Source organism: Bos taurus, chromosome 14, assembly GCF_002263795.3.
Source record: "Bos taurus isolate L1 Dominette 01449 registration number 42190680 breed Hereford chromosome 14, ARS-UCD2.0, whole genome shotgun sequence".
NCBI classification, from domain to species: Eukaryota; Metazoa; Chordata; class Mammalia; order Artiodactyla; family Bovidae; genus Bos; species Bos taurus.
In genome coordinates, this window is record NC_037341.1 from 55,308,869 (window position 1) to 55,380,957 (window position 72,089).

At 40.4% G+C, this 72,089-nt stretch overlaps 1 protein-coding gene and 1 non-coding gene across 3 annotated transcripts; both read right to left on the bottom strand.

Annotated features, from left to right (window-relative positions):
* Positions 1-6,143: 6,143 nt before the first annotated feature.
* TRHR (thyrotropin releasing hormone receptor) lies at positions 6,144-54,380 on the bottom strand. 2 transcript variants are annotated; one of them, XM_015474488.3, is made up of 3 exons: positions 54,089-54,380; positions 52,704-53,572; positions 6,144-8,998 (listed from the first exon to the last, which is right to left on the bottom strand). In XM_015474488.3, exons 2-3 carry the CDS (start codon positions 53,490-53,492, stop codon positions 8,591-8,593), a joined length of 1,197 nt encoding a protein of 398 aa, XP_015329974.1. In that variant the 5' UTR covers positions 53,493-53,572; positions 54,089-54,380; the 3' UTR covers positions 6,144-8,590. The 2 variants fall into 2 exon arrangements, with proteins under 2 accessions (XP_015329974.1, NP_776628.1); NM_174203.1 differs by lacking the exon at positions 54,089-54,380 and having other exon boundaries at positions 8,591-8,998; positions 52,704-53,492.
* Positions 38,367-38,439, bottom strand: TRNAC-ACA (transfer RNA cysteine (anticodon ACA)). The gene has a single exon. It is a non-coding gene; the product is annotated as a tRNA-Cys (tRNA).
* Positions 54,381-72,089: the final 17,709 nt, after the last annotated feature.

Consider the following 72,089-nt stretch of genomic DNA (forward strand, 5'->3'; position numbering starts at 1 on the left):
TCATCTCAGGAATACAGATGTTCTTACTAGCTTCTGAATTAAGAACTGTGGTTAAATGAAAGCTTACTCTACTGCCACGCTATATTCTTTTCTGGAGAGTCTCCATCTTTATCAATATCAGTCCATAACATTCTTGAGAAAGTTCATCTGCTCTTTTTTGCAAGTCAGAGAATAGCCACATGGACAAGAACCAAGGCCATTGTTCTGTGAGGAATGAAATAATCGTGCATGGGTGTGGCTTCGGGGCTCAAGTAGGTTGCAGGAGCTTTAGCCAACTGAATTGCTTATCCCATTCATTTAACTTGTATAATTTTCTAAGTGCTCCTATTTCCATTATATCAGTTGAGAATGTGTAGTATGGACTTGACACAGATGCTCCTCCACAAGGATATACAGGTGATTTTGCCGTGGATTTGCAGTTTATTGGCCATAAAACTGTTTTTGTTTTCTTGCAGGATCCAGATTTGACAGCTCTCACAATGTGTTGTCCCAAGTGAACCATCTCATCCAGATTTTTAATTTTTCCAGACGTAATTTCTAAAATATAAATCAGTCACCTCATATTGAATTTGCCATAAATGTGCTCGGTGTAGAAGAATGTAAACAGGTCTGAAAACATTGTCTACAAACATTCTTGGCAACTCTTTTCAAAGAGATTGCTTGAATATTAAAATCAGAACCATATGATTTAGTTTATATTAGAATAGTCCATTTGGTTCTAATCATCTCCATAACAAAACTATTCCCCAATGGGCATTCTTGTAAATGAACTTTTCTGCTGAATAATTTGAGATTATAGACCAAACATAAAAACAAAAATATTACAGGGCCATATCTAAACTTTTCCCCCTTGTGATCAATGAAGTTAAGAACTACATTAATCAATACTTCCAGTTATAGTTCATAAAATAGAATCACAACCTAAATGATCCTAATTGCTTCTTTAAAACACTTCTGATGTCTCTAATTCATAGTCTAAATATTGCCAAACTGTTTCATCTTGAGATAATATCATATTGCTTTGTCATGGAAGTCAATATAGTTTCCTCATTGGGTTGTGAAATTCTTAGAAATGGGAAAAGCCTTTTATTTTCTTAAATTTCTGTGGCAGTTCATCACATGTGGAGTTTTCTTTTATTTGTTTCTCAATGAAGCCCTGAAATGCCTTACCTCTACTTTAATCTGTGAGGGAAAAATCTGTATCAAACAGCTCAACTCTGTACATGACTCCCCACCATGAAAATGAGGACATAACTTAAATAGAAAATTTAGAAGCATCTGTTTTTCCACAGTTTGAACATGACTTTATGAAACATAGAAGTATTTAGAGCAATAAGATATATATTTATATATACATACATATATTTGAAAGATTTGAATATATATCTTTGATACACTTTTACTTAAGACAGTTCATGTCCAGGTTTAGGCTTCAATGAAGTCAGATATAACTGACTGCTCTGAGGAAAACCATCATTTGTGGAAGGAGAAGAGTTTGATATGGGAGGTGGAGAAGGAGAGAAGAATATATCTATTACTACAGAATACAGTAAGACTTCTTCATGTGTATTACACTAAAAACACACTTGGCCAAATCTTGGTTCTGATGGTCATTTACTATGGACAACTACAGATAAACAGAAAACAAATTGCTAAAGATGTTCATCCTCTGCTTCTTCCAAGGAGAACAAGTAATTCAAACGCTAGAAATAAATGTTCTTAGAACCTGGATGGACTGATTGTCTGTGGTGACTCCATAACTTACACCCAGTTCTCTTAGTCCATGAAAAAACATTCCAACTCTTTTGTGAGTTGCAGTTGAGAGATGTAAATAATGTTGAATATATTATTTACAGAATTCATAGAGCCATGGGCAAACTATTTAAAATTTCTTTTTTTCCTCCAAAAATTAATCTCTTCCCCCTTCTTTCATGTCTATATATTTAACACAGTTTAGAGTGATGTATCTCTTCATGGACCACAGCCTTGTTGTGGCGAAGAGCCATGTGTAGCTCAATGAAACTATGAGCCATGCCACGCAGGGCCACCCAAGATGGATGAGTCAGAGTGAAGAGCTCTGACAAAACATGATCCATTGGAGGAGGAAATGGCAACTCACTCCAGTATTCTTGCCATGACAACCACATGACACTATGAAAAGACAGAAAGATATGATACTTGAAGATGAGCCCCCACCTCCTGCCACATGATCAGGTGTCCAAGATGCTACTGGGAATGAGCAGAGGCCAATTATTAATACAAAAATCTCCAGAAAGAATGAAATGGCTGGGCCAAAGCAGAAACGATGCTTAGTTGTGGATGGGTCTGGTGCTGTAAAGAACAATATTGCATAGGAACCTGGAATGTGAGGTCCATGAATCAAGGTCAATTGGGTGTGGTCAGGCAGGAAATGGTAAGACTGAACCCTGACAACTTAGGAGTCATTGAACTAAATGGATATGAATGGACAGATTTACTTCAGATGACCATTATAGCTACAACTGTGGGCAAGAATCCCTTAGAAGAAAGGGAGTAGCCCTCATAGTCAACAAAAGAGCCTGAAATGCAGTGCTTGGGTGCAATCTCAAAAATGACAGAGTTATTTCAGTTCATTTACAAGGCAAATCATTCAACATCACAGTAATCCAACTCTATGCCCCAACCACTGATGAAAGAAGCTGAAGTTGAACAGTTCCATGAAGACCTACAACCCCTTCTATGATGAACAACAAAAAAAGATGTCCTTTTCATCTTAGGGGATTGGAATACAAAAGTAGGAAGTCAAGATATAATCCTAATAACAGGCAAATTTGGATTTGGAGTGCAAAATGAAGCAGAACAAAGGTGAACAGAGTTTTGTCAAGAGAACACACTGGTCATAGCAAACACCGTCTTCCAACAACCCAAGGGATGACTCTACATATGGACATCACCAGATGGTCAATACTGAAATCGGACTGATTATGTTCTTTGTATCCACAGATGGAGAAGGTCTATACAGTCAGCAAAAACAAGACTAGGAGCTGACTATGGCTCAAATCATAAGGTCCATACTGCAAAATTCAGGCTTAAGTTGAAGAAAGAAAAACTACTAGGCCGTTCAGGTACAACCTAAATCAAACCTCTTACAATTATACAGTGGAGGTGATGCATAGATTCAAAGGATTAGATCTGGTAGACAGAGTGTCTGAAGAACTATGGACAAGAGCTTAATAACACTGTGCAAGAGGCAGTAACCAAAACCATTCCTGAGAAAAAGAAATTCAAGAAGGAAATGTAGTTGTCTGAAGAGACTTTATAAATGGCTGAGGAAAGAAGAAAAGTGAAAGGCAAGGAAGAAAGGGAAAGATATATCCAACTGAGTGCAGAGTTCTAGAGAATAGCAAGGAGAGATAAGAAAGCCTTCTTAAATGAACAATGCAAAGAAATAGAGGAAAAATTAGAATGGGAAAGACTAGAGATCTCTTCAAGAATATTGGAGATATCATGGGAACATTTCATTTAAGGATGGACACAAAAGGACAGAAATGGTAAGGACCTAACAGAAGCAGAAGACATTAAGAAGAAGTGGCAAGAATACACAGAAGTATACAAAAAAGGTCTTAATGACCTGAATAGCCATGATGGTGTGGTCATTCACCTAGAGCCAGACATCCTGGAGACTGAGGTCAAGTGGGCTTTAGGAAGCATTACTATGAGCAAAACTAGTGGAGGTGACAGAGTTCCAGCAGATCAATTTAAAATCCTAAAAGTTGATGCTGTTAGAGTGCTACAGTCAATATGTCAGAAAATTTGGAAAACTCAGCAGTGGCCACAGGACTGGAAAAGGTCAGCTTTCATTCAAATCCCAAAGAAGGGTAATGCCAACGAATGTTTAAAATACAGCATAATTGTGCTCATTTTACCCGCTAGCAAGGTTATCTTCAAAATCCTTCACGCTAGACTTCTGTGAACTGAGAACTTCCAAATATAAAAGCTGGGTTTTGAAAAGGCATAGGAACCAGAGATCAAACTCTCAACATTTGTTGGATCATGGAGAAAGCAATGGCGTTTCAGAGAAACAACTACTTCTGCTTCACTGACTAAGCTAAAGCCTTTGACTATGTGGATCACAAAAAAACTGTGGAAAATTCTTCAAGAGATGGGAATATCTGAGTATCTTATCTGCCTCTTGAGAAACCTGTATGCACATCAGTTAGAACCGGACAATGGACTGGTTCAAAATTGTGAAAGGAGTACATCAAGGCTGTATATTGTCACCCTTATATTTAACTTCTATGCAGAGTACATCATTTGAAATGCCAGGCTGGATGAATCCCAGGCTGGAATCAAGATTGCTGGGAGAAATATCAACAATTTCATATATGCAGATGATACTACTCTAATGGCAGAAAGAGAAGAGACACTAAAGAGCCTCTTGATGAGAGTGAAAGAGGAGAGTGAAAAAGTTGGCTTGAAACTCAAAATCAAAAAAACCTAAGATCATGGCATCTGGTCCCATCTCCTCATGGCCAATAGGAGAAAAAGTGAAAGCAGTGACAGATTTTATTTTCTTGGTCTCCAAAATTCTATGAACAGTGACTGCAGCCATGAAATTAAAAGACACTTGCTCCTTGGAAAGAAAGCTATGACAAACCCAGACAGTATATCAAAAAAGCAGAGACATCACTTTGCTGATGAAGGTCCCTCTAGTCAAAGCTATGGTTTTTCCAGTAGTCATGTACAGATGTGAGAGTTGGACCATAAAGAAGGCTGAGTGCTGAAGAACTGATGCTTTTGAACTGTGGTGTTGGAGAAGACTCTTGAGAGATCCTTGGACTGCAAGGAGATCCAACCAGTCAATCCGTAAGGATATCAATCCTGAATATTCATTGGAAGGACTGATGCTAAAGCTGAAGCTCCAATACTTTGGCTACCTGATTCAAAGAACTGACTCATTGGAAAAGACCCTGATGCTGGGAAAGACTGAAGGCAGGAGGAGAAGAGGGCAGCAGAGGATGAGACAATTAGATAGCATTACTGACTCAATGGACATGCATTTGAGCAAACTCCGGGAGATAGTGGACAGAGGAGCCTGGTATGCTACAGTCCCTGGGGTCACAAAGAGCCAGACATGACAGACACTGAACAACAATAACAACGGTGATGTAACTCTGATTCTTTGAGTAGTTGAAAACCGTGTGGATTCGGCATTACTAAGATATGTCTTCATTGTCATTTCATTATAAAAATGAAACAATTCAAGTATCCATTTAGTATTGAGTTACACTTGTTTTATGACTGTAGTTTCCTTTGATTCAACTAATTGTTTAGCTCAAAGCAGCCATTTGTTTTGGTTTATTGTCAAGTTACATTGTTTTATGCATTTGGGTTGTTTAAGAATAATTGTAGAGTTTACACTTTTCTCATTTCTCTTCATCATTTAGAATATTTATGTTGGAGAGAAGTTCTAGAAATATAATACTGATGGAGAAGTCTGAAGTGGAAATTTATGTCTGCTTGTTTTATTAATCATTTGTGCCCTTTACCTAATTACCTTAGGTGCAAGATCTAACCAAAGACACTCAGCAATTAATGGTATCAGAAGTAATAAAATAACTCAAGGAATTTTATTAGGTGAGGCCTTAATAACATTACTTCACTCCATCAATTTTTAATGTAGCTTTTTATTTTTCATTTGATCGTTTGTTAACTTTTGGTTATTTAAGGCAATATTTTTGATTTAGTACAGTGTAATAAAGAATACCTTAAAAAGTTAGATTGCTGCTGCTACTGCTGCTTCTAAGTCGCTTCAGTCGTGTCCAACTCTGTGCGACCCCATAGATGGCAGCCCACCAGGCTCCCCTGTCCTTGGGATTCTCCAGGCAAGAACACTGGAGTGGGTTGCCATTTCCTTCTCCAATGCATGAAAGTGAAAAGTGAAAGTGAAGACGCTCAGTTGTGTCCGACTCTTAGTGACCCCGTGGACTGCAGCCTACCAGGCTCCCCTGTCCATGGGATTTTCCAGGCAAGAGTACTGGAGTGGGGTGCCATTGCCTTCTCCGAAAAAGTTAGCCTGATGCTGTGTAAACCCAAATATCTATTGGATATTGCATGGGAACATTTAACTTCATAATGGCATTTGTTTTACAGTGGAAACACTATGAACTGTGTTTTTCATAATGGCATGTGCTTTAGAATTGAAACACTATGAACTGTGTTCTTTTGAATTTCCCATGTGGTCTAAAACTAACAGATTATTAGCAAATAACTTTTTAAGCATTAAAACAAAAACTGAGCCCATATATTAGGGTTCCAAAGACAGGAAGAGTATATTATATTCTGTGACTAACATATAAAACTAATCATAATATTTTTCAACATCTAATTATTATCATTCTGCAAAGTAGATATATATTTTTATTACTTATGCCATCAGGTCACAAGAATGTTAATCAGCATGCTAGCTTGAAAAAAAAGGAAAAGAAAAAAAAAAAAGACATTTCTTCATTTTCTCTCCCTAACATTTACACAGTTTAGGGAATTAATCCCTGATCCCTGGTCTTATCATAAGAAAATCACAGCTGTAGTGAGACTGTGATGAAGACAATGTTGATTAAATATCTACTAGCATGCCTGAGACGTAGTAGATGTTCAAAGACAGTAGTTCTTTCCTGTTATCAAAAAAGCCTAGCATGTTACAACCCCCTGTGTTAAGTAACTTATGGAACTACAAGCATGTGTTCGTATGCACCCACACACATGCGTGTGTGATGTGGGGTTGGGTCACTCTAGTGCTCTATCTATACGATTCCAAATTCAGTCTTTAATCCAGGATGAAAAGTCAGTTAAAATAGATTTCTTCGTGTCATGCACATAGATTTTTAGGGCATTTTCTATAAATGTTTGCTTGCATTTTTTTACTGCCACAGTGACAGGATAAGAATGTTTTCATGGAGTAGATGAGGCCAATTTTCACCAAAGCATATTCGGGGTTGAGGTTTTAGATGGCAGAGTCTCCATGAAGTGGCATTTAAAAGCTGAAGTTTCCAAAACTGAGTCACATATTCCTCAAAACAAGGTATTTGTGTGGGTAATGCTCATTAGCAACAGGTTTCAGAAAAAAGTCACAAGGTAGGGATATACCCTGGAGAGGGAAAATGCCATTCTTTGCGGGCACTTATAAGTGCCCAGTACTTTTCAACCCAATCGTTAAAATTCAGCTATTCCTGAATCAACACTGAGGGCCATTTTGACACTGGGAGATACTGATTAGCCAGATCTTAGTAGATGAGTCAACCGAAAGGGATTAAAGCAGGACCTGAGAGATTCATATTTACATCTCTCTAATAATCACGGAATAGAAGAGCAGGCCTAAGTTGTAACTGTGAAGACATATTAACAGTGAGATGAAATCAATTTTAGCTCTATTGAACATAAAGCTGACAAAATTTTTCATTGCTTTGATTTAGAATCTGTAAACAAAGCATCACAATCACAAGCATTTGGGAAAAGAAAGAAAAGAAGAACCCACAAAAGACAAGCAGGAAAGCAGGAAAGACACTTGCAGACAAGTTAAAATCCAGTGACTACTATGCTCAGTGGGGTCTTCATCTGGAAGTGTGAAAGTCAGTCTTTGGTCACTTAGCATAGCAACTGAGCTTTTGAGAATGTTTCAGACTTTTAAGCTAGATTCAGCTAGAAGGATTTGCTTGACATGGCTCAGTAGTTTATACATGGGAATGGTCAAAAATAGGATTTTCTTCCTTAAAAGTTTCAGAGGAAAAAGTAAAACCTTGCACTTGTCTTGGTTATACTTTTCAATATTGATTATGTGTCTGTATCTTCACAGTTATTTAATCTAGTTATTTCTCCTGTCTTACCCATCATTTTGAAGGCTTGAAGAGTATAGAACTGGACTTATTTAAATATCAAATATATATGTATTCTCAATTAGTAATTTTGGTTATGTTGAGGTTTTGGTTATTTATACTAAAGCTGAATGATGACCATCTACTCTGTAAAATATAAAAAAATCAACTCAGAATTTTATAGGCATTATGACATTTTTCAAACAGTGAATATATTTGTCTGAAATCTCACTTTTACTCAACAAATAAAATGTTTTTTTCTATATTTCACTGTAGTTTCAGATATTCATGAAGACAGCACTGTACATTATTAAAATGAAATGCTAAATGAAAACATTAAAATTTTTTATGTTGCCAAATTCTCAAATGTATAAATAATCTGGAGGGGGTGATAAAATACATTTGATAAAGTTATACTGAATAGGTAAATCGATGCCTTGATTTTATCTAAAATTCACAGCCCCAGAATATACAGTGAAACGTCACTAAATGGGAAGTTTCCACCATCTGGATCTTTCACAGATCTGCTCAATTTTTTTTTATGATGTATATTTTTTGATATGAGAATGAAACAGAATCATTCTCACGGGATAGAGTACCTTGGGCCAGGATTTATTAGAGCATCGGCAAAGAATTTGTCTGCTCTGTCGTCACATACGCGTATTGGCTGTTTCCTCTCTTGGGTTGATAACTGCACAGATTCTCATTTTCTTTATCATCCATTTTCTCTACTCTATCAATCAACTTTGGTTGAAGGTTATTTCAGAAGCCAAGCAGGTGTCATCAAAAGACACCTTTGTGGCAGACAAGTAAGTGTCAGTGACGGTGACGTCATCCAGCTCTGTGCTGAAACGGTCGGACTCCTTGATGACGCTGTAACTTAGGGCCACGCTGTAGTTAGCCGGTTTCTCCACTGGCTTCTGCTTACAGTTGCAGAGCTTTCTGAAGGCCGCACGAAATTTCTGGGACATGAGATTGTAAATCACTGGGTTGATGGCACTGTTGAGATAAATGCAAATTCTGCAAAAGAGCAAGAACCAATTTTCTTGGAAAGGGCTGGAGAGAAATGAGTTGACAACCACAAGGGTTCTGTAGGGCATCCATAAAAGGGCAAACAGGATGACAACCACTGCCAGCATCTTGGTGACCTATGGAGAAACAGAAATGCAGTGCAAACACAAATTAAAACAAAACAGGACCAAAGTATGAAAATAAGACGACTCCCTCTCTGCCCTCATCCAAACTTTAGTCCCAAGGCAAGGACTTGGGTGAGGGCAGTTTATTTGGGAGATGAACCCAGGGAGCAGGATTAAAGGCACAGAGGACAGAGTGACAGAGGAGGAAAAGCCAAAATAAGGTGTATTTTTGACAGCTCCCACTGTGGAAAATTTTGGGTCAAGTGATATATTTGGATTATTTGTCCAGCTTGGGAGGCATTTGTTCACCAACTGCCCTTTGTTGAGAGGTGCCTTATTTAAATTGCCCTGTACCTCCAGGATTCTCCTGCCTGGAAACTTCTGGGGGCTTTAAAGAGAACCTTGAGGTAGAGAAGACCGAGAGACAGTCAGAGGACCATGGATAAAGTGCAATGTTCTCTGCGAGCAGGGACCACCCCCGATAGCCATGAAGTCACGGCTGAAATCCCAGTCTAAGAATATGACTCAAGGCATGAGAAGTGTCTGCAGTAAGCCTTAGAAGACCTTGGATCCAATCCCATCTTTACTCACCTTTTCTTCAAGAGCAACACTTTACATATTTTAAAATCAGTTTTCAGTTATCTTTAGTCCCTTGCAGTGTTTGAAAAAGTTCAGCTTCCTCAGCCCAGACTTTCTAGATATTCTGAACTTGAAAATACTTAAAATAGGAGGGACTGATGCTTCCTCCTTTAACCTCCCAGCTGCTTTTCTGAAGCCCCCACTGCCAGCCTCTAGCTTGTTCTGGCATCAAGAGAGATCCCACTGTGTAGAAATAAGGATTCCACAGCTAGACATCTACTCTGTTATTAGTATCCACTATAAATTCAGCTCCTTGTACTTAATACTGATGACAAAATCCATCTTACTCTTCTCTGTTAGAATGCCTTCCTTTTCCCCACTAGTACTCTTTCTGATTCTGGGGCTATGTCTTACCCTTTAACCATATCTTGTCCACCCCAGGCACTACTACAAATCCTGCATTGTGGGGTTAATGCTGTACTCTTGCTGTTATTCTATAGCAGTTGTCTTCTTTCTGAGCTTTCCAAATACCCTTTGCTGTAGAACTTCTAATTTTTATCTGACTCTGTGTGACCCCATTGACTGTAGCCTGTCAGGCTCCTCTGTCCATGGAATTCTACAGGCCAGTGTACTAGAGTGGGTAGCCGTTCCCTTCTCCAAGGGGTCTTCCCAACCCAGGGATCGAACCCAGGTTTCCTGCATTGCAGGCAGATTCTTCACCATCTGAACCACCAGGGAAGCCCACTTAGGGACACGCATAGCCTTTGTAGCTTTTTGAACCACTAATATCTTTTTTTTTTAATAGCTCCTACAACTTCTCTGCAACGGTACCTAAGTGCTATCTATCCACCCAGTCTCAAGTTACTCCATGGCTTCCAGGGCCATTTGATCACTTTCTTGAAGCTCTCTCTGCCCTTGAAGAATGTCCCCCAAGCCCTCCTGCTCTACCTCACACCCTGGGTGATCACTGTTCACTGTTCTACTGACTCAGTGCTGGTAGGATAATTACATTTTATATTTGGCTTACTGGGGCACAGAAGTTGTTCAGTAGAAAGTGATATTCCCATTGACTAATATGATACCAAGTAAAACATTCCAGAGATCCTGCCTTCTTTCAGAGATAAGGAGGATCTATTCAGACAAGAGGTTAATGGAAGCCTGCTTTTTCTTAAGATGACATTGAAGATTAGGAGGAAATACTTTAATTGATCCTAGGAAATTAAAAGCTTAATTCAGTGATAAATATTCTGAGCTTTGGAAGGAACCATAGTAATTATCATCTTTGTCATCATCGTCATCACTCACATCTCTGCTTTGTCCACTGCCTGGTACTTCAGGTTCTCTGACATCAGGCCACTGCTTCACACTTGCCAACATCCTTCCACTCCTTGCCAAGGACTGAGCATCCTATATTTGAGCCCCTGGCTTAATTTACAGTTGGAATGCCAGCATTACATTTGAGTCTTTATAATGGTCTCTCATAAAGATATGTAAACATGATCTTATTTAATGCTTATTAATGTGTAAGCTAGTATTTTGCATCTGAAGAAATTGAGGTTTAGAGAGTCTATGTGATTGTCTAAAGACACATAGCTAGAAAAGGACAGCCATGATTCAAGCTAAGTCTGCTTAAGCCAAAGCCCATGCTCTTTTCTTTATAGTTTTCTCTCACTGTGAGACTCATTTTCATTAATGAGATTTCTACTATGTTATCCCCATATGGTGCCAAAAACATTCAACTACTTCTAAGTATAATTCCAACTAACTTATTGCTGCTAAATTTCTGAACTTTAAGACTGAATTTTATCTGTTCATTTTTTCCCTACAAAATTTTCAGGTAAAACACTAAATCCGCATTTAATATCTTCCTACATGTTTTGACTTAATGTAAGTGCGGGAGCAACTTCCATCATCTTAGAGGAAAGCAGTCAGATTTTAGGTTGGCACCTCTGCCGTGTGTTCCCCATGTATACTCTGGCATCACTCCCCACACTTCTTATTTCAGTGAGTTGTATTTGACCACCTGTCCAATAGACAGTGAACTTTCTTCAGGACATGAGTAAAATTTGTTCATTTCTCTTTCTTTGGGGATTTAATTCAGTATGTGACATAAGAGAGGGCTTCTTAGGTGGCTCAGTAGGTAAAGAATCCACCTGCAAAGCAGGAGATGCCAGCAGATGTGGGTTCAATCCCTGGGTCAGGAAGATCCACTGGAGAAGGAAATGACAACTCCAGAATACTCCAAGAATACTCCAATATTTTTGCCTGGGAAATCCCAAGGACAGAAGAGCCTGGTGGGCTACAGTCCATGGGATCGCAAATAGTCAGACACGACTGAGCGCACAGACACACGCACACGTGTGACATAAGATAGCCCTCAATAAATGCTGAATAAATTCAGATATAGAAATAAGTATTTCAAAACATGTAAACATGATCCTTTTCTGTGTTTTAACACTCCAAAGTATTGGTAGAGAATTTTTGTAAACACTTAATTTTTTTAACATTAAAAATCCCTTTTAAATAGAGATTAGTTAATTAGTAAAATGAATCCTTAATACATTTCAACTTTTTGTTTGAAATATATTTTTAAAAATTTTAAGGTGAGTGGAATGCAACAAATACAATGATGTTTCTATGACTGACCCAGAGGAAAAAATGTCCCCAGTGGGCTGATAGAGAATACATTTTATTTCACTCAGAACTATTTTAGTCAATTCCAAATATCTCTAGTTGCATTTAATCACTTTCTAAAATGTTCACAAGTGTTTAGTGTAGCCCTAGCTTGGATTTTAACAGTTTCTTAATATAGGAGTAAACACCTAGAAAGGAAATGTCCTGGAGACTGTCTTTCATACCCAATTAATTTTGCTGTTGGTTGTTGAAGTTTTACTTCTGTTGTGATTCTAAATAAGTGACAAAAATGCAAATTTGAAAATTTCTTTGGGCCATTGTTTGTGTGTGTGTTATTTTATTTTTAATTAATTTATTTATTTTAATTGGAGGCTGATTACTTTACAATATTGTAGTAGACCATTGTTTTTAAGCCCTGACATTTTGCTGGGGAAGTGCACGGGATATGCAATGAGTTGGAAGATTACTTCTTTATAGAAGCCTCTTCCCCAGGACCTACTGGTCTTTGAGAAATAGCATGAAACAGTTTTCAGGGGGAAATGGTCTTATCATATATTTTTGATTGGGAAGGAATTTATTTATCCATTTATTTCAGGAGATTCATTTGCATTCCTACGGGTACCAGCTAATCTTCTGGCTCTTAAGGATTTGACAGTAATCCAGAGACACATTGCCAGTGGCTTCATTTATTTTACGATCTGATATAATGCGATCAATGCTAAGAGAGAGGAAAGTTTTGGTTCTGTGACAGCCCCTGATCTGGATTTGGGGTTGAGGATTGGTGAGTAAAGGTTTGGTGTCAGTGACAGTTAAGACAAAATCTGAAGGTAAAGAGAGACAGGACAAGTGTTACTGCAGAGATTGGGTGTGTGTGACAAGCTGGAGGCATGAGATAGTGAGGCATGGCATGAGGACCAGAAGTAATTTAGTGTGCAAGTTTCAACTGCAGACCATGGAAGGAAGTGGAGTGACCTCTTTCTCTAGGAAGCTTGTGGAAACCACTACAAAAACCATCATTTTCTGTGGGGTACTTGGTATACCCTCTGTTAGGACAGCTGCCAAAGGAGATGCAGTGTTGAGTCCTAAAAACATCAGCTTCATGGAGCTAAGAAGTCAATGAAGAAACAGGCAGCCATTTTTGCAGAGTATATTGAGGACCAGAAAAAGAGGTCATAAGAATCAGTTAAGTAAAACATAGTGTTTAGCTTGGGAAGCTGCCTACAGAGGCGGTTGAGGAGAGGAGGGTGGGAACAGGAGGGTCTAAACTGGGCAGGCCTCTGTCCTTGGCCACATGGTGAACGGCTGTTTTTTTCATGTGGACCAGCTTGAAACTTTAAAATCAAGCCCTGGCTATAGATATTTTGGGCTTCCCTGGTGGCTCAGATAGTAAAGAATCTGTCTGAAAATGCTGGAGACAGGGGTTTGATCCCTGGGTCAGGAAGATTCCCTGGAGAAGGGAAAGACTACCCATTCTAGTATTCTTGCCTGGAGAATCCTATGGGTAGAGGAACCTGGCGGGCTACAGTCCATGGGGTCACAAAGAGTCAGACATGACTGAGCTACTAAGCACACATGCATGAAACCTGCCCCATTAGCCCAATAGATGTTTTACTCTTTCAATATTTAATTATATGGAATAAGTGGCATATTGTTCTCACAAGGAAGTTTTAACTCAATCCTCAAAACCTCATTTTGTTATCTTTATAACATCTCTAGATAAAAACTTTATTCAGGCATTTCTTTTCTTCCTTTAAAATTTTTTTAAACAAAGATGTGAACTGGATAGGTGTCTATCTGATTGTCAAGGTTGAGAGTACAGCTCCTTGAATGCATTCAAGCTTAACTGCATATATGTGCTGCCTGTGAAAAGCCAGAGGCTAACTAGGTTCTCTATTCTAGACTGCTGAAGAAACTTGTTTTCCTAACTACCATCTCTAGTACTAGTAATATGACTCTTACTATAAGTTCTAAAGCTATTAGCTAACATTTGTATCTTGCCTTTAAGAAAACAGTGCTAGATTTATAGAAAAAGTCACAGTGTCCAAATACTCGACATCAAAGTTCCACTATTACTAAGACCTTACACTAGTCTGGTGCATTTACTTCTTTGTCACAATTAATGACAATTCTTACACAGAATTAGCTAACTCCATACTTTATACAGATTTCATGCCCTTTTTTCTGTTCCAGGATCCCATGCAGGATATAACATTATATTTAGTCATTATGTCTCCTCAGGTTCCTCTGGGCTGTGACCATTTCTCTAACTTTCCTTCGTTTGATGTTCTTGATAGTTTTGAGGAGTATTACTGGTGAGGCATTTTATAGAATATCCTTCAGCTTGAATTTGGATGATGTTTTCCTCATGGTTGAAGTGAAGTTATGGAGTTTTTAGAGGAAGGCCACAGAGGTTAACTGCCATTCTCGATACAACATATCAGAGGAACAGGCTACCAACTGGACTTGTGACTGATGACATTAAATTGTACATTGCTTCATAGAGATATAATTTACACACAATTAAGTTCACCCACTTAAAGTGTACAGTTCAAGGGTTTTGCAACCATTATCACAATCTAATTTTAGGACATTTTTATCATCCCAAAAAGAAACTCTATACCTATTAACAGTCACTCTCTACCTTCCCCCATCCTTCCCAGGCACTAATATACTTTATATTTTCATAGATTTGCCTATTTGAACATCTCATATAACTGGGATCATGTAGTCTTTTGTGTCTGACTGGTGTCTTCCATTTAGCATAATGTTTTTTAATGTTCATCCGTGTTGTGGCATGTATCAGTACTTCATTTCTTTTATTGCTGAATAATTCCATCCTATGTATATACCACATTTTATTTATCCACTTCTGATAAGTTATTACTATAATGCCTAGTAAAAAGTACTAACTGATTTTACAGATCAGGACTCAAGGAAGTGAAAGAGCAAAGACAAAATATACACAGTTAAAACAACCCTCTTAGACTATTTTTGTAAACTTGGAGACCAACTACAAGACAGAAAAGCATGAGTAAGAGGAAATAAGTATTTCTGGAGAAAACCATTATTTATTTATGCAAATAAAAACTTTCATTTATTAGACAAGCCTATTTGGAGTGGGTTCAAGGGAAGATGGAAAAAATGGATAAGGTTATAAGCATATCTTTTGAGAGTTTTTCTGGGAAAAGGAATAGAAAAGCACAAGGGCTATCAGAGGGGGATGAAGAATCAATTTTTTTTAAAAGATGAGAGACATTACAGCATCTTTGTTTGCTTAGGGAACAATCCTCATGGAGAGGGGAAATTTTATGATCCAGATGGAGAAAGAAGACAATTGGAAGAGCTATGTTCTTGAATAGGGAACAGAGTCCAGTGCAGAAGTGGTATGGTTGACCTCTTCTCAAATGTAGACACAAAATTACTTTTTCAATATCTATTTTTTTGTTGTTGTTCTTAGCTGTACTTAATCTAAATGATCAAGATCTTCCAGGGGAAAAAATGCCACTTTCTTGTCAATACCCTGAATCCTGAGTGTGTTGTTCTTAGCTGTACTTGATCTAAATGTTCAAGATCTTCCAGGGAAAAAAATGCCACTTCTTGTCAACACCCTGAATCCTGAGTGAAGTCCTGATAGCAGTTAATTGCTTAATTTTTTGAAATTAACAAAATACTTTCATTTCCATTTTCTGTTTGTGTCTCAGTGAGATCTGTGGAACAGGTGTTATTATTCCCATTTCATTGATGAATGGTAACTGAGCTCAGAGAAGCAAAGTAATAAGGTCATACAGCTCACATATGAAAGCAAAGCTAGTTATTAAACTAAGGTCTGTTGAAAGTGATTGTCTCATTTTCTTTCAGATAATTACAAAAATCAATATATATGGCAAGCTGAAGCCTTCTAATTGCTGTAAATAAAGTTTATGAAGTATTTGAAAGGATAATATTGTGAAGGACAGGGAAGCCTGGCGTGCTGCAGTCCATGGGGTCACAAAGAGTTGAATCAACCCAGCTACTGAACAAGAATGTCAGCAGGAATTAGTGGTAGCCCTGAAATTACCTATGATTTTTGCCCCAAATTGGAGTGTTACATTTAGGAAGTACTGATTAGGGAAAAATTGTCATAACAAGGCAGACAAGAATCCTTCATACTAATGTATTTCCTAGGGAAAAAACAAACAAGAAAATTTTAAATGCAAAAGTAATAAAATTACATAAAAAATAAAATGGAAATGTCTGTCTTTTGGGGTTATAGCCCAATTAATACTATATCACTTATGAGGATCTGGTTATATAAAATCTGAGGAAATTTTGATTAATCAATGATTAGTTTATTAGTCCATCTAGGAAGTCATGGGCAATTTATCAATATCTCAGAGTACTCTGGGAGATTTAGTTGAAACTCTTGTACTGATAAAGAAAAATTTTTTTCTGGTTTTTGATTCTGTATACAGTTCAGAAAAAAATCCTGTGCGTGGCCATGGGTCTTGCTATTATCCAGACACTCCCTCCTGGGAGATAAAGGGTGTGACACGGTCCTTCTGCCTGTGAGTGAGGGATAAAGTACAGTGGGCCTCTGGCATCTTGGTTTCACCTCTGAGCTCTGAGGAGACTGGACAGGTCACGTGACATGTTTGAACCTCACATTCTGAGCCAGTAAATAGACAATCTGGCTTTCTTTCCAAATCTCTCCAATTTGAACATTCCACGCAAATCTAACTTATATGCTACTAATGATGAGACAATATTAGACATGTTTGTGGTCATTTTCACATGACTGGGTTTTGTTATTGGGGGTTATGCAGCCAGGCAAAGGGAAACAGCCCCTGGGGCATATGTATCCCTCCATTCAGTTCCTAACCACAGTGATTGTTGATACTCATCTTAATCGCTGCATTCAGAGAGGTGATGCAGTTTCTTGAAGTGTTGAAGAAATGACTAGAATTTATTTTAATATCCTGTAGCTAACTAAGAACACAGTGCTTCTCCAGACTCAGGACCCTGGCTTCTAGACCTACTATTGTTTCTCTTCGAAAGTTCATTATAACTGAAGTATTGTTGAAGACATGGCATTATAGAAAGATATACAGGTGTCACTTGGAGAAGAAAGCAAATAATTGAATCCTTTTTCAGGAGTACTGTTAAGCTAAAAACTGAATCTATAGAAGTTTTAAAAAGAATGGTTAGACAAAAATTACTTAATAAAAGGCCCACTTAAACACTTAGCTGTCATTTAGTGGCAGACTATCTAAATTGCAGGGCAATTTGAAAAATCTTTCTTAGAACTGAAAAGGTAAAGTCATATAACAGGAGATGACAACCACATCAGCAAATGTATTTGAAGAATATTTACCACTTTTCTTTTATAATGAATGATTATCAAGAGCATAGTAACAGGTAACTTTAACTTTTAAATAAGCTCTTTATCAGGTTGGCTCTCACATTCTATAATGCTAAAGTTCTGTTTTAAGCTTCATGAATAAAGTAAATCAACAACTAACTTCCGTAGGATTGTACGACAGGTTGGAAGAACACATGCCTGTGATGTAATGTGTTCATGCACAGCTGAATTATTACTGAGTAAATATTTTTTGAAAATGTTAAAATATAATTGTGGAGGTCTGTGTGGGGGTCAGTCAGTCAGTTCAGTCGCTCAGTCGTGTCCAACTCTTTGCGACCCCATGAATCGCAGCACACCAGGCCTCCCTGTCCATCGCCAACTCCCGGAGTTCACTCAAACTCATGTCCATCGAGTCGGTGATGTCATCCAGCCATCTCATCCTCTGTCGTCCCCTTCTCTTCCTGCCCCCAATCCCTCCCAGCATCAGGTTCTTTTCCAATGAGTCAACTCTTCACATGAGGTGGCCAAAGTACTGGAGTTTCAGCTTTAGCATCCGTCCTTCCAAAGGTAGTGGGGGTAGGGCACTTTAAATTAGCAAAGTGCTCTAGTTCTTGCGCTTCTGGCTGGAATACTCTTATTTCCAGAAGTGTACTTCCTCTGGACACATTTGTTGGTTAATGGATATAAAAGTTAGCCTTTAATCTTCTAATGCCATTCTTTGAAGGGTAACAATACGTTCTGTGTTTGGAACTTATCCCATTCTCCGGTATAGCTGCATATTAACAAAATGTTCTGTTACTGGGAATATTTTTCCTCCCAGATGACCTGTGATCAATGTGATTGATGACCCTTTGCATTTCGTGACATTAATTGGCACAGTGGAAGGAAAAACTTGACTAGACAATTATGCAAATCTGAATTTAGCCAAGCCTCAACACTGACTGGGGGCCCCTGGGATTTTCCACTTTCGGCCTGTTCTGCTTTGTTTTGACTTACTGTCTTCACAGACAGTTTAAAAAAGACAGTTATCCTCAATGTGGATGTTTCATATCTTGGAGTGAGATCATTGATGGGATTTAAAAACTGAATGATGGGGCCAGAGAAGGGGTTGGAATCAACTCTAAGTCAGCAAAAGTATAATAAAAGTGAATAAAGTCTGAGTGGTGATTCATGGTGGAGAGGTTGTGGACAGCCATAACCTGTGTTGTGGATTACTTGCAGATTTCTTGACAAGAAGCCACACAGGGATGCTAAGGCTTAGGCTTCTTGACTCCACCTGTCAAGTACTGTATCTAAATGTTCCACTCAGAATAGTCATTCTGGTAAGAATTTTGAAGAGTTTTGGGGCTCTACTCTGATTTTAAAGGTCCATGAAAGTATTAGCAGGGGTTCCCAGTAGAGACACTGTGGATGTCTTTGGTGATGGCTATGGGTGGAGAAGGAGAAATTAAGTGAAAATAAAAAAATGGTGATACAAGACTTTTCAAGTGTGGTATATCCAGGGAAATTGAAGAAAAGTTTTTTTCTTCAGTGTTCTATGGGTGTTGAGGACTTCCTCAGCTCTTTTGAGCAGAGCTGTTTCCTGAGTGAGATGATTGTGGGGACAGAAAACCAGACTCTGCATCCCAGGGGCGCTGCGTGTGCCAGCAGAGCCTCGAGTTGGCCCTCTGTGGGGGAGATCCGAGAGCAGCGGTGACAGTTGGTGTCACAGGGTGGCACACCTCTGTGTGTAACACGATGTGGCCTTTCTGCTGTGACTCCTCCAGTTCTCCAGGATAATCACTGAGCATCACCAAATCCCAAGTGTGAGTCACCTCTTGTGGAGAATATTCAACACTCTGCACCCAGCTTTGATGTGGGATGAACCCTCAAAGTTTGTACTTTCTCTCAAGAGCAAAGATAGGGAAAGGCATGGACTCATTAAGAGTGGGAAAAAAAGGTGGAAGGTTGAGCTGTTCCAGTTAGTAGAGCCAGGGCTCAGGGCAAAACTATACCAATGCCTCTCAGGGTGAGAGAGACCTGAGTGGTTGTAAGCCTCACTTTCTGAGAATCTCTGAGAGGCTGTGTGAGGAGGGAACTGTGCAGTATTTCTTCACATGCTTCAATCTGGAATAAAGAAAACTGGATGAAAATGAAAGGTATTCCAATCTAGCAAAAGGAATTGGCAGATGAAAGAGAGGAAGAGAATGAAGATGTATGAAGTGCCTACTGTGTAGCAGGCAATGTGCTTGGCACTTTCTTCACAACTGCCTTACTTTACCTGCATTTTATAAAGGATAAGACTGACGCTGAGAAAAGTCATACACTAAAGAATACAGCCACACTTTAAGGACATGTATGTTTGGCTTGAAAATCTCCTTATCCTCTTTAATATAATGCCTAGAATTTGGAGAAGAAATATTTTTTTTTCCCTAAAGTTTGCAAAAAACAAAAGAATCCAAATGAATGAATGAATGAAAGTTGCTCAGTCATGGCTGACTCTTTGAGACCTCATGGACTATACAGTCCATGGAATTCTCCAGGCCAGAATACTGGAGTGGGTAGGCTTTCCCTTCTTCAGGGGATCTTCCCAACCCAGGGATTGAACCCAGGTCTCCTGCATTGTAGGCGGCTTCTTTACCAGCTGAGCCACAGGGGAAGCCTCAGAATACTGGAGTGGGTAGTCTATCCCTTCTCCAGCAGATCCGCCCAATCCAGGAATTGAACCAGGATCTCCTGCATTGAAGGCGGATTCTTTACCAACTGAGCTATAAGGGAAGCCAAATTAAACAAACAAACAAAAAACCCAAAACCTGTGCTTAAAGGTTGGAACTGATGAAGGCTCTATGTGCAGAAGAGTAGGGAGAATGAAAAACTAATTCTTAAGGGAACCCTCCTTCACTGTTGGTAGGATTGCAAACTGGTGTAGCCATTGTGGAAAACAGAATGGCAGTTCCTCGAAAAACTAAAAATAGTTACCATATGATCCAGCAGTCCCAGTGATTTGGGGGCATATATCCAGAAAAGATGAAAACTCTATTTCCAAAAGATACATGCCCTCCACTCTTCATAGCTGCACTATTTACAATAGCCAAGACATGGAAGCAAACTAAGTGTCCAATAACAAGTGGATGGATAAGAAAATGTGGTATATAATACACATGGAATATGACCCAGCCATGAAAAAGAATGAAACAATGCCATCTGCAGCAACATGGATGGATTTAGAGATTATCATACTAAGTAAAGTAAGCCAATAGAGAAAGACAAATACCATATTATATCACTTCTATATTATGTAGAATCTAAAATATGATACAAATGAACTTATTTATGAAACAGAAATAGACTCACAGATATAAAGAACAAATTTATAGTTACCAAAGCGTTAGGGAGGAATAAACTGGTAGTTTGGGGTTAGCAGATATAAACTATTATATATAAAATAGATAAACAGCAAGATTCTACTGTACAGCACAGAGAACTATATTCTGTATCTGATAATGAGCCATAGTGGAATAGAATATGAAACAGAATGTATATGTTCTTCAATATATTTTCTTTATATATCAGAATCACTTTGCTGTACACCAGAAACTAACACAACTTTGTAAATCAGCTACACCTCAATTTAAAAAAAGAGCCCAGATAAGGTTTAAAAAAAAAAAACAAAAAACCCAAAACTAATTCTTAGTGCTATCCAGGGTTTATCAGCACTTAACAAAGATATTCCTATTCATACTGTGATACCAAGTCCTGATGGAACATATTTTTGGAATGTTTCTGATTTCAGGCTCTTCTGCTAAGAGTAGAAAGCAGCTGTGTGCTAGGTAACCTTTGCAGCTAGACCTGAGGATTAGCTGCAAAGCTTGCCACAGTACTAGCAACTATTGTAGGGGGAGGTTTGGGTATTGATAACCGTACATGCGGAAAAGCAGGCCTCCCTCCTGTTGCTTGGATGTTTTCTTGCTCACAGGAGGTGGATATTTGGAAACATGCTGGGAAGGGAAAAGCTCAGCTGGCACAATTGGGATTCAAATTATAATGACATCTCAGTTTAGAAAATAAAATGTCAGTGAATTCTTTTATGAGGCATGCTTGAACAATGCACCAGTTCATCTGCCATGGGTTGAGTGTCCTAATTGGTCTTTTCTGAGTGTTTTCTCTTCCAGGTAAATTACTGGTGAATGGCTAAGCACGTGGAAAAGCTTATCTTAATGAGTCCTACTTTGGTTTCCTTACCTTTGTGCCGAGGGTGTGTTTATGAGACATTAGAAATTCTGCATGAGGCATCTTGGCTGGGTCTTAACTGGGAATCCAGTTACGGGCTATCTCACTTCTATGAAGATATCGATCCTTTCTGAAGAAGAGATTCCCAATCTTATTTCCCTCATGCTTCTCTGACCCCATACGGGTGACACTGTAGACTGTAATACAGACAAGTGATCCCTCAGCTGCTCACCCGGCAGGGATGGGAAATCAATGAGAATGTCTTAAAATGTAAAGTGTGAGTGATGGAGGGGAAGAGAGGTGGTCTCTAAATAGCAATAAAGCTCTCAGGACTGCCAAACTTTGGGCATTTTGTTGTCTTGTTCTAAAGGTATTGGACAAAGTCCCTGATTACAGGGCAGATGGCACCTGAAAGGCAGCCAACTCCTTCTCTACCTGTTTTCCTCCCTGGAGAGACAGCCCGCACCAGGCTTGGGCCCCTCCGGAGTTACAGTTACTTACCTAGCCATCCCAGAAGAGCCTACAGCGACAGCCAAAACGGGGGAGGTATAGCCATTTTCATTGACTCTAACTTTCTGATATGTTAAACATGGGACTTAGAGTGAGAATCAGAAGATATGGTTTGAAATTTTAGCTTCACTAGTCATTACCATTCAAAGCTTTCTGAGCCTTGGTGTCTGCATGTAATATAAGAAAATGTATGTTTGAAGATTAATTGCAAGGAAGTCATGGAAACAAGTTGTAACATATACTATACCTTCCTAACATAAGGGGATGTTGTATTCCTTATCCTAACTTGAAATCTGCATCCTTGGTAAGGGTTGCTAGTTTTATCACCAGGTGTTAACCTAACTTGACCTTCCCCGGTGGCCAAGTGGTAAAGAACTTGCCTGCCAAGCAAGAGACACAGATTTGATCCCTGGGTCAGGAAGATCCCCTGGAGGAGGAAATGGCAACCCACTGCAGTATTCTTGCTTGAAGAATCTCATGGACAGAGGAGCCTGGCAGGCTATAGTCCATGGGGTCACACAGAGTTGGACATGACTTAGCAACTTAACAATAACAGCAGTTAACCTAACTGAATGGAGTCACTTTACATTTATCTGCTTTTTGTCTATTTGACTAGAAACCCAAATGAATCTACAAATCTATGAGGCAAACTATGGCATACTGGCCCTGTGCTATGAGGCCCATGCTGTCGCCACAGATTATTACATCTTTAGAGTCCTTTTTCAATGACATTGCCCAGGAAGTGCTGGTATAGTGGTTAAGAGAACAGGTTATGAAGCCAGATATAGCTGGATTCTGATTCTAGTTCTGCCTCTTTCTAACTGTGGGTCACTGAGCAAGACATCCCAGGCTTCTAAGCCTCAGTTTACTCAACTGTGAAATGGAAGTAAGTATAAAGAATGAATGAAATTATTTACATACAGGACCAGCAGTCCTGAATAAACAACAGCTAATTTTACAATTAGAGTGGTGAGATTTCCCATGTCTTAAGCATAATGCAGGGGGCTTTATTGAGTTATTTTATAGTATTTATGAGGTAGGTATTCTCTTTATAGATGAAGAGACAGAGATCCAGAGAAGTCAATATTTTTAGAGAGAGTGGTTAGTACTAACCCTTCCTTAAGTCACTTCCATCTCTCCCTGTTTATTTCCTCTGTACTAATAATCACATTCTGAAAGGATTCTGTTGCTTCATTTGGTTGTTTATTTTAAACTAAACAAATAACAAAACCTCCTTAGAATGATGATGGCTCCTTGAGCATTGCTGTTCTACCTTACATGCAAAGAACAACATGAATGTCTCAACCTGGTAGGTGCCATAAATGTTCAGGAAAGAAAGGACTACATAAATAAAGAAAAAAAATCACTAATGCTATTCCACGTGGAATCCATGGAGTTCCACATGGTTGTTTGATACTTCTAGCCCTAATTGCAGATGTCATTCTTATTTTGGATTTATTTCTTTCCTGGTCCACAAGGTCTTGATGGTGGGAATAATGTGAGTACATATTTTTATCTCTAGCTCCTCAGGCAAGGTTTGGCATCAAAAAAAAAAAAAAAAAAACACTTGAAACTAAAAACTAAAATAAGTGTGTAAAGATTCAGTGTCCAAGAGAAAGATGATAGATCCAACTGGAATTACCCTGAAGAAAAATTTTCGGGGAATAGTCTGTAGAATTAAAGAAATGTTGGATATGTGGTTATGAAGAACTTAGGAAATGTAAAGAGCTAAAGAGATGCTAACTCAGTATGATTCATGCTGAGTTCATTTCCCATTACTGGATGTTGATTGATACTCTGCTAATGTTCACCAAAGTAAGGTGAAGGTTGCCTCCAAAAGATATAAATCTCGTTTTGACAGCCATTCTTGTTCTGTCTTATCTCCTGCTGTCAAAGTTAGTCATCTGTGGTTTCTTTGTCACTTATGAAACTGTAGAAAACTGTTTCTTTAGATGTCATTCTGCATTTTAACTTTGCATGTTTAGAGCCTATTGAACTCAAAGATTCTCCCATGGAACAGGTTCAGCATGTTCTTTAAGGGGATACAGAGTCAAGATGAAGGAGGAAATATGCTAACTGCTAACTTAGCCTGTCTGTGATAAGCTTGAACTTTTCAGCTTTGAGTAATTTTGTGGAATTCAAACATACTTATTTACTAAGTATCTATCACTTATTTTTTAACATCTGCCATTTACCAGTGCCGAGTTGGTGATGGACAGGGAGGCCTGGTGTGCTGCAATTCACGGGGTCACAAAGAGTCGGACACAACTGAGCGACTGAACTGAACTGAACTGATACTAGGTATATAGGGGCTTTCCCGGTGGCTTAGTGGAAAAGAATCCACCTGCAATACAGGAGATGCATGAGACACAGGTTCGATCCCTGGGTTGGGAAGATCCCCTGGAGTAGGGCATGGCAACCCACTCCAGTATTCTTGCCTGGAGAATCCCATAGACAGAAGAGCCTGGTGGGCTACAGTCCATAGGGTCTCAAAGAGTCAGACATGATTGACATGACTTAGCATGCTTACTAAATATATTATTGTTTTAAAGATAAACTTTTAAATAGGAATAGTGTAGGGGTCAGCAATCTTTCACTATAAAGGGCAAGAGAGTAAGCGTTTTAGCCTTTTTGGGCCATACAGTCTCTGTCTCAGCTGCTTACCCTTACTATTGTAACACAAAAGCAGCCATAAACAGCACCCAAATGACCAGCACTGCTGTGTTTCATTAAAACATCATTTAGAAAAGCAAGCAGCAGAACTAGATTTGGCACTTGACTGTACCAGCAACTGAAGAGTTGAACACTTGAAATAAAACATCAAATGGCATATGGCCTATTCCAAATTATTGTTGTAATTTATGACTAATTTTTTTAAAGTTCTTCATCTAATTATTGATGAGGTTATGAGAAATATTAACCAAATAATGCTGGCTCTCAGCTCATGAACCAAAGATTTAATTTAAAATTTGATGTCTCTTATGACAAAGGTCCATATAGTCAAAGCTATGATTTTTCCAATAGTCATGTATGGATGTGAGAGTTGGACCATAAAGAAGGTTGAGTGCCAAAGAATTGATGTTTTTGAATTGTGGTGTTGGAGAAGACTCTTGAGAGTCCCTTGGACTGCAAGGAGATCCAACCAGTCAATCTTGGAGGAAATCAACCCTGAATATTCATTAGAAAGACTGATGCTGAAGCTAAAGCTCCAATACTTTAGCCACCTGATGTGAAGAGCTAATTCCTTAGAAAAGACCCTGATGCTGGGAAACACTGAGGGCAGGAGGAGAAGGGGGTGACAGAGGATGAGATGGTTAGATGGCATCAATGATTCAATGGACATGAGTCTGAGCTAACTTGAGGAGATGGTGAAGGACAGGACAGGGAAGCATGGTGTGCTACCGTTCATGGAGTCTTAAAGAGTAATACATGACTTAGCAACAGGACAACAACAACAGAATCATGGTTAGCATTACCTCTCCAAAAAATATCACCTAGAAAATGTAATGTTAGCACTGTATTTTGGGGACTTCCCTGTTGGTCCAGTGGCTAAGACTCCTCGCTCCCAATACTGGGGTTCCGGGTTTGTTCCCGGGTTAGGGAACTAGATCCCACATGCCTTAAGGAAGTTAGAAGATCCTACTTGCTGCAGCTAAGACCTGGTGCAGCCAAATAAATAAATAAAATTAAGCATTAACCACCCCAACCCCCCCCCCCCAAAAAAAAAAACAACACTGTACTTTCAATAATCCTGGGAGTTACTTTTCCAGAAGATATGCACTCTCATGGGTGATTAAGTCAGGAGTGCTGTAGAAACCATCACAGGAGCCAGTTGGAGGAGATGCATTTACACATTGATTAGTAGTTGGCCCTCCTGTCCCTGAGCAAGCCAGTCCTTTGGTTTTAAACAAAACTTCTAATTTACTAATGCCAAAGACTCCTCTTTTACAGCAGTTTCTCTGTGTTGGTGTCTTGGCCCCTCCACTTACCAGCTGTTAGACTTTGGGCCCTATTGGCACTATTTATGAGTCTCAGTTTTCTCTTTAGTGAAATGATGAAAAAAAATTTTACCTAACTCCCAGGGTTTTTGTGTGAATACATGAGACAATGTATATCAAGTGCTAATGCTAGTGGTTGGGATATAGCAAATGCTAGAGAAGCAAAAGCTGTTTTTAAAACTAATACAGAAAACATTCCTTACTATGAATCAAGTCCTGTTCTGTCAGGAAGCATTTAACAGGAGGCTTCCTGTGTGCTGTTTTGGATCTGTCAGGAACCCTCTGTTCCTTATTAATTCCTGAATACTCAGGAATTAAGAGGAGAGGCAAGCCTCTTCCAGGGCAGAGGAATTCAGGCATTTCCTTCGTTAGTTTTTCAATATGGTGATAAATATCCTCTTCCTTCTTATGAACCATACGGTAAAAGTGATTGTCTACAACTCTCTCTCTCTTTAATATGGATCACCTATGTTTTGTAAGTCTGGAATTTTAATCTTTATCTTTATTGAGAATAACTACCTTGTAAGACAGTATAAATACTCACACCATGTTAATTAAAACACCTTTGCTCCATCAGAGCTTTGGTCCCGTGTCTTGCTTTCTCTCTCTCTTTCTCTCTCTCTCTCTCTCAGGTCTTTGGAGCGCAGAGTCCCTCTGGGTTCACTTTTCTGCCCGGGCTTTTAAGACCCTCTGGTGAAGGGCCCTAAAGAGGGCACCTGAGGCCTTCGTGAACAGAGCAAGCCCCATGTCAGGGACTTTATTGGTTTTCTGCGTAAACCAAGGAATATCAGCCTCATTCTCTCTCCTTTACTTTCTTATCGTCGACTCCAGACCACCAGGTTCCGGTCCATTAAAGGACCTCAACACTGTTCTAAGTGCTTCATTTACATATTAGCTCTTTTGATCTTGACAATAGTTTTATGAGGAAGGTACTCTCATCTCCCTTGTGGCTGAGAAGATAAAGAATCTGCCTACAATGCGGGAGACCTGGGTTTGATCCCTATATCAGGAAGATCCCCTGGGGAAGGGAATGGCACCCCACTCCAGTATTCTTGCCTGGAGAATCCCATGGACAGAGGAGCCTGGTGGCTACAGACCATGGGATCACAAAGTGTTGGACATGACTGAGCGACTAACATTTTCTTTCTCTCTTTCCACTTACCAGTGGAAAACTGGGATTTGATTCAGGCAGTTTGTCCCAATCTTCCTTTTAACCACTCTGGCTTCCACCAAAAAAATGGAATTTCTTATTCTATCCTAAAAACTGTTTCTTCTTCCCCAATTGAGAAGGACAAGTAGAGATTGTCATACTTTATTTTAGAAAATGAAGGTCTGGCATGCTGCGATTCATGGGGTCGCAAAGAGTCGGACACAACTGAGCGACTGAACTGAACTGAACTGAACACTATTTGGACACAGAAATGTTTATCACAAACCTCCCTTAATCAATGACCTACCTAGAGGTCTTTATTTCCACCATTGAGAAATATTTCAATTCTGAATTAGAACATAGAATACATTTCCTTTTGGAATAAGTGTTATACAAGTTTATGAAATATAATTAAATAGTATCACTAATGCTATACTTCCTGCACATAAAAGCCAAATGACTAATGTAGGCCAGCCTGTTTTAACATTTCATCGCTGGGGAAAAAACCCTGTTGTTTCAGGCGTTGATTTACAAATGACATTGACTAATGCCTGCATATAGAATCAAAACAACACTACTCTCTAAAAATGGTCTATTTATTTGATTCCTCTGATTGTCCTGTTTAAAATCATACCCCTCCTATTTCAGCATTTCATATTCTCCTTATCTGCTTAATTTTTCTCTACATTTTGATATATCACAATCCGATATACTACGTGCATTTATTTATATACTAAGTAAGTGAGTGAAGTCACTCAGTCGTGTCAGACTCTTTGCAATCCCACGGACTGTCACCTACCAGGCTCCTCCATCTATGGAATTTTCCAGGCAGGAGTACTAGAGTGAGTTGCCATTTCCTTCTCCAGGGGATCTTCCCAACCCAGGGATTGAACCTGGGTCACCCGCATTGCAGGCAGACGCTTTACCATCTGAGCCACCAGGGAAGCCCTATTTATATGCTATGTGTATTTATTCCCTGATTCTAACCCCGCTCCTTAGATGTTAGGTCTATGGGTCTGCTGTAAAAGAGAAGTCTTTGATCTTAGTAAATTAGTTGTCTTATTTACTCATCACATTTCTCAAGGTTTTTTCACCTTGATTCTGAAGGTCTAAACAGTGTCTAGAACACTCAATCAGGTATTCAACAAATTTTGCCTATCAATAATATTACTTACCAGAAAGGTTAATAAACCACTACCTAGGCAAGTGGGACAGACTACTTGCCTGGTTACATTGGTGGCAGGAAGATATGACAAGTGCCCTGGGGGCATGATACTAATTGAAGAATCTAAGGTAGCATTGAAGGCGAGAGGAGAAGGGGACAACAGAGGATGAGATGGTTGGATGGCATCACCGACTCAATGGACATGAGTTTGTGTAAACTCTGGGAGTTGGTGATGGACAGGGAGGCCTGGTGTACTGCAGTTCATGGGGTTGCAAAGAGTCAGACACGACTGAGTGACTGAACTGAAGGTAGCGTTATATACACAGTGACTCTGGACCTCAACTGGGGAGGCTTTGAGGAGGGTTGTAAGAATCTCTTGGAATTTTTAGAACCCTCCAGGCTCCTGGAGAGCTGGTAAAGTTGCCTTCCGTTTAGAATTTGTGTTGGGATGTGCTTCTGCTATTGAAGGGGAAATGTCCTGCTTTTTAGTGGTTTTGAAACCCAGTAGGACGGTATGAGGCTCCTGGGCACAAAAGTATTTCTGGGCCCCCATTTCTTGTTTTCAGGAAAAGGGCTTCATGTAGCCTCCATGATCGTCCTTGAGTTCCTACAGGCCAATTCAAACAGGTGCTAATCAGGGAAGGAAGGAGATGCAGAGACAGACAGGAGCACACAAGAAACAGTAGTGCAGCCTTGGGGCAGGGTCTTGGTTCCCCCTCAAGGGATACACATAACAATATCTTTGAGCTGTGTTGAAGATATTAAAACTCCTACCAGGTGAAAGAAGTTAACTGTATGCTGCCCACAAGCACACAGACCCCCGACCAGTTGGAACCCCCAAAAAATAAAGCTATTTTTTTCGTGTGTGAAGTTGCTTCAGTTGTATCTAACTCTTTGCAACCCTATAGACCAGAGCCCACCAGGCTCCTCTGTCCATGGGATTCTCCAAGCAAGAATACTGGAGTGGGTTGCCATTCCCTTCTCTAGGGGATCTTCCCAACCCAGGGAGTAAACCTGCTTCTCTTACATCCTGCATTAGCAGGCAGGTTCTTTACCATTAGCACCACCTCACCCAAAAGTCTGTCTCTGAGACTCAAATTGGTACAGGCTGAATTTTGGCTACAGACTTGGAGTGGAAAAAAGGTTGATAAATTTACAATACATTATTAAGATATCCTGGCTTCCCTGGTGGCTCAGTGGTAAAAAAATCTGCCTGGCATTGCAGGAGATGTGGGTTTGATCACTGGGTTGGGAAGATCCCCTGGAGGAGGGCATGGCAACCCATTCCAGTATTCTTGCCTGGAAAATCCCATGGACAGAGGAGCCTGGTGGGCTACGGTCCATTGGGTTGCAAAGAGTTGGACGCAACTGAAGTGAATGAGCACACGCATTAAGGTATAGTATGTTCAAATCTTTATGATGATGATGGTAAACATGGAACATATATGAAATATAGGCTAGTTAGTACATAGGGAAATCAGTCCTTATTACAGAGGCTTATGTGCACACTACTTTCCCTGGCACTGCTACATAACTGTTTACCAAGATGTTTTACCTCTAAAAGCAGAAACTTCTATTTCTCTTTAGGGAAAATGGTTTTGTGAATTTTAGCCTTGCTAATCACCATGATTCATTTTCATGATAAAATTACTGGTGTTTTTGAATGAATATTTTATATTCCTCCATGTTACTAAATAACTTTACTCTATCCCTAATATTTGGGGCTTCCCTGGTGTCTCAGCTGTAAAGAATCCAACTGCCAAAGCAGGAGACACAGGCTCAATCCCTGGGTCAGGAAGATCCCCTGGAGAAGGAAATGGCAACCCATTCCAGTATTCTTGCCTGGGAAATCCCATGGACAGAGAAACCTGCCAGGCTACAGTCCATGGGTTGCAAAACAGTCAGAGATGATTTAGAGACTAAATAACAACAACTATCCTTAATAATGGGATTGTATTGGGTCAGTTTAGCTGAGGCAGGAAGGTGGCCTTATTGAATAGAATCCTAATAGCTTTTCTCTGTAACTCTTCAAAAAAAGATAGCAGCAGCATCTGAAAGTGGGTCTACATTTGCAAAACTTGAAGGGCGACCAAGAGTTTCTTAATAGCCATTAAAAATTATTTGAGAAGATAATCCATACTATCTCAGCCTAGAAATGTCTCTCTTTTGAATAAGTTTAATAAGATTGTGAGGTTTTTTCTTTGTGTATGCCTTAGTCTTCATGATTTAAAAAAAATTTCCAAAGTGCTTTTTCTATTTGTGGTTTATGCATGGATAATTATCTATTTTAAAGCATGTTTAGAAGGGGACCATAAGTCTGATGTGATTTAAAAACCTCTTTTAATTAATTTTTCTGAGGATTTGGGTGGAGTTGGGGAGGAGCCAGCAACAGAAGCTTTTATTCATTAGCTTAAAAGCCATGGTGAATAACAGCAGTTCCCACTTGTCTGAATCCAAAATTTGGATTTTGAGTGGCTGGCACAGGCTTCTTGAGATGGGAGAGCTCCTCTGAGAAATAAACAAACTTTCTGCATGATGCTAAAGTGTAAAGTGTAGCACTGATAGAAAAAAGTGTCATTATGTGAAGCCTCTCTGGTTTTGCCTTTAGCATCTCAAGGGTCTCAGCGAGGCACAAGAACCCATATACTTGCATTTGAACAAGAAGGGTCAAGCACCCTTGATCGTGTGGATCCCTGTTTATTAAGGGTGTCTGTACTTCATTATACCCGCTTTCTTTGAGATAAAGTCAATAGCAAAGTTAAAGTCAAGGACTGTGTGCAAAATGGAGTGTGTTGGTTTTGTCTCAAGGCTAATCATCTTTAAGTGTGTTTCCAAAATCCTCCAAAGATAAACTGGACAAATGCCATGTGATATTGCTTATATATGGGATCTAAAAAAAAAAAAAAAAAAGGTACAAATGAACTTATTTACAAAACAGAAGTCACACTTGTTGAAAACAAACTTATGGTTACCAGGGAATAGGGGGCAGTGAGAATTTGGGAGATTGTGATTGACATATACACACCAAGGAGCTTTGTAAGGCACTCAGCCATGTTCAACTCTGTGACCCCGTGGACTGTAGCTTGCCAGGCTCCTCTGTCCATGGGATTTCCCAGGAAAGAATACTGGAGTGGGTTGCCATTCCCTTCTCCAAGGGATCTTCCGGACCCAGGGAGTAAACCTGCATCTCTGAAGTTTCCTGCACTGGCAGGCAGATTCTTTACCACCAGCACCACCTGGGAAATCCATACACATTACTATATATAAAATAGATAACCAATAAGAACTTCTGTGTGGCACAGGGAACTCTGTACTCTTTAATGATTTATATGAGAAAAGAATCTAAGAAAAAGGGTGGGCATGTGTATATGTGTAACTGATTCCCTTTTTTTGTACACCTGACACTAACACAGAGTTGTAAATCAACTATACTTCAATAAAAACTCAGAAGTATCAATAAAAACTCGGAAGTATATAAAGTGGAAACAGCCAAGATGCTTGAGGGGAGAGAAAAACAGACTGAACACTAGGCACGTCAGCTGAGGATGCTGATAAAGGAGAGGTGAGGAAGGAGTTACTGCCCACGAACTCATCCTGTCCACAATGTTTTTGATGAAGGGGTTTATCAAGGCACCTGGCTCCTATCGATATGGAGGCAGAGCTTCCCATGGCAATTTTGGTAAATGTGAAAATCCCTGCCCTGTGGCAATGCATCACGTTTGGTCTGATCTGACTCTTTGTCTTAAGATCTTTGCCTCAGTGAAAGGGAATGAAGTGCTAAATGTGAAATTGTACCCGTTGTGGGGGTGTCCCTTGCTGCAACTGAAGGGAAACAAACCTTGAGGACAAAGAAATGGCTCCTCTAAACAGGGCAGCATGAGTAAAGACCTCTGCTTGTCCAAACAAAGGGATGGGTTTTCCTAATTTGCTGGAGATGTTTATTGGGAATAAGTCTTAGAAGAGGTCCACTGCAAGTATTCAGATGTCATGAAGAAATCAGACCGCCTGTAATTTACTATTGGGCTTCCCTGTGGCTCAGTGGTAAAGAATCCTCCTGCCAATGCAGCAGACATGGGTTAAGTCCCTGGGTCAGGTAGATCCCTTGGAGAAGGAAATGGCAACCCACTCCAGTATTCTTACCTGGGAAATCCCATGGACAGAGGAGCCTGGTGGGCTACAGTCCATGGGGTCTCAAAAGAGTCAGACACGACTTAGTGACTAAACGGCAGGAACAATTTTCTAGTGCTCTGGTTCACCTTTTCTAAACAAGAATGCGACTGAATCCTGTTCCTGCTCTCCCTGCCACTGACCTTTCCCATTTTCCACAATGAACTTCGTGGGAACTTTCCCATGTTCCCTCTCTCTGCCATTGCTTGTTCATTCTCAGTTGATACTGTCCATCCCATTACTGAGAAAATACAGACCAGCTTGTGAGAACTCTCTACTTCCTGCCCCAGCACTTAAAACTCATGCAACATGGTCATCATCATCTCTTTTTTTTTTTGTATCTTATTCATTCCTTCTTTCACTCATTCATTTATCCATTTATTTATTTAATGAACACCTATGGGATACTTTTATGTGCCATACATAGTGCTAGGTGCTGTAAATGGGTCAGTGAATTAGACACAGACCCTGCTGACAAGGAAAACAAGGATGCCCCTTTCCTCTCTAAGTCTGAGAGCTTTGCCTACACTCTTTATGGTTTCCTTTTTTGCATCCTCAGAAACTGGGCTCTACCAATACTTGGACTGGCTTGTGTATCTACAAATAAATCCTCCCATTCAACTACCTCTTTCCCATTATGATTTAAACAGGCTCGGGGTTCTTCATCTTAAGAAATAAAATACAAGTAAAACAATTATAAAAATACCCCGTCTTGTTTCTCACTGTCATTATTGTCTGTCACAGTCAAGCTTAGGATGGCTGTTCATTCTCTCTTTCCAGTTTTCTTCATCTCATCAACTTATTCACCAACTGCATGAGATCTGATTTATTCTTCTTCCCTACACTTTTGTGGAAATGCTACTCACAAAGATTACCAATACCTATTTTAGGTGATTATTCAGTTCTTATCTTTGCCTCCTTTATTGATCCGTTATTGAAAGTTCTCTCCTTTGGCTTCTGTGACTCTACTTCCACTATTCTTTTTTCTTCCTCTTTGGAAGTGGCTCAGATGGTAAAGCATCTGCTTGCAGTGCGGGAGACCCGGGTACGAGCTGTGGGTTGGGAAGATCCCCTGGAGAAGGAAATGGCAACCCATTCCAGTACTCTTGACTGGAAAATTCCGTGGACTCAGGAGCCTGGTAGGCTACAGTCCATGGGGTCACAAAGAGTCGGACATGACTGAGCGACCTCACTTCACTTCACTTTTGTTAATTTCATAGGCTGTTCATCCTAGCCTTCCTATAATTCAAGCTACTCCAGGGTTTCTTTTCAATTCCACAAAATTTCCTCCTATAATTACACTTACTCCAGAGCCTTCCAAAACCTGATTTGTTCTCAAATCTATATCTTTGGGTCAGATGTTTATTCGAGCTCTAATTCCGTGGTTTTGACTGTGCCTGTGTATTCTATCGGCACTTCAAACACAATGAAGGCAGAACTGAATTTAACACGTTCACCCTCCTTGAAATATGTTCCTCCACTAATTGTCTTCATTTAGACAAATCACACTATTCAATTAATAATAATATTTATTATTTTCATGGTCCAGGCACTCACATGGGCATGAGATCCAGAATGCAGACTCTCAACTGTCACACCACTTTTTATCTCAGTGGTTCAAGTGTTGGAGTCATTTCTCTCCCCTTTTCTACATACCTAGATCTATCAAGTCTATGGATTCTATTTCAAATATATCTTACTATTTTCACTGCTATTTCCCTCAGTGTATTAGGCCTTTGCAGAATTACTCAGATTACCTCACTCATATCATTCAGCATTCTCCTAACTAATGTCTTTGACTTTGGTCTAATCTTTTGCCAACTGAAAACAGTGATCATCCTCAAGCATAAATTTAACTATAATACACCTTGCCTTACAGTCTTCCAATGACTTTTCATAGCCTTTAGAATATTGTCCAAATTCTCAGTGAAAGTGTTAGCCACTCAATCTTGTGTCTGGCTCTTTGCAACCGCATGGACTGCAGCCTGCCAGGCTCCTCTATCCATGGAATTGTCCAGGCAAGAATACTGGAGTGGGTTGCCATTCCCTTCTCCAGGGGATCTTCCTGACCCAGAGATAGAACCTGGGTCTCCTGCACTGCAGGCAGATTCTTTACAATCTGAGCCACCAGGGAAGCCTTCTCAGTACCCTAGACTAAGACTTCATTCCTGGTTGTCTCCACTTTTGTTGCTCGGGCTTAGTGAGCTATGTCAGTTCTTTGGACTGATTCTGTTCTTTCTGGACCCCTGGCCTTCACCTCTATGGTTACCTTTGCATAAGTCACCTTTACCTTCTTCACCTACACAGCTTCCATTAATTTCCATCATCCATTCAGTTTAGGAATTTTCTTTTCCAGAAAGCCTTTTTGATGCTCACCTTTCCCCAAAACTACCTGGATCAGATAACACTAATCGGTGCTTCCCCCCATGATGACACTTGTTCCTTTATGGCGTTAGTGACCAGTTTACTTTCTTGTTTTTCCTATTAGACTAAGATATTTTTGTGAGTGGGAACTCCTGTTCATGTGTATATCCTAGTGCCTAACTCAGTGCCTGACATACAGTAGGTATTCAACTGAATCATAAATGAGTAGATGCACATCTGTCCTTGTGTTAATCACTTAGTCATGTCTGACTCCTTGTGACCCCATGGACTGTAGTCCACCAGGCTCCTCTGTCTGCGGGATTTTCTAGGCAAGAATACTGGAGTGGATAGGCATTTCCTTCTCCAGGGGATCTTCCTGACCCGGGGACTGAACTTTAATCCCACTGTTTTCCCATTCCATATAATAATGAACTTGAAGGGATTATAAAAATTGAACAAAGCCATCCTTAATTCCAGGATAATACCTCCACTGTGGACTGCAGTTGGTTTATACAAAAGTATTGACTCGATTGCTCTTAACTTCTTCAGAGACATGCCTAATGGATTTGTAAAGAAACTCCTGGTGGTCCATTCTAGCACTTTATAATACCTAGTTAAATATTTCTTCTGTAAATTCATCCTGAATCCGAGTCCCTTTCTATCTTTTCCCCGTAGAACAAAACTGTCTCCGTGCACTCCTCTCTGACTCTTCCCTCAGATTTTTCTACATGCGTAGTATTGCAAATGTTTGTCAGGCAGAATCAGTCACAAAGCTGAGCTCTCATCAGAGGAACCATGGCAGGATGTCAGTCCTGCACATGGGGGCTTTAGTCACTTGACTCTACAAATGATCTTTAAAGATCCATGGGGTGCTCTGCATTTACTCTGCCTCTTTCCTTTCTCACTCTCCCAGTGGTGCCACCACTCTCCTTATCTTCCCAGCTAAGAGCTGCCGCCTGCAGAAAGGATGCTGAATTCTCCCATGGTCATAAATCCCCATAAAACTCAAACAACAAAGGCATAGATTGGAAAGGCATAGGATGCTTTACTTACTTGCAGCTAATTTATAATTATGCTTAGGTAATTTATCCAAGGGATATAGATTTTGGCTCAAAGTCACCTGTGTTGTTTGTAAAAGGTTGTACTATTTTCTTTTCCAAAATAATATTATCTATTTTTATTGCAACTAAATATGGATGTCAGGTGCTTTACATTATTCATCCTATTCCATGAGCACATATATTTAGCTTTGTTTAATCTTCAGAGCTAATTTAATTTTTAGTTTATTCAAGTTCTTTTTAGGTGCCTCCCATGCAGCTCTGGAGAGCTGTGTCTGACTCTAGTGTCAAGGTCATGACTTCCCAGTTTTAGATAAATCCACTGATTTATTTAACTGAAACTTCTCACTCTCCTTGGCTCATTCGTCTTTCTTTACTTTCCCTTGTAACTGGAATCACCCACTACAAATATGCCTTTGGCCCTCTGGCTGTTCCAAGGAGGGGAATTGTGTGTTTTTTTAATCTCTAGCAAAGAACCCAACCCTCTTCTAGCCTCTTAAATGCAGTCATTGCTCCAGAACTTGGATTTTGTCCATCTGTCCTTCCCTTAAAAAAAATTCACCTCTAGTCAGAGTCGGAATCAAGACGGTGGAGTAGGAAGATTCTGAGCTCACCCCTTCCCAGGGACGCTCCACAACTACATACACAGCAATCGTCTCTGAGGACAACCTGAAGACGAGCAGAAAAGCTTCTCTACAACTCAGGACATAAGGAAAGGGCCATGCTGAGATGGGTAGGAGGGGCCGAGATGCGGTCCAGTCAGAACCCCCACCCTCAGGACAGTGATCCACAAGTGAGAGGGACACAATGTTCATGGTGAACCCCCTCCCCAACCCTGAGGAGTGAGGGGTCTGAGCTTTTCCTTGGGCTCCCCAGCCCCAGGAGTCCTGCACTGGGAAGATGATTTCCCCCCCATAACATCTAGCTTTGAAACCCAGAGGGGCTTATGTCCAGGAGAGCTGGAGGGCTGTGGGGAAACTGAGATTTCACCCTTGCACATAAACCTATTCCCTCTGAGTCCCAGCACACAGGTAGCAGCTTGAAAAGAACCTGGGCCTTACACAGAGGAGATCACTGACATAAGGACAGGTGCCACAGGCACGGGGTTCTGGTGGCACTTTCTCTGGGGACGAAAGCACTGGTGGGTCCCAGATTTCTTTCACTCTCTTTCACCTAGCTGGCTCAGGGCTGGCACACACCATGTCTGTCCCACTCCATCAACTGAGCTAAAGCTGTGTACCCTATCCTGGTGTCCCCTGGGACCCATCTCACCCAACCCACCTGTCCCATCTGGGCCCTCCAAAGAGGCTCCTGACCCCCCTACCTATTCAGTTCAGTTCAGTCAGCCTTAAAAAAGAATAATACCTTGCCATTTGTAATATGTGGATGGACCAGAGGGTAAATATATGCTAAGTGAAGTAAGTGGGACAGAGAGACAAATACTGTATGATTTCACTTATACAGGCACACCTCAGAGTAATTGTGAGCTTGGTTCTAGACCATAGCAATAAAGGGACTATCACAATAAAGCGAGTTACATGTATTTTTTGCTTTCCCAGGGCATATAAAAGTTATGTTTACACTATACTGTGGTCTATTAAGTGCATAAAAGCATTTTGTCTAAAATAAACCAATATACATACTTTAATTAATTCTTTATTGCTAAAAAATGCTATCATCCAATAGTACGGGATTGCCACAAAATTTCAATTTGCAAAAATTGCAATACCTATGAAGTGTGATAAAATAAACTGTGTTTGTATGTGAAATCTAAAAAACCAAACAATCAAATCAAATAAAAACAAACTCATAGATAACAGAGAACAAACTGGTGGTTAGCAAGGGATAGGGTGATGGGGTGTTGGGTGAAATAAGTAAAGAGAATTAAGAAGTATAAATTTCTAGTTATAAAAATAAATGTCATGGAGATAATTACAATAATAACTTTGTATGGTGACAGAAGGTTAGCAGACTTGTCATGGTGATCAATTCATAATGTATATAAATGCTGAATCACTCATGTACATCTGAAATGAATATAATGTTAACTGTAGTGCAATAAAAAGAATAGAAAGAAAGAAACTGAAGTCGATCAGTCATGTCTGACTCTTTGCAACCCCATGGACTGTAGCCTACCAGGTTCCTCCGTCCATGGGATTTTTGAGGCAAGAATACTGGAGTGGGTTGCCATTTCCTTCTCCAGGAGATCTTCCTGACCCAGGAATTGAACCTGGGTCTCCTGCATTGTAGGCAGACGCTTTACCATCTGAGCCACCAGGCAAATATACAAATAAATTCAATCCTAGTCATACTTGCTTTCTATTATTCTACTGGTTTGTAAATGCACATATCTGTTCCTGACTACTCACTTAGAGTCTAACTTTTTCCAAATCCTAAATACTTACAATCTAAAATTTCCATATCCTTATTGTAAGCTAAAGATTTCTGACAATGTTTTTTAACATCTGTCCTTTAAGATTTCTTTCAACAAAGCACACAATCTGGTGGGAGAGACACGTGAACAAATGGCTTCAGCAATGTGGTGCATGCGGGTCCTCATCAGACCTGTTACTTCCCATTCACCCTCTCACAGATCAGCTTTCAGAGCAGGCTTTCCTTCCCTCCAGGGGCAGGGATTGGTGCTTGTCCTTCTGTCTGTAGCACTCTGTTCTTGCACCTGTTTGGAATGCTTGCTGCGGGGAGAGTATGTACACTGGCTTGAGGGAAGGAGAGAGTGTGGCCAGATAAAGGACACTGCTTGTGAAAGGGTATGCTGGGGACAGAAAGGAGATGAGCTGGAAGAAGTAAGCAGGAGGCAGAACTTAGCTGTCCCAGTGTGATAACACTTTGGATGTAAACCTATAGGAAATGAGGGTATTGGAAGGCTCGGGCAGCATAGCGATGCTATCTAGTGTGTGTTTTAGCTCATTCTAGCAGCACCCTGGGGGCTGAATTGGAAGAGGTCAACCAAGAGGCAGGGGAGTGGTTAGGAAGGAAGCTTATGCAATGGTTTGTCCAGGCAGAGAGACTGGCCTCCTGGTCTCCAGTGCAGAGAGGACATGATGAGGCTGGAATTAGGGAAACAGCATTAGAGAGAAGAAGGTGGGTGCTGGGGGGATTTCAGAGGAAAAAAATTCCAGGTGTGATGACTTGGAGAGCAGACTTGTGGAAATTTACGCAAGAGGAGGGCATTTACGGCCCAGAAAAAGGGAACTGATGATGGCCCTGTACATGGATGAAAGTGAAAGTTGCTCAGTTGTGTCCAACTCTGCGACCCTATGGACTATACTGTTCATGGAATTCTCCAGGCCAGAATATTGGAGTGGGTAGCCTTTCCCTTCTCCAGGGGATCTTCCCAACCCAGGGATCAAACCCAGGTCTCCCACATTGCAGGTGGATTCTTTACCAGCTGAACCGAATACCGGAGTGGATAGCCTATCCCTTCTCCAGGGGATCTTCCAGATCCAGGAATTGAACTGGGGTCTCCTGCATTGCAGGCAGATTCTTTACCAACTGAGCTGTCAGGAACATGGATAGGCAGGGGTTAATGAGGGCCCACTGGAAGGGAAACTCCGAAGCTGCACCCCGTGGAATGTGACTTCCTTGGTGCTGTTCACCAGCCTGATGGGGGACTTGGGAAGGCAGGCGCCAGTGGGGGCCCTGTGCTTGGCTTTCTGGCCTCACTGATCCAACCCAAGCTTGCAGGTCCTCCGCATTTATTTCCCATAAACTTTTGGCTCACATCTAGCTAATTGCATTACTACTCCTCAGACAGAGCATGCTTTATAATAAAATTCTGGGCTTTTTCTCCCATTGATAATACCATCAGATCCTTCTCATCTCCCTCCTTTATCTGGAATGACCTCTTTCCGCTCAGTCTCTTTAATGTGGCCCAAACCTCCAGCTCCAGGAAATCCTCACTGATCTCTCCTTTGATTTTTCTCGTACTCTATGGTTGAAATGGAGCAGGTGAGATGGGTTAAAATCTTGGCTTTGACACAACTGGCAGATCAACTTTGTATTCCTATGCCTCCAAGTCCTCTTTTACAGTTAGTTCCTACTCAGGATTCTGGTGATGATATATTGAATCAGTTCATATAAACTTAATGTGCTTACTATATTTCTCTCTGGGCATAGAGCAGAAGACTGAGAAATACTTACTAATTTGATCTTATGAATATGCTGCTAGGTGAGCCTGGAAGATCTATCTACTATGATCTCTAAACTTTGTCTTCTTCAGGAATGAATTACTAGTCTAAAATTTTTGCTATTTCATGAATAAGGTGGGGATAAACAATATTCTAATTATGACATGTAATTTAAGTATAGTAAATAAGAATTATGGAATGCTTATTATGTACTAGGCATTTCCTCACAGCAACCCTATGAGTGGGTATCATTAGTATCCCATGTTACCCTTGAACAAACAAGTATTATGAAGTAAAATAACTTATCCAGTTAGAGAGACAGGATGTAGAATTGAACTTACATTTTTCTGACTCCAGAGGTCATGCTGGACTCTGCCTTTGGGTAGATGTTCAGCCTATGGGATTCCTTGCTCTAATGAAGCCTGAACTGGGACCTTGAGCTTTTCAGAGAGGTGGGAGGTATTGATGGTGGGGAGGGCTTTACAGGTGGGAAAAATGACACCAGCAAGGTTGCAAAGTTAAATGAGCTTGGTATACACGGGAGAATCTAGTGGACACACCTGCAGCTATGAAGAAGGAATAAATATAGGTAAAGGCCATTCATCCTCTTGTATTCTGTGCCATGCTTCCTAACACCACTGCCTGTCCACTCATTCCAGCTGAAAATCTGGGACTCGATTTAGGAACTTCTCCCTTTGTCATTTGACAAATTAGTAGTTAAATCCCACTGATTTTGCTCTATACATCCATCCTAGCCTTCTCTACTTACATCTTAATGCAAGTCTTTGCTTTCTTGCTTGGATTCCAAAAGTGTCATTTCTGTTTCTCAGGTTATAGGCTGGATTCATTGTAAAATTTCATGAGTAAAGTTTCCAAAAGTCAAATCCAGTTTGCCACTGTCCTTGTTAGAGTCCTTCAGTGGTTCCCTGGTGCCCTAGAACCAAATTTAGATATTTTTAGTGACACACAGGGCCTTCCAAAGTCTTACCCTGGGATCTGTTTGGCTATGTAAATGACTAATCCTGCTGGTTTCATGTAAGCCTGGTGAATGCCTACTTGTTTTTCAAAAGTGCAGTGACTCTTCCCTGTTGGGGGGTGCTGCTCTCTAGCATCATGTGCGGTGTTCACCACTCCTTGTGTCTCTTCTGCACATTGTACAGCCTAACTTTGTATTTTCCTACTGTTTTGTTCAACTCCTGTGTACGAGACAGCAAAAGAGACACTGATGTATAGATCAGTCTTATGGACTCTGTGGGAGAGGGAGAGGGTGGGGAGATTTGGGAGAATAGCATTGAAACATGTGTAATATCATGTATGAGACGAGTCGCCAGTCCAGGTTCGATGCACGATACTGGATGCTTGGGGCTGGTGCACTGGGACGACCCAGAGGGAGGGTATGGGGAGGGAGGAGGGAGGAGGGTTCAGGATGGGGAACACAGGTATACCTGTGGCAGATTCATTTTGATATTTGGCAAAACTAATACAATATTGTAAAGTTTAAAAATAAAATAAAATTTAAATTAAAATAAATAAATAAAATAAAATAAAAATAAAAAAAATAAAAAATAAAAAAGTTATAGTTGATGTACAATATTATATAAGCTACAGGTATACCATATAGTGATTCATAATTTTAAAGGTAGCAGAGACATCACTTTGCCAATAAAGGTCTGCAAATCAAAGCTATGGTTTTTCCAGTAGTCATGTATAGATGTGAGAGTTGGACCATAAAGAAGGCTGAGCACTGAAGAATTGATGCTTTTGAACTGTGGTGCTGGAGAAGACTTTTGAGAGTCCCATGGACAGCTTAGAGATTAATCAATCCTAAAGGAAATCAACCCTGAATATTCACTGGGAGGACTGATGCTGAAGCTGGAGCTCCAGTACTTTGGCCATCTGATGTGAAGAGCTGACTCATTGGAAAATACCCTGACACTGGGAAAGATTGAAGGCAAGAAGAGAAGAGGGCAGCAGAGGATGAAATGGTTGGTTGGAATCATCGACTTCGTGGACATGAGCTTGAGCAAACTCTGGGAGATGGTGAAGGGCAAGGAAACCTGGTGTGCTGCCGTCCATGGAGTCTATACACAGAGTGGGACACAACTAAGCGACTGAACAACAACAGCAGTTATTATAAAGTATCATCTATATTCCTGTGCTGTACAATGTCTTTGTAGATTATTTTATACATAGTAGTCTGTGCCTCTTAATCCCCTAATCCTAACTGGCCCCCCTTCCTTTCCTCCTACCACTGGTAACTGCTAGTTTGTTCTCTGTATCTGTGTCTGTTTCTTTTTTTGTTATATTCACTAGTTTGTTTTATTTTTTAGATTCCACATATAAGTGGTATCATACAGTATCTGTCTTTCTCTGACTTATTTTACTTAGCGTAATACTCTCCAAGTCTATCCACGTTGTTGCAAACTGCAAAATTTCATTCTTTTTCATGGCCGAGCAGTAGTCCATTGTATAGATGTACCATATCCTCTTTATCTCTTCAACTGTTGGTAGACGCTTAGGTTGCTTCCATATATTAGCAATTGTAAATAATTATTCTATGAACATTAGGGTACATGCATCTTTTCAAATTAGTGTTTTTATTTTTTCACACCTGTCAGAATGGCTATCATCAAAAAGACCACAAATAACAAATGTTGGCAAGGATGGAAAGAAAGGGAAACCCTCGTGCACTGTTGGTGGGAATGCATGTTGGCACGGCCACAGTGGAAAGCAGTATGCAGGTTTCTCAAGAAAACTAAAAATAGAGTTATTATATGATCCAGTCCTGGTTATAGATCTGAAAAATCAAAAATACCACGCAAACTGCTTTTGAATTGTGATACAGAAAGTTCCACAAGACAGCGACTATTATTTGTTCTCCAGAGTAATGCCTGGCATGAGATTGGTGCTCAGTAATTGTTCATTGAATTAAAGAAATAATGGCTGAACAAAGCAAGAAAAAAGATGAAAAGGTCAGATTTTAGAGGGCTTTGAAAGCCAGTCAGGGGAAATTGGGGTTATTTCTCTTTGAAATAAGATGATGTGTGCAAATCGTTTTTGGAAAATTAGTCACAGAGGAGCACTCAGATTTATTCTCATCTTAGTACTTTTGCTCACATTGTTTCCTTCCCTAAGTTGCCATCCCTCTGCATCTCTGCATATTCTGTCCAGTGTAGTTCGCTTATTGGGAAGGATATTTGAAAGGCTTGTTGGAAAGCCAACAGGACTTTTTATAAAAAGTAAATTATGATTTGAGTATGCCATGTTTCTAAGTCAGCCTGTTCTGTCTGAAAGTGGGGAAATCTTCCTCAAATTCTTATCTACCAACAAACTCACTATTATTCTAGCTGGTTGCTAGTTTTGCTGTTTTATAATTCAAAAGACAGTCAATAAAAGAAAATAAATTTTAATTAAAACCAGAGAAGGATATGGAATGGCAAACAATACTTTTTCAGGGAGCAAAATAGAGTGCTGGACTTGACTTAGTCTCAACTATGCATGTGTGTACTCTTTTCAGTTCAGTTCAGTTCAGTCGCTCAGTCATGTCCGAAAACAACAGAATGGGAAAGACTAGAGATCTCTTCAAGAAAATTAGAGATACCAAGGGAACATTTCATGCAAAGTTGGGCCCGATAAAGGACAGAAATGGTATGGACCTAACAGAAGCAAAAGATATTAAGAAGAGGTGGCAAGAATACACAGAACTGTACAAAAAAGATCTTCACGACCAAGAAAATCACAGTGGTGTGATCACTCACCTAGAGCCAGACATCCTGGAATGTGAAGTCAAGTGGGCCTTAGAAAGCATCACTATGAACAAAGCTAGTGGAGGTGATGGAATTCCAGTTGAGCTATTTCAAATTCTGAAAGATGATGCTGTGAAAGTGCTGCACTCAATATGCCAGCAAATTTGGAAAACTCAGCAGTGGCCACAGGACTGGAAAAGGTCAGTTTTCATTCCAATCCCAAAGAAAGGCAATGCCAAAGAATGCTCAAACTACCGCACAATTGCACTCATCTCACACGCTAGTAAAATAATGCTCAAAATTCTCCAAGCCAGGCTTCAGCAATATGTGAATCGTGAACTTCCAGATGTTCAAGCTGGTTTTAGAAAAGGCAGAAGAACCAGAGATCAAATTGCCAACATTCACTGGATCATGGAAAAAGCAAGAGAGTTCCAGAAAAACATCTATTTCTGCTTTATTGACTATGCCAAAGCCTTTGACTGTGTGGATCACAATAAACTGTGGGAAATTCTGAAAGAGATGGGAATACCAGACCACCTGACCTGCCTCTTGAGAAACCTATATGCAGGTCAAGAAGCAACAGTTAGAACTGGACATAGAACAACAGACTGGTTCCAAATAGGAAAAGGAGTACGTCAAGGCTGTATATTGTCACCCTGCTTATTTAACTTATATGCAGAGTACATCATGTGCTCTTTTACAATTCATTTATTGTGTATGATACACATGCACACACATACACAGAAGTGTATTGATCAACATTTAACAACTGGCTCTCCACAAAAAAGGGAGGGGCCCTGAAATGTCATATTTTCTGATTTCTACAAATTAGTACTCCAATCATGACCAATTTTAAGCAACAAGTATAAAGTCACTGAATGTAGATTTGTGAAGAAATGCTAGCCACCCACTCTTGCAAAGCCTGTATTCCCTGGCTGCAACACATGACCTGCCATATATTCTTTGGGGAGCTGCTGCATACCAAGTTTAGTGCTGAGGGCACTGGGAATAAGGGCCCTACCCTTACAGACATTAGTGGCAATGGGAAGACCAACAGGTAACAATTATGATACATAAGAATTACTAAACCAGAAGTAAATACAAATTACTGTGGAAACAGGTAGAATACCTAACATAATTATTATAGCTAGGCATTCAGTTATATAGATCTGCTTGAGAAATGCAGGGAAGGCTTGATGGGGTGCATGGGGGGGGCGCCATTTGATCTGAGACTTGGAAGATAATTGGGAGCTTGCCAGATGAAATATTTTCCAGCTGAGAGAAAGTAGCAAGTTCAGAGAACTACAAATAATTCAGTACTGCTGGGGTATAAAGTATACATTAGGAGAGCCATAAGCGATAAAGTTAAAACATATAAAGGAGTCAGGATCACATTTGTTATGCTAAGGGGTTTAAACTCTAGGCTTCAGGGAACTACAAAAAGCATTTCAATAACATACTTGTGTATTAGAGAAACCTCCTGGTGAGCAGTGTGCAGGATGACCTAGGAGATGGTGGAATGGGAGAGGCTTGGTGAGGTATGTCCTGAAATGGAGCAGATAAGAAATGGTGCCTAGGGCGATGGCCGTGTGAGGGAGTAGGTCAAACATGAGAGTTTAGGAGCCAGAATCACTAGCATCTGGTTATCACTTGGGGTGGGCAGATAGGACAGAAAAGGGCTATAAGGCCTCCTAGATTTGTGGTCTGGGAATCTGAAATAGGAAAGAAGAAAAGTGATATGGATTTATGAAGGAAATAAACGGATTTAGATGTAGTCATATTGGATTTGATGTACTTACATGATGTCCAAAAACCAGGTAGGTGTATGGGTCAGATATCTTTGCAAGAGCTGTGTCCTGGGCTCTCACAGGCAGGAGTTGTAACCTTGGGTGTGGATGTAAGTAGGTGGAGTGACAAAGGTCAGGGCCAGGAAAGAGCAACCACAGTCTGGTTCAGGCTTCCCTCCATAGAGAATGCCCTTCCATTGTCCCACTTCATGCTACTAGACTATTCTCTCCCTGGACGTGCCCAGTCTTCCCCTATTTACTACTCTCTCAGTTGAACTTTCTTCCTTTTCTCTCTGTTCTCCTTATTGCTGCTTTGAGACATTCCACCCATCTTCACAGGCCCAGATCAATGCCACGTACCCCACTGAGCCTTCCTCCACTCTTTCCCAGCTTTTCTCCTCCTGGATGCTGTGTCCTCTATTCTAAAGCATAATAGTCTACTCAGAATTATTTGTGCACACGGCCAATAGTGAGCCCCTAGAAGGTGAAGAGTTTGCTTTTAAATGTCCTGATGGCCTCTATATCTAGGAGTGTTAGGTGCTTCTGGGGTTATGAATGAATGTTTCATTAAACTGGGGAGGATATTGAATCTTCCCCAATACTGGACTTCTCTGGTGGCTCAGATGGTAAAGAATCTGCCTGATATGCAGAAGACCCAGGTTCAATCCCTAGGAGGGAAAGATCCCCTGGAGAAGGGAACGGCAACTCACTCCAGTATTCTTGCCTGGAGAATTCCATGGACAGAGGAGCCTGGTGGGCTACAATAGGGTTTCAGAGTCAGACATGACTGAGCGACTAACACTTTCACTGTTTTCACTTTTCTTTGAATAGAAAATGATCTACCATAAAATTCTGCTTAATGTTGGCCTAGATTTAACTTTACACCTTTCACCTTCCCCTAACTCATAACAAAAGTAAAGGAGACTAAGAACATGGGTACGGCCTAGCCTTCATCTGTCTGGAACTTGGACTGTCTGCAATTTGAAGAATTCACAAGAGAATGCATAAAGAAATATAATTTTTTATTTTCAAGGTTAGCTGATTTTAAGGAGCTTTTTGGTATGTGGTCAAATTGAGAATTCTGTAGGAGTGCAGGTTTTTCTTTTTTGTAGGCATATAGAAAAATTTATTTTTCTCTACCAGTGAAATTATAACTCAAAGCTGCAAGTATAAAATTGGGAATAAACAATGTGTGTTCATCTAACCAAAGGGCACAAAACATGAAACTGCACTTTCAATGAATCAATTTATGGCAGAAGGAGTTTTTCCTTATATAGGATGTGAATTAGAAAATGGAACACTTTTCTTTAATAATAAAAAAATAAGATGGCACACTTAGATATCTGTGTGCTAAATGCAAAAATTGCACTCCCCCCTTGTCCATCTTAGAGATCTTTATATTATTAAGAATATAGTTGGGCCCAGACAAATAGAGCAAATAAGACAATTACAAATGAAAGATGGACCTGTGAGAATAGTACAAAAACACTCCCAGTAAACTTGAGAAACCTCTTATTTAGGCCTAATGCTGAAGAGTTTGGGATCATTAATTTGCCTTTTGAGGTTAATCATTGATTAGGCTACCCACACAACTTGAGGGATTTCATGTTTGCAAATGTCAGCCCTATGGCCACTATTATGCCTCTTTTCCTTTGTGTTCTGTTTTTCTTGTTCAGGGTTTCTTCTTTAAAAAGGTAAGAGTTGGAGGGAGGCAGGGGAGAAGAGACACATTTAAGCCCCTTGTCTACCCAAGTTCATCATTTTCCACGAGCACAGCCTACTCAGATTGCTCCGTCAGAGTCGGAGTCGGGAGGCTGCAGAGGGCGTGGAGGTCACTGGGAAGGACAGGGACGTGGGAAGGGTAGCTGATGGTACAGGTGAGCAGAGACAAGCCATGGATTTTGTCTGATGCCTCTCATTTGATTCAAGTCACTCCATGAGGAATTGTTGGTTTCATTTTATTAATGAGAAAACAGAGGCTGAGAAAAACTGACTCACAATCTTATCCATTTTCTTTTACTCTGTGCTATTCTTGGGAATATTAATTTCAACATTTTGTGTAAAAGCAGCATGTAAGGTTATATATCTATGAAGTGAAGCGAAGTGAAGTTGCTCAGTCGTGTCCAACTTTTCACTACCCCGTGGACTGTAGCCTGCCAGGTTCCTCTATCCATGGGATTTTCCAGGCAAGAATACTGGCGTGTGTTGCCATTTTCTTCTCCAGGGGCTCTTCCCAATTCAGGGATTGAACCCGAGTCTCCCACATTGCAGGAGGATTCTTTACCAGCTGACCACAAGGGAAGCCCAAGAATACTGGAGTGGGTAGCCTATCCCTTCTCCAGGGGGTCTTCCCTGCCTAGGAATTGAACCTGGGTCTCCTGTATTGCAGGCAGATTCTTTACCAACTGAGCTATCAGGGAATCAGCAGTATATCTATCTATCTATCTATATATCATTTATCATCAATATATATATATCTATGTATTGACTATTGGAGAAGGCAATGGCACCCTACTCCAGTACTCTTGCCTGGAAAATCCCATGGATGGAGGAGCCTGGTAGGCTGCAGTCCATGGGGTCGCTAAGAGTTGGACACGACTGAGCGACTTCACTTTGACTTTTCACTTTCATGCATTGGAGAAGGAAATGGCAACCCACTCCAGTGTTCTTGCCTGGAGAATCTCAGGTGGGCTGCCATCTCTGGGGTCACACAGAGTTGGACACGACTGAAGTGACTTAGCATAGCATAGCATATATTGACTATAATGATATAAAATAAAATCAAGCAAAAATGAGAAAAATATTACTAAATGCTAATATATTATGGTTTTGAGAGGTAGGATACAGGATGCTTTTTTTCTTATGCCTTGTGTTCTATGTTTTCCATAATACATGATTGCTTTTCTATCATCCACAGAAATAATAGCAACAACAGCAACAAATAAAGGGCATGTATTTCTTTAAAAGGAAGACTGCTTTTGTCTCTTGGGTTACCAATGTTCCTCTTGGGAAGGTAGAAGGCTTTTAAGAAATTTATAGAAACAAAGACCGTTTGGCCTTTTAAAAACTTGTCCTGTCAAACAAAACCCATAATGAAAAATTTGCCACAACTCTTGGAGTTTCTATTCAGACTAGGTCACACAGTTCCCCACTAGCTGTACTGTTTTAAAAAAAAGTACATTCGAGTGACTCAACTGAAAATGAAACTGGTAGCCTGATCTATAAAATAGTCTGCATATCCCTGTGTCCTATGGAAAGCAAATATTTGAATTCAATGTGTTTATTCACAGTGTTGTCCTTCAGCAAGATACTCCTGTGTCTCCAAAATGCCAAAAGATCCAATCAATTCCTCAGCCAATGATAAAGACATTTTATCTATACAATGCTGAACACTTGAATTGACTGAACAGAGAGAGATCTTTTGGTATTGTGTAGATGGAGCTGGAATGTGACAATGTGATCATTTAAACTAGGGCTCCAGCATCAAAACAACCAATTGTAAAGCAAAAGATTTAGTCAATCAGATAATTCTTTTGTCTACACAACTCCAAGCAATTATTTAGAGTAATTTGTTTTATCGACTTGACCAAATATTTAGTTGAATCTGAATAACAGAAAGAAAGAAGATTCTGGCCTGAGTTTTCTGCATCAGAAATATAAGTTAAAAGTAAACAAATCAGCAAACACAAACCTCACATGTGTCCCTCACATATAAATATTCTTTATATTTCCTCTAACATGTAGTTCTTCTAAGCTCTGCACATTTGACTTTAATTACTTGTTAGAAAGACCTGGTCCAGACAGAATATTTATTAAAATGTAAATTAAACTTGCCCCAAAGAGAAAATGTGCAGAAAAAATAGTAGAATCAAATCCTGGGGCTAGAGGAGGTAGAGGTTAGAATCTTTTCAAGATTTAAGAAAAGAACCATTTCAGAAGAGGAAAAAGCCAGACCAAAGGGTCACTGATTTTGGACAAAACTGACTGCCCTTCATGGCTCTCATTCCATTCATCGGGAGACACCTCTGTTCTTCCAGACTCAGAACCGTCGAACTGTCCCCTCTTCATCTTTTGTATCTGACATGTTCACATCTCACCTCCTCTTTCTTTGCAACTCCTCTCTGGTTCACACCTTACTTTAAATTCTCCTGATAGAGAATCTTGCTACAATACTTCATGCCTAAATTACTACCAACAGCTTGAAAAGTGGTCCTTCTTCAAAAGTGGAGGCAGAGTCTCAGCCTCCAAGCCTGCCTCATCCACAGCTGTTAGATTTATTGTCCCCAAACACCACTTTCCTCACTGCTGCTTCCTGCTCACCACTCACACTCTTGGTTGCTCCTGCACTAAGTTCAAACTTCTTCCTTTGCCTGATATTTGGGATCCTCCACAACCCTTTCTCTCATTCTTCTCTCTCTCTTTCTCTCTCACAGATATACATATACACTAGCAATCCAATCTTACTTTCTGCTGTTCCTTCAAAGACTTCATTTTAATCAACCAAGTCACTGCTGTGTGTGCTTAGTCACTCAGTCATGTCTGACTCTTTGCAGCCCTATGGACTGTAAACTGCCAGGGTCCTCTGTCCATGGGGATTCTCCAGGCAAGAACTGGAGTAGGTTGCCATGCCCTCCTCCAGGGGATCTTCCCAACCCAGGGATTGAACTCAGGACTCCCACATAGTAGGCAGATTCTTTACCATTTGAGCCACCAGGGAACCAAATCACTGCATACTCTAAAATTCCCCCATAGTACCCTGTCCTGGTCCCCTCTCCAAATCCATACCATTCTCTTTCCAGCCATATCCTCATGACAACCCTAAATCCTCTGAACACAATTCCAAATGCCCTAATTATTAAAAGTTCAAGAAGTTGCCAAATCCTATACACACCTGTTCAACCAATGATCTTTGTTTAAATGGTGCATTATAGTTTAAAGAATAAATCTATTTCCCTTAGAGTTGCCAACATATTAACAGACTCAGAATGAGGCTAATTAAACACTCAGATGAACCAACTTTAGGTGTCCTTCATCAGGTATTTCATTGAACCTTACACCAATTCTGGTTGCTATTTATCCTCATGCTTAAAGATGAGGAAACTGAGGCTCAGAGAGTTCTGCTTACCCAAGGTCATACATCCAAGATTATTAGAACCCTAGAATTTTAAAGCCCAGGGTTTTTTGGAGCCTTTGGCTTTTTGTTTTACTACTCGGCCTCTTTGAGGACAGCCTATCTGTTAACAGCTTTGAAATATGAGTGTGAACATGTAACACAATTAGCAATTTAAAGCACATTATTAATGCTGATAGGTACTAATGACTGTAATTGAAAGGGAAGACATTAGACCAGACAAACAATTTTTTAGAATTTATAACAAGAATATAAATGAGTCTAATGAATGAATTTACTTCCTGACCTTCTTTGCTACAGACATTAACCCATGTTTAGTCTCTAATTGAGATGTACATATTCTTTACTGTCTTATTGTATTTGTTAATGTTTGCCTTGGCAGATGGCCAACAGACCTCTCTGAGTTTCCCTTAATCAAATTTTGGGTAATAGATGGCCAAATATGCCTTGTATTAGGTAGCACTGCTAAATCCAAAGCAACAGAAATCTAAGAGCTGGCAATAGTTTCTCAAGTCTTCCCTTTTATCATCTAGGCACCTTTAATAATACATGTTATATAAATCAAATGTCGTGATATAATTTAAAATGTTGTATATATTTCTTTTTAGTGATAGTTCATTATTCATTTCATGCATGCCTAAAACACCACTATTTATTAGTAACTTACTTCACTATGTGCCCAACATTCAATACAATTCTTCATATTTCAGCCAATCCAGAGATTAGGAAGTGATAGTATGAATGATTCACCTGCATACTTTAAAAAGTACACTCAGTTTCTGTTTATGTACATAGGAAGAACTAAATGCCTACAGGATCAAAAAAAAGAAAGAGAATTCAACCTGTTTGAATGAGCAAGTCTTGCTGATCACCTGTTCTTTTTTTCTGTTTAACAAAGAAAAGGATCTGAAAGCCAAGTTCCTAGATGACTTAGGTGTGTAACTATAGGTAAGTGTACACATGATATAAAGTATTCCTGCACTGTCTTACAAACTACACCTACTGAAACACAGTTACACTTCACTCATATGAAACCACCGTTCAACAGTAACTGCCTGAGCATTCAGGTGATCTGAAACACAGCTATGCTTAATAGGAAAAAGACGTGTGAAGAATGCAGTCATTCTTTGTCACAAATTAAGCTTGGTGTTAAGCCCTTTTATCAGAACACTTCCTGAGCAGAGTGCACTGTGAGCCTGTACATGCCAGGATATTTTGTAGGGAGCTGAAGGAGAAAGTGATAGAATCTTTCTCCACTAAGACTGAAGAAAAAAAAAAAAAAAGTCCAGGAACCCCTCTCAGTTTCAGTATTGTTTTGACTCATCTTTTCTCAAACTATCTTGTCAAATATTTGTCAGACGATAGAGTTCTTCAAAATATCCAGCTGCTACCTATAGAAACCAGAAATGGCCTAAATATATTGATAACATTTCTCAGAGGGGCACACCATTTTAAAGGTAGAATTCTAGGGTTTCGGTTTCTATTTCCTTACATTTTAATTGCACACAAACTGGTACCTGCTGGTGTGCTGTCAACATTTCCCCATCTATTTTTAGATCCTCAGTTGTTTTAGAGATGGATTTAATATGTAAAGCAGAGGCTTACACCAGTGAAACGCTTGTATGATTGTGTTTTAGTTTTGCCACCAGCTAAGTAGGGCAAAGTTGATCCTATCTCACAAGGAACTCTCTCCCACATTTTCTCTGTGAACTTGGACGCTCAGATTTGCTTACCTGCTTCCTTGAAGATACTGTGCTGTTGAAATATCTATTAGAGGTCTTTGAATTCAAATTCTTATTCTGATGAGTCGAGTCATTTTTCCACATGTTAGAGTTTTCTTTAGGATCTGAAGGAATGGGATTTAAGAAGAGGATCCTAGCTATGAATCCGTAGAGGACAGTGGCTAGGATCATTGGCACAACATAAAAGACACCAAAGTCCATTAGGTAAATAGGTGAGTAGTAATTCCTGGAGATCTTGTAGCCACAGGACACTACAATAGCATCTTTATAGGTGCTAATATTGAGATCCAGCAAGAAGAACCAGAGCATACAGTAAATGGATGTGAAAGCCCAGACAAAGATGATTATCTTTTTGGCTCTGGAAAATGTGCAGAGAAACTGGGCTTTGATGGGGTGACAGATCGCTATGTACCGCTCAATGGTAAAGGCTGTGATTGAGCAAGAGGATGCATTAATGCCCAAGTACTGGAGGTAAGTAATGCAGAGACATCCAACGTAGCCATAGACCCAGGAACCGTAGATGCTGTCCGTTATGTTGGGGAGGCCTGCAGCCACCAGGACCATGAGATCAGCTACTGCTAGACTCACCAGGTAGCAGTTTGTGGGGGTCCTCATGTGCTTGGTCCTCATGACCACCAGAACTACCATGATGTTGCCCACAATGCCCAGACCACAAATAATGAGCACAAGTAAGATGGTGACCACTTGGTATTCGAGGGCCACCACAGCTCGAGGCTGAAGCTGTGTTTGGTTCAGTTCACTTCCTGTCTCGTTTTCCATCTTTAGTGGCTTGAGGTTTCTCTGGAACACTTCTCAACACATCTTCCTTCCCCTGCCTTTACCACACTGGTTCTCTCCCCCTGTGAAGAGTTATAGTCCATATTCATTCACAGGGTCACAATCACTTACAGGTAATTCTCATGTTCTCTCATATCACCTCCCATTTTTCTCCAGTAATAGGGCTCATTTGTACTCCTGAAAACTCCTTTTATTGCAATCTAGTATAGGATGGAGTAACAGTTTTGACCACCTTACAAAAGAGGGACTGTTTTTTTCTTAATGGACAAAAATGCTCAAGAAAAGAGACACAGAAAATGCTCCCTGTTTTGAAAGCATCCTCAATAGGGGTAAAAAAAGAAACAATATCAGCTACCTGAAAAATAAATACAAAGAAATCTCTCAGATGCTTGGGGAAAGTAAAATAAGAAAAAGATACTGGGTGGGAGGCTGGGGGTGGCGGGGAGCCAAAAAGCTTGACAGAAAATTAGCATCTGCCTCCTTGGCTCTCAAAGGGTGAGATCCCTCTGCTACAAAATAGCAAGCCTCCCCAGGCCCCCTGCCCTGCAGACCCAACAGAGAATAATTTCTCCTCTTACCTTTTGCTCTGTAGCGCTGCCCCTTCTTCCAGGTAGATGGAGCGGTAATAAGCGTGAGTTTCCAACCTTGCGGAAAGCCTCCTCCACTTTGGCAGGGAGACCACTTAGCAGGGCTCCGTCTTCAGAACTGCGGTTCCTCTAAACCCTCACAGCCTTTTCCAACTGATGACAGACCATACAGCCGCAGCAGAAGCAGCAGCAGGAGCAGCAGCAGAGAGCCTGGCAAATCATAGATCGTCCCCTAATGAGAACACGCTCAGCTCTCTGTCTCCCCCCTCCCCTCTAACACACCCGCCCCACACTCACATTCACACACGCCAGTCAGTCCTCACTGATTCATGATTTCCCCTCTGAGGATTTTCTTATAAATGTGCTAACGATATAGTTGTAATCTGGAAGGCTGATGGTGCCAGCCAGGGGGTTTGAAGCAGCTGGTCTTATAGTTGTTTATAGTCTAAGTTCTAGGGAAACTCAGGCACCTGCGTAAAGTCCTGGGTAAAGTCCCACTCCCCTGTGGGATAGGACTTAGGGAGAGCGAAGCCATCTCAGTCCAGACACAGCCCTGGAAGACTGAAATATCTGTCTGGGCAGAGAGCACACTTTTTTCTCTATGATGGAAACCTGAGGACTATTTCTCTGGTGAACCAGTGAGGTCGGCTCCCTTCTCTCATGGTATATGAATGGAGAATGAGTTAAGACTGATTTTAAACCATTTCAGCTGCAATCTTCTGAGGCTTATACAGATTATTTTTTTTAACCCATTTGAGATAAGAACATTGATTTAAACCTACATATGATCTGTGAACTTTGTTTTTCAACTCTGTTTTAGCATCACTTACTAGAATCTTTCTAACTGCTCTGGATACCTCTCCCCTCTTCACCCACCCTCTGGACTACAGCCACATGTACCACTCAGCAAGGTTCTGTGTCAATTTATTTCTAGGTAGAAAACATACCCAGTGGAAATCTGAACTGAGGCCACTCTGATAACACACCTCTGAAACAGACTATATAAGCCATCTTTTTTAGAAAAGTGTACTTCGGCTTGATTTTTATTTCTCTAAAGTAGCCCAGGAAACAGTGGAAACAGTGACAGACTATTTTTTGGGCTCCAAAATCACTGCAGATGGTGACTGCAGCCATGAAATTAAATAGATGCTTGCTCCTTGGAAGAAAAGTTATGACCAACATAGACAGCTTATTAAAAAGTAGAGACATTACTTTTCCAACAAAAGTCTGTCTAGTCAAAGCTATGGTTTTTCCAATAGTCATGTATGGATGTGAGAGTTGGACCATAAAGAAAGCTGAGCACCAAAGAATTGATGCTTTTGAACTGTGGTGTTGGAGAAGACTCTTGAGAGTCCTTGGAGTGCAAAGAGCTCCAAACAGTCCATCCTAAAGGAAATGAGCCCTGAATATTCATTGGAAGGACTGATTTTGAAACTGAAACTCCAATACTTTGGCCACCTGATGCAAAGAACTGATTCATTTGAAAAGACCCTGATGCTGGGAAAGATTGAGGACAGGAGGAGAAGGGGATGACAGAGCATGAGATGGTTGGATGGCATCATCGACTCAATGGGACTGAGTTTGAGCAAACTCTGGGAGTTGGCGATGGACAAGGAGGCCTGTTGTGCTGCAGTCCATGGGGTCACAAAGACTCAGACATGACTGAGCAGCTGAACTAAACTGAACTGAACTGAAAGTAGCCCATGGGCTAATCTTTATACTTTTTAATGGAATCTCAGAAAATATGTCTTCCTTCTCTCAGAACCAAGTGAATGCACCAAATGTTAATGTCTGTCCACTTTTATTTCATACTGACAAGGAAAAGCAGCCCTTAACTTAATTCCCCATATGGTGAACAGGTTGATTCTCCATTTTGGGAAGTATAGATATTCTTTTTTCTAGAAGATGTCAATGGAAGGACAGATTTGGAGTAGACAGGACCATGGAGGTATCAGAACCATGTTCAGGGCTAGGTAACAATGGGATGAAGGTGAAGCTTGGATGACGCTGCATGAATTCCACCCTTGGGACCATTGAGGGCTCCTTGAGTATCTAACTTCTCCTTCCAAATCATCCAGAGTTACAAATTAGTGACGTATGACCCAGATTCAGGTTTCAGAAAGGTATGGTTTGGCCTGTACAATGTAGGCTCAAAGGTAGACTATTTAGACAATTTCTCAATATTGAAATGGAGATCAGTTCAGTTCAGTCACTCAGTCGTGTCTGACTCTTTGGGACCCCATGAACCGCAGCACGCCAGGCCTCCCTGTCCATCACCAACTCCCGGAGTCCACCCAAACCCATGTCCATTGAGTCAGTGATGCCATCCAGCCATCTCATTCTCTGTCGTCCCCTTCTCCTCCTGCCCCCAATCCCTCCCAGCATCAGGGTCTTTTCAAATGAGTCAGCTCTTCACATCAGATGGCCAAAGTATTGAAGTTTCAGCTTCAGCATCAGTCCTTCCAGTGAACACCCACAACTGATCTCCTTTAGGATGGACTGGCTGGATCTCCATACAGTCCAAGGGACTCTCAAGAGTGTTCTCCAACACCACAGTTCAAAAGCATCAATTCTTCTGTATGGATGTGAGAGTTGGACTATAAAGAAATGGAGATATTGCATACTAAATCTAGATTTCTACGTCTCATAAACATGGAAAGATCTGGCAACCAAGAGTCCATATTCCTGCTAGAAATAATAACCATTGAGTATTGTTGTGGGTAGCAGTTTGTGAGGTATAGGATGTGTCCTTTCCTAATTTCCTCCCTCTTTTCTGTCACATGCCAGCTTCACTCAGTATCACACACACCTGGCCTCTTTGTCTTCCTTTACCCAGGATAGGATTTCTGTCCACATTCTAGTTTGTTCAACCAGCTGATTTAGCAGACTGGAAAAAGGGCGCCCTCTTTACTTCCCTCCCTGCCCTCGGGGACAGAGATTACTCTGACCACCTTGCTCCTGGTGGAGTCCTCTCCATTTTGGAATAAAAAAAATGCCACCACCTCCAATCTGAAAGACCTCTTGAAAAGTCACACTTTATAAAACACTTCTTCCCGTCTCCCTGTCCCCAAGATTTTAGTCAGCTTTCAGGCCTCCTTAAAAGTGTGAAACTTCACTTCAATTCTTACATGTGGGTAGTAAAGACAAAGGGATATCCATCTACAAGCTGTCTGCCTTGGCAACTCCATCTCCCGGTAAATCTGATCACATCCTTCAGCATTTCTATGCAAGGACGCCATTCTGAGTCTCCATTTTGTCTCTCTTCATTTTTTAGAGCTTAATTGTTAAGCACTTACTACCACCAGGAGAAGGGGACGACAGAGGATGAGATGGTTGGATGGCATCACTGACTCAGTGGACATGAGTTTGAGTAAACTCCGGGAGTTGGTGATGGACAGGGAGGCCTGGCGTGCTGTAGTCCATGGGGTCGCAGAGTCAGACACGACTGAGCGACTGAACTGACTGATTGACTGACGCACCAGGAACCTAGTACATAACATTTTGTTTTACCTTCAGATATGTTGTGGTCTATGTGTCACACAGAGTCGGACACGACTGAAGTGACTTAGCAGCAGCAGCATGCTGTGGTCTACTGGGAGAAACCGACTCACGAACGGTTACAGATATGCACAGATCTGTCGAGTGGGTTTAGGTTGTGAAGGGAAAGCATTCATAGGTGGTGGGGGCAACGGGCTGAGGGGCCAGAGTGGACTTCTGAGGCCAAGTAACATCTGAGCACAGTCTGAAAGAGAAGCACAGCTTCTTTTCGAAAGGTGGGCTGAGTGAAGCTATTCTGACTGGAGGAGATAGAATATATAAGGCCCAGCTGGGTAAGATGGCAAGGATTGTGTGTGTGTAGGTGGGGGGTGTGGGAAAGTAACTGTATAATTCTGCTTTGGCCGTGAGGTGTATGAGCTGGTATGAGACAACCACTGATGACCAACAGGCAGCTTTTGTACTAAGGAGGCTCCCACCTCTGACTTGGATCATCGTCAGCTCATCCTTCCCTCCCTCATAACTAGCTCTTTCTCCTCTGCAGAGGCCAGACTTCTGCCTTCCCCATCCCAGACTTGCCGTCCATTATAGTCCTGTCTGTTTTCAGTCTAATTCATGTCCTTTGCAAAATTGTATTTTCAAAGTATCTGTGATTTTATAACAGAGGTTTATTATTTGTAAACCTCATTTAGATAATATCTAATAAATATTCCCATGTGTAAAGAATAGCACAAAATAGTGTACAGCTAGACTACACAGCTGGGTTGAGATTTTCCCTATACTAGCTTAAATTCTGGAGAAGGCAATGGCACCCCACTCCAGTACTCTTGCCTGGAAAATCCCATGGATGTAGGAGCCTGGTAGGCTCTAGTCCATGGGGTCGCTAAGAGTCGGACACAACTGAGCGACTTCACTTTTACTTTTCACTTTCATGCATTGGAGAAGGAAATGGCAACCCACTCCAGTATTCTTGCCTGGAGAATCCCAGGGCAGAGGAGCCTAGTGGGCTGCTGTCTATGGAGTCGCACAGAGTTGGACACGACTGATGTGACTTAGCAGCAGCTTAAATTCTAACCAGCTCTGACTTTCCTGTCTTTTGAGTAATTCTGACTAGAGAAAAATGCATCCTTTGAAAACTGTCCAGTGGCATCTGTTTTGAAACAAGGGCAAGTTGTGGCTACAGCATGTAAACTGGTGCACACACTTCTCATCATCCACTTTCAGTTTGCCCTGTGTCCTCTGAGCTTTCAGTCTTGCCCTGTTTCTCTGAGCTTTAGCCAGGCAGGCCTTCTCACTCACTTGGCTGGCATCAGTAAAAATGAGCATCACACTTACAGGCTCCTTTATAAGAATGTCCTTGGACTTCAAGCTGGGCCTTTTTTTTTTTTTTGCTTGGACACAGACTTGACCTTTGAGTTTAAGGAAAGATTTAGCACTTCTACTTCCCACCCTTGGCATTCCCAACCAGACAGCTTGCTCTCAGTGTCTGGCATTCCCTCTCCTGGCTACCCCAGGAAACCATCTGCTTGGCCAAGTCTCTGTCCTTGGGACACAGTGGCTGAATGGTTCCACACATGCTTCGTTCTACACAAGGGGAATTCTACAAGAATTCTGCACAAGAGGAATTTAGGAAAATCCTATGCTGGCCTCTGACAGTGATCTCAGCTGTCTAGGTAGTAGGTGACTGTCTTTTGGTTGTCATGAACCCATTAGTAGAAAGATGATTAGTTATGCCATCTTAAATGTTAGCGTGCATCTGGATCTCCAGGGCAGTGTGTTAACTGGGTAACACCATCCCCAAGCTGCTGTTTCAGTAGCTTGAGGGTGGAACCTGAGCACATGCATTTACTATAAACTCCAAGTAATGGGACACTGCTTGTCTGTGTACCACAGTTTGAGTAACGCTGTGCAGTACAATCTAGGTCAGTGATTCTTGTGTGGGAGGTGGGAACAATGATGAATCTGAATCACCTGGAGAGAGTTTTAAAAATGTACATGTCAGCTTAGCTCTCTTAATTATTTTGAGTTTTGGTATATTTCCTCAAATTGGACGAGGGCTTGAGAAAGAGACTGGGGTTCTGGACAAAAGCAACTGACTTGTTCTGCTCCTCTGTATCTATCATTCTCTCTCATCTCTACCGTCATATCTGGAGCTTGGTTCAGCAGATGGGGGATTGTTGGGAAAGAGAATATCTGTGTTCACTGTGGTCAAGTAGCCCTGGGGTCAGAGATACTACCGAGCATCCAGCTAGGTCCATGGTTTGCAGGACCCTGGCCAGGGTGAAGGGAGGGTAAAATTTAAGGGGTTGCCAACAACCTCACTAATTAATACCATTAATATTTTAATGTAATATTTTAAAAATTAAAGTTTATACAAAAAGTCTATGATGAATAAAATATCAACATTTTAAATAGAGACAGAATCATCATTATTATTATGAATTGTCCCTTTCACCTCAGGTTCCAAGTATGGATTCTTTACTTAAATTTTGATCTCTTGTTTACTCTGGATTATTTTGCATTCATTTTGAGTTTTAAAAAAACATTGCATTAAATCTATATCCTGATTATTGTTTTTTTGGAGTCCCCTGAACTTTGTACCCTCCCTTGCTTCTGTCTATTCATCCCTGGTTGAATTTCAGAATCATCTGGAGAGTTTTCAAAAGTATAGATACTCCGGTCCCTTTCCCAGATATTCTTATTTAATTAGGCAGGAAGTGAAGCCTAAACTTTGGTATGTATAGTGATGATTAAGAACCACTGAACTACACCGAAAAACCGCTGATCTCTGGAGAGGCGGGGGTAGGGGTACATGGGGGTCCAAGCTGCGGGAGTGCCAGGGAGGTGAAGTAAACTAGATACAGGTAACCCGCAAGCTGTGGAAAGGGTGATGACATCAGAAAACGCTGGCAACAGAACACTGGCATAGACTCTGGTTCCTGAGAGAAACTGTATAACTGTGCAGGTTGCTTGGTTTAGAAGAACAGAGTGAGGTGCAGGCTATCAAGCTGAGACCCAGACGTAAAGACCTGGTCACTGGGATTGGGGTAGAAGATCTGGGTTCAGGAAGTAGCAAAAAAGGTCAACTCAGGATTTGATGCTGAGTCATCTAGATACTAAGCTAAGTATCCTTCAAAATTTCCTCTATTCAGGAATAAGCTTTATCACAGAGCCTGGGGTAGAAGAAGGCATTTGGCAAACTTGATAGAGATGTCAAAATTTATTTTGGCTGAAATTTATATATTAGCTAGAGAAGACTGTTAACTTTTGATCAACAAAGAAAAGTACTTTATGAAATGGGATTATGAGTTGTGTTTTTGCTCATTGAAAAAGGCACAGAATCTGAAAGGCAAAAGTAAGTTGCATAGTAACAATGTGTATTTTTTTTTTTTTTTTTTGCTGAACCTTGTTGGCTCAGCGGTGAAGAATCCTCCTGCAATGCAGGAGATGTAGGTTTGATCCCTGGGTCAGGGAGATTCTCTGGAGAAGGAAACAGCAACCTGCTCCAGTATTCTTGCCTGGGAAATTCCATGGACAGAGGAGCCTGGTGGGATACAGTCCATGGGGTCACAAAAGAACTGGACATGACTGAGTGACTAAACCACCATCACAACAATGTGTATCTTAGGCACAGGTGCCCTGCCTTTCTATTTCTCAACCATATATCCTCTTATATTTCCATTCCCTAGTGTCCACATTTGTGGGGAAAATAAGATCTTAGATTTTAAAATGAAGTACAGTAGAAGTCAACCTAAAAATATTCTTTTTTAAAAAGTAGAAACACATACATACACATAGCTTCTTAGCCTCTGCAGTCTACCATTTGTTACCTGGTTGAGTGAAACATGTTCAGGAAGAGTTAACATCGGCTACTAAAATTTCCCAAAGCATCATGGCCTACACAAAAGATTGAAGAGTAAGAATTTTAATCAAAACTTCTAAGCTTGTAAATCAACTATACTTCAATAAAAATAAATTTAAAAGTTCATATAATATAAAAAAGTTATTGCAATTAAGTTTTTATAAAATTCCATTTTGTAAGCTGAATATGGCTTACTCTGGCTGCTAGGAATTTCAAGTCCAAGTCTATATCCTTACATAAATAGTTGTGTAAGACTTTACCAATAAAATGCCTTTTTTTTTTGCTAACTAAGTCTATGAACTTTGTATTTGACTTTCAGTTCCTCTTCTGCTCTTATTTATTATGTCAGACAAACAGATATAGACATATAATACTGCTTCCCAGCTATGTATATACCATTTAAAAATAAATTTTATTGAGATACAATTTATGTAAAATAATTCACTTCAGCTGTAGAGTTTTATGAATTATTGCAAATACATAAAACTTTGTAACAACCACCATAATTGAGATACAGAAAACATCACCACCACAAAATGTTTCCTATGTTCCTTCCCATTCAATTCTGTATCCTCTGAATAATTCTGAGTTCAGGTAAATATTGGTCGGCTTTCTATTTCTAGACTATATTTAACTTTTGAAGAGCTTTATATAAGTGCACAAAACACAGAAATTATATAAGTGGAATTATATAGTATGTACTCTTATATACACATAAATCAGCTTTTTATACTTACCCATTTTGTTGCATGAATCAGTGGTTTGTCCCCTTTTATTGCTACAGTATTCCATTGTATGGCTATATGAATATATCATATTTTATCCAATCACCTGTGGATATTTCAGTTGTTTTCAAGTTTTGATAATTATGAGCAAAACTTCTATAAATAGCATGCAAATACAAGGTCTGTGAAAACATTTTGTCATTTTTCTTGGATAAGAATTACCAAATTCCAAGAGTGAAACTGTTGGGACATAAATGTAATAGATGTTTACATTTCTAAGAAATCACCAAATATCTTCCAAAATGATTGCATCATTTGCATATGAATTTGCATGTTTTATTTTCATACAAACCTACATAATGGCTACCAGTAAAAAATTCAAAGCTTCAAGAAAGTAACTGTATACATTTAGGGTGAACTCTGCTTTATGCATTTGTGTCCCTCAGTATGCAGCAGAGAAAATATATAGACCACACAGAAAAGGCAGTTCATGAACAATACAAATTTGGCATGTAAATGAATGAATGAATTTTCCCAAATGATTGACTTAAAATATAATTCATAGAACAGATATGATGAATAAATGACACAATATGTATCAAGTACTCAGTCCAGTACTTGGCTCATACTAGAAGTTTAGTATATTTATTATTCTATAAATGCAATGTGCTCATGGAAAATAAAACTGGTATCATTAAATTTGCTAGAACACCACATACCACCTTTAAAATTTCTAAGTTATAAAATATGTCTTACTGTATCCAATGGGGTTTTTTAGTGGCTAAGATATATTTCCATGGAGGCTCCTAGTACCATATTACTTTTATTCTTCTAAAACTGAGTAAATGTGAAATACAACATTAAATGCTTTCATGCCTCTGTAATTTTATTAATGAATTAACAAAATGCAAGCATTTGCTCAATCACCATAATTATGTCTATAACAAATGAGAGAATTTATAGAATCAAAATTCTTACTGATGCTTTTGAAATTATAACGACTGTGATAAAGAACCTTGAAAAAAAATGATTTGTTTTAGTTGTCAGGAATTGTTGGCTTGGAATACTGAAACTGTATATATAATAATTATTTCTAAAGAAAGGAAGAGTAAGTAGTTAAGAATAAAATCTAGTCGCCTAATTACTAGGTTGCAGTGGCAGCTAGCTATTTGTTGTTACTGATGTAATCATCTGAGAGCAGTGATGTGCAGAAGGGACCACATCTCCCTTTGGAAAGCTTTCCTGATACTTCCACAGGTGGCTCCAACCTCTGGAGAAGTGGTGGGGCTTGTTGGGAGTGATGGAGATAGGAAACAGGGGTTTGTTTGAAGGAGATAAGTGAGATCTGCCAAAAATCAAAAGTATAGCATCTTAGAGAATCAAAGGCCACCTCAATACTGGAACTGATTTTTTTTTTTTTTTTAAAGAGAGGCATTAATGTGGAACAAATATTTAGTTTGTGAAGTCATCATAGCAATTTCCTCTAAGGTGAGACATTTCTGAAGTATTTTATTATAATTTTTCTTAACCTTTCCAGTCTTCTGGGAAATCCCTTTCAAAGAAGAATGGCAGGAAAGAAGTGTGGTGAATGAATTAAAAGGCAACATTACCGAGGGATTTCTCACCTTCACTGAAGAGGTGCATTTGTCCATCCACCTGTTCATCCGTTCACACTTGTTAAATGTTCCCTTACTGAGTGCCAGTTATTTGACAGGCTCTCTGCCAGCCACTATAGACAGAAATGTGAATATGAAAAGCACAGAGGAGCTCCCAGCCTAGGAGGGGTGACTCATGCAAACTGCCAATGATAATGCAGTGTGCTTGTTGCTGTTCAGTCATTAAGTCGTGTGTGACTCTTTGTGACCCCAGGGACTGTAGCATGCCAGGCTTCCCTGCCCTTCACTATCTCCCGGAGTATGCTCAGATTCATGTCCATTGAGTTGATGATGCTATCTAACCATCTCATCCTCTGCTGCCCCCTTCTCTTTTTGCCTCCAATCTTTTCCAGCATCAGGGTGTCAGCTGCTATAATTGAGCCGTGCACGCGTTTTAAAAGGTGGACAACGTTAGGAGTGATTAATTCTATGTGAAATGGTGTGGCGTAAACTCATAAGACCAAGGAGAAGTTCAACAGGACTCAGATCCAGGAGAAATAAAAAAAAAGCTATAAACTGTTGGATAAATAGCCCCTGACCAACGAGCTAGGATACAGGGAAGGTATCAAGCATGGAAAGTTGTCAGTGGACAGCAGGAGGTGCCACGTTTCTCTCTGAGGTCGTCCCATGGTGAACACTACTCTATGACACACACATGCTGTACTTGACTCTAGAAGGTGTGAGGTACATGGTGATGATGTAAAATTCACATCTTACTGTGAGTCTGGGCCAAAGAGTTTGAAAGCCACTCTGATGAAGAGAAGATGTGCAACTCCAGCATCCTAGCATCCCTGGGCAAAGGCACTAGCTTTGTAGACCTTGCAGCCTCTTGGCAGTCACAGCCAGTGTTAATGTTCAGGTTACTTCTGAGTTTTAGCCAAATGATTTAGTCGATTTAAGAATGAAAGAGAAAGGTAAGTGTATGCAAAAGAGTAAGATGTCAGTCTTCAAGGGCACAAAACACATAAATTAAATTTTTATTTGTGCACCTCCTTATTCGAAGCATTGTGGGGAGCAAAGATAAAGAGTACAGGGTCCCATGTTCCCAAATGGTTTATAGCCCAATGGGTGAGACAAGCAAACACAAGTTATGAGTTACAATATGACCTTGTAAGTTCAACAACAGAAATGTGAAGAAGCACAGTGAGCTGCTCAGTTGTACATAAGAGCGGCCATCAGCTTGGCCGGGAAGATGAAGAAAGTTCATGGAGGAGTCGGTCCTGGACCTGAAACTCGAGAGCAGGAAGAGGAGAGAAGGTTTCAGCTGAGGCAAGAATGTGTCTAACAAAGTGAAGGGGTGGGAGGGTGGAGCATGTATGTAGAACTATGGGTTGTTCCACCTTACTCGTGACCACGTTTCCTAGTAATAAGAATGTCTTTGGGAATCAGCATTCTATTTTTTCTTTCCTACAACATCCTAACAGTTGAAGACATGCTGGACCTTACCAAAATAGCTGTATTCTCCTAGGCTGCATTGTGTATATGTAATTGAATACTAATGCAGCCAGAAAAAGAAAATTTCTACAATATTATGCCTATCCCTAAAAAATTCTGGCTGAATCAGCTTACCTAAGGGCTTAATGTACCTCAAAGATAGAACCCGAATTGACTGATCTTTTGCCTTCTGTGGGAGATGCTACAGGCAGCGACTTTCCTGGGTTTTATCTCAGTTAGGTTAGGGCAAGTGTTTGCCTCCTCTCCAGGGCAGAACAAGCCCTGGGGTTATCTTCTCCTCATCCTAGACAGACGGTTTTAACAACTTGTTTCAACAAGCAACATTAGCTTCTGGCAAACCAGGTTCAGCTTAATATGTAGTGATCTAGTGTCATTTTTAAAAATAATTAGTTCCATGCTCAGAGGAGCAGAGAGGCAAGGTGTGTGCGTAATGGAAAGGAAAGCCAGGAGTGTCCCATACATCAGCTGGATGATCCTGGACAATTTATTTCAATTCTCTGAGCCTCAGTTTCCTCATTTGTAAAATGAAGGTGTGGGAATAATTGACATGTTCTGATTTTAAATGTTTGATTTTTGAGGGTATTTTAGACTCTTCTTGAGAATCAAAAGAAACAATGTTTAGGGTTCAAGTAGCCCAGAGTCTTATTACAGCGTCTCTCCTATCCTGACATCTGGAGGGAACCAAAATGGAAAAAGTGGCTTTTCTCTCTGCAGTTGGATAAAGCTGTCCTCTGGACCCAGGCTGGGAAGTGAGACCCTCTGCTTGTGCCCCTGATATTTAATCCCATCAGTAAAACTGCATTTACTGGCAGCCTGCAAGGCTCTCTATCTGGCTTACCTCAGCGTGGAAAATGTCTAGGTTCTTGTGCACCACACACAAGGCCACTTGCTTGCGGAGACTGCAGAGGCTAAGAGCTGCATAAGGGAACAGAGCAGAAAACCCATATGATGTCAAAGATTCAAGCTCTTGGGGACCTGTAAACCCACTATACACATGCAGATGAATCCCCTTGAGAGTATAGGGTAATATCCCCTCTTTGGTGATAATCATTATATTTACTTTCTTTGCTTTCTCTTCTTGTGGCATGCATATTAATACAAGAGAAAACCAAAGCTCTGCGGATCTAATAATGTATATTTTAGGGATCTTTTGTTGAAAATTCACCTCTTTTATAGGTTACTTCCTTGACTGTGGTTAAGAAAATGCCAAATCCTGCTCCTGTCCTGTTGCTATAGTGATTATGAGAGATAAAAGCCACGCATGAAGTATTCAGGTGCAATTTTTATCAAACTAATGTTTAAATTAAACATGGATTTTAATTTATTTATTAAAATATTTGAAATCCGGTGAACACAGAGGCTGAAGCACTACTTTCCCAATTACCTCTGCCTTTCCCTTGATTGCTAGTTCATGCACACAGGTGCTTGCAGCGAGTGACTCGCTTGCATTTTCTTATTCTCAGGCAAGAACCACTGAGCCACGGTGAAGGCAGTTGAGTGACTGACTCAGCAGAAGGGACCATCTTTTTTCTTTTTCTTTTTGCACTAGTGATGGGGGCCATATAATTAATTTTAAATATTTAAAAATGCTTCTTTCCCTTCCCACTTGAGTTAGTCTCTCAGTTGCGTCCGACTCTTTGCGATCCCATGGACTGCAGATGACGAAGCTCCTCTGTCCGTGGGATTTCCCTGGCAAGAATACTGGAGTGGTTTGCCATTTCCTTCTCCAGGGGATCTTCCCAACCCAGGGATCAAACCCAGGCCTCCTGCACTATAGGCAAATTCCTTGCCAACTGAGCTATAGGGAAGCCCACTTAAACACTGGTTCAGTTTTCAGTTCAGTTCAGTCACTCAGTCGTGTCCAACTCTTTGCGACCGCATGAATCGCAGCACGCCAGGCCTCCCTGTCCATCACCAACTCCCGAAGTTCACTCAGACTCACGTCCATTGAGTCACTGATGCCATCCAGCCATCTCATCCTCTGTCATCCCCTTCTTCTCCTGCCCCCAATCCCTCCCAGCATCAGAGTCTTTTCCAATGAGTCAACTCTTTGCATGAGGTGGCCAAAGTACTAGAGTTTCAGCTTTAGCATCATTCCTTCCAAAGAAATCCCACGGCTGATCTCCTTCAGAATGGACTGGTTGGATCTCCTTGCAGTCCAAGGGACTCTCAAGAGTCTTCTCCAACACCACAGTTCAAAAGCATCAATTCTTTGGCGCTCAGCCTTCTTCACAGTCCAACTCTTGCATCCATACATGACCACAAGAAAAACCATAGCCTTGACTAGATGGACCTTTGTTGGCAAAGTAATGTCTCTGCTTTTGAATAGGCTATCTAGGTTGGTCATAACTTTTCTTCCAAGGAGTAAGCATCTTTTAATTTCATGGCTGCAGTCACCATCTGCAGTGATTTTGGAGCCCCCCAAAATAAAGTCTGAAACTGTTTCCACTGTTTCCCCATCTATTTCCCATGAAATGATGGGACCAAACAGTTTTAAAGTCACAGTAACTATGCTTTGGAAACTTGATTTTGTTTCTAGTTCCATGCCCCCATCAAGATTTGCTGATTATGCCATGTTTATCTTTCTAACCATATATTTCAAGACAGAATAAGTGAACCTACTGGTGTTAGGTCATAAATGTGGTCCTGTGTCAACTTCACACACAGGAGCAAGATTGGAGAATGAAACAGACGGCAGTAGGTGGCATGGAAGCTTTGCTTCGACAGCAGGTTGTCGCTTGGATATGGCAAATTTGGAAATTCATCCCCAGCCCCTTGCTCCATATCACATAGATGCTTTATCTTTGTAGGCCATACAGCCTCTGTTGTAACTGCTCACTTGTGCTCTCATAGCATGAAAGGAGTCATAGGCAATATATAAGTGAATATGCATGGCTGTGTTCCAATCAAACTTTTGTTTATAAACAATCAAACCTGAATTTCATGTGTCACAAACATTATACTCCTTTTGATTTTTTCCCCAAACATTTAAAAATGTAAAAACTATTCTTAGCTTATGGCCACTGAAATAACAGGCTGTGGGCTGATCTGGCTAGCAGGCTACTCTTTGCCATCCCCTAGCACGGAATGTTAAGACGGTGGAATCTGGGGTTAGATTGTCTTTGAATTCTAGACTCTTCCATTTTACCTGTTTTACCTTAAGTTATTAATTCCTCCCTGTCTTGGTTTCTTCATGTGTACAGTGAAGTTGGTAATAGTACCTAGTTGAGGAGTTCTTAAGGTTTAAATAGGGGGTAGATAGAGAATGATTAGAATTGTTCTTAACACAGTAGGAGCTCACTGATAGGAGTAATTCACATCCACACAGGACCTTGGGGAACTGGGGGAGATGCTGTAACCTGGTGGGACGGGATGAAATCAGTTGTAAGATCTGATATCCATGGAAAGAGCCAGCATGGCTTCCAGTGAGAGTACAATTGTCCCTCCTCTCTTCTGCAGTCACCAAGGCAAGAAGGCTGCCTTTCACTCACCTGCCTGGCCACCATCTATGGCCCATTTATGATAAATGCTTCTCTGTGGAAACAGCTGTTGGTGCTTTGCATGCCGGCACCTTCTGTCACATACAATTTAATCATTTTTATTTGCCTTCCACAGCACTTTCTAAGTGTTGACACGGTCATTTCAGGACTGGTCTCATCATTTTCGGATATTATGATGGCCATTTTTTATACCTCATAAATCCAGAGAGGCAGGTTCTTCTGAATATCACACAGCTGTTGTGCAGCAGAGAGCGCCCTCCCAGAGTTGTCCATGACAATACAGAGTTGTTTTTACGATGTTTGCCATGTCTCTCCTCATTTAACTGTTTCCATTTATTTCTGGTTCCTGATCCTTTAGGCGAGCTTAGAGCTGAGGAATTTTTGTTTTGAGAGGGAGGAATTTTTTTTTTTTTAATATCTGGAAGTTATCCTTCTGATGATTTTTCTTTTTTTGATGATGGTTTTCAAATTGTGAAAGTCAGAGTTTCCCCAGAGACCAAACCATAATGAGAATTTTTCAGTCACTGAATCGTGTCTGACTCTTTGCAATTTCATGGACTGCAGTACACCAGGCCTTCACTATCTCCTGGAGTTTGCCCAAGTTCATATCTATTGAATTGGTGATGCTATCCAACCATCTCATCCTCTGCCACCCTCTTGTCCTTTTGTCTTCAATCCTTCTGAATTAACTTTATTTTAAAGACACAAGCCATAGAAGAAATGATGTACCTTAATATTCTAACTTAGGAAAATCCAGGTGTCAATTTGGAGAATTTCATAATGGAGACCACTGACAACAGATTTTATTGTTTCTTAAAAATGGTGTCAGACATTTTCTATGATTAATGTTTTTATGTGTGTGATTCATATGAAAATTTTCTTAGGGGGAGTCTACTGAGTTGTGTTGTAATTTGTTCTGTTTCAAAAAAATATTCATTCAAATAGTAAAAACCTGGGTTCTGGAGTCAGTTCTAATCCTGGCCCCATCATTTACTACTTTGTGACTCTAAATGAGCTATTTATGCTCCCTTTGCTCAACTTTCTTCTCTGTAAAAAATGGGGGAGGGTGGTAATAGTCATGCCTATCTCACAGAATTGTAAAGAATAAAAGTCATAATTCATAAAAAGTGCTTAGACTGTTTCCTAGCACAAAATAAGAATTCAAGAAATGGTAGCCCTTTTTACTCTTTAATTAGTCATTAGGGAGTTCATTTGTCCCTGGTATGCTTAGACCTTGGCCCTGTTGACCTGAAAGAAATACAGTGTCACATATTTTTCCGGCAAAGATGGGCTTATTCAAGATCAGCAGAGAATTGCAATTCAGGCTCTGCAAGCATGGCAAGACACAAGCCAAGCACCCACAGGGTAAGGGAAAGAGCATGTTTTTATCGAGGGAAAAGAAGTCGGGAGGGTTGCAGTAAACACAGAATCCATGGCTGTTCATTGACTGAGTTGTTGCCAGGAAAGAAGAGTCTTTCTTCTTCCTCTTGGGCTCTGCTATCCTCACAGGGTGTGGGAGCTCCCTCTTCTGGTCTCTTAACTCTATTTTACAGAGGTTTCTGTTTATTAATTTTTTACAGCCCCCTTTACTTACCTATCTGTGTGACCTTGGGCAATTTGCTGTACTTCTCTGAGTCTCAGACATCTCATCTGTAACATAGAGATAATAAGTAATTACCTCATGTTGGTGTGAAGAGGAAATGAGTTAATATATCTGAAGCATCTAAATCAAGGTCTGACACAAAGGAATTGTTTAACAGTGTTGAAGTTAAGTGAAAAGTCACTCAGTTGTGTCCGACTCTCCATGGAATTCTCCAGGCCAGAATAAGCCAGGCCAGTAGGGTTCCCTTCCCCAGGGGATCTTCCCAACCCAGGGATCGAACCCAGGTCTCCAGCATTGTGGGCGGATTCTTTACCAGCTGAGCCACAAGGGAAGTCCAAAAATGCTGGAGTGAGTAGCCTATTCCTTTTCCAGTGGATGTTCCTGACTCAGGAATCGAACTGGGGTCTCCTGCATTGCAGGTGGAATCTTTACCAACTGAGCTATTGAAGTTTAACAGTATTAGGTCTTATCATATTTGTAATTTTAAGCTTCTATTCATGTTCTGAAAGTCAAAATATAATGTCATGCCAGACACAAAAGTGCTCTTCACATCTTGTGCAACTTGCAGGACTCCTAGAGATTTTCCCTTGAACTCCCTACAGTGAGTTCATACTGAGCATCTCAAAATTTTTTTAAGGAAATTTTCTCAATGCATCAGATTAACACTTTGAAACAGGAGGAAAAAAGCAAATAATAGGAATAAAGGAAAAGCGACAGTTGAAATCCATTTAAAAAATACACCCCAAAATAGTCTTTCATCTAGGATTTGAAAGAATTCTGTTTTGTGCATTAAGGTTTCCCTTCAGTCTGATTCAAGCTCATGATATGAGTGACTTTTAGGTACTGCTTGTACAATGCTCATAATCAGAAAGAAGTGTTATACATGAGGCATATGCAGGAATGTCTTTCCTGAAAACAAATGTATCCTTTTGAAGACGAGTGAAGGGAACAGCCATGGCCAAGGCCAGCCACACCAGCACATCCAGCCTGTGATCATGTGTTGCAAAGTGCCTAAACAGACGACCAAGAACCCACTTGAACTCTTCAAATTCTGGTCTACCTGAAAATAAAGAAAAATATTTCTGATCAGTATTAATATTTTCCATAGCTATTCACAAGTCTGAATTCACATACTCGTGCAAAACCCCAAATGCAAATGAACATTTCGAAAGCACATGGACAGTTTTCTGGCCAGCATGATTGATCAGTCTACTGTCCTGGGCTCTCGTGAGTCCTGGAGCCCAAGGGACCCATCCACAGTAGGCTTTGTGGCTAGAGCAGATGGCAGTCTTATTTCTACATGGCGGTTTGGGGATAACCATTCTGTTCTTAATGGAGAATAAAAAGAGATTTAATACATTCAGTAAAGGCTGTAATTAAATAATTTGAAGATCTTTAAAACTATCCAATAACTGATTCTACTTTTTCAATTTGTTCCCTCAAACTAAATTTGACCTGTCAAGCTTACTCAACTTTATGTATATTGGGTTATTGAAGGGAAGAAGTAAAATAAAATCATTCCAAAGCATAGAGCTTAGACTGCATAGTCGTGAAGGCAAGCTAATGAGAATCTAGAGATGGCCTTAAATTTCTCAGGAATCACGGTTACTACAGTTCATGGGGTTGCAAAGAGTCAGATACAATTTAGTGACTAAACAACAATAGCAACAAACTTTTGATTTGTCTTTAAACCAGGA

Bases quoted from the DNA above. Each gene is read 5' to 3' on its own strand.
- TRHR (XM_015474488.3), bottom strand. From the start codon at position 53,492: ATGGAAAACGAGACAGGAAGTGAACTGAACCAAACACAGCTTCAGCCT. The intron at 8,999-52,703 runs GTAAGCAAATCT...GTTTCTCCATAG, and splicing joins CAGTATCTTCAAGGAAGCAG to GTCACCAAGATGCTGGCAGT.